We start from the raw sequence: 72,089 nt of genomic DNA on the forward strand, positions 1-72,089 counted from the left end.
AACACTCTGTTGCTGAAACCATTCTAGTGTAATTTGTATCTCTGTTAAGCAATATGTTCAGGACCACCACTATTTTGTCTTGCATTAAAGTTCAAGCTCTAGAGGATCAAATCAGACCCTCTGGAGACATTGGCCCATATTTTCCCACACTGGCAATTCTGGCATCTATGGGCAGCTCAGCTAGAATGCCTTAAGTTAGACCACGGTTAATCCCAACCTTCCAGTGGTGAATGGACAACAAATCTTACTGGAAAACTGAATACACCATGGTGAGGATGGTTACAAATCAGAAACAGTGCAGCCTTGGGTTAGTGGTTAGCACTCTCTAGGTGAGAGAGGCTAGGAGTGAGCAGGTATTGCTGGGTGCTTGATTACTGCAGGGAACTGGAGTGAGTTTGTAAAAAGTTGTTGGTGGTTTTTTTTTCAGGTTATAGGGCCAGATGGCTGCTGAAGGGCCTGGAGTGCTGGGCCCCTCAGAGGGCAATGTTTCCAAGATAAATTTAATCAGGGGAGAAAATGTTTGGGGAAGGGAGAAAAAAAGGCCCGAAGATTTGGGCCGGGACCCCAGAAAGTTTGGAAAAGAAAACACGGTGGTGGTTCAGTGTGAGGATAAGAAAATACGAGCTTGGGATATTATCCAGGCGATACATGAGGACTGCGGCGAGGGAAGCTGCTTTGTCTGCCTACCAAAGCCAAATGTTGGGTTCGAGGTGATGGTAAGTGGCCGAGAGGAGGTGGAAAGACTTTTACTGAGTTTAAAGGTTGGAGAAAAGTTCTTGGAGGTAACTCTGCTATATTCTGAAGATGTGGTGGTCTCATTCTTAAACCTGTCAATTTATAATGAGGATGATGTGCTAATAAAATGTTGGAGTCATGGGACATTTAAATTTGCTCAGCAATATAGAGGAGATACTATCCAGGAACATGGGTAGCAGATGGAACCCGTTATGTAAAGGTGTGGTTCCCAGAGGAGGTGAAGTCATTGCCGTATAGCATGAAATTCGAGACAATGGAAGGGGTGCAGTACTTCTGGGTACTGCATGATAACCAGGTGAAGGTTTGTTATTATTATTTTGGACACGACCATCTTGTATGAAGCTGTCCAGACTTGCACTGTTATAACTGTGGTGAGTCTGGACACATCGCTCGGAGTTGCAAGGCAGGGAGCTGTGGGGTGTGTCACAAAGGCCTCACCCACTGTGAGTATGAGGCAGAAGGAAGCCCCTTGAGCGACGAGGAGATGGGAGAAGGAGAAGGAGCTGGAGATGTGAGTGGAGTGGCTGGAGGAGCGGAGCAGGCAGAGGACACAGCTGATGAAAGAAAGAGCACAGGAAGAGCCAGAAAATTGTGGTGATGTGAACAGGATGGAAATGGTGAAAAACAAACCAATTACTGTGGAAAAGGACAAAGACAGCAGCGGGCAGCACGGGTCGAGGGCAGAGTCGAGCCATAATTTGGCTTGGCTCTCCCTAAAGAATCAGGTGTCCACGGTGGGAGAGTAAGCAGGAGCGAGGTAAGTGTAAGTACTCCAAAGAAAGATGGGGAGTCGGACATCTTGGGGAGCAGGAGGGGGCAAGACAAGGAGAGGGTGCAAGAGGCAGGAGCCTTAAAGGGGCAGCAGGACGTGAGTGGGGAGACAAAGATGCCAGAAGGAAGCAAGATAGATACAGATGCACCATTGTCCCAGAGAGAGAAGAAACAGGGAGCAAGGGTCAGCGGTGGAGATGAGGACGAAGGGAGTGGCACTGTTGGGGAAACCGTGATAGCTGGAAGAAACTCTAAGGGAGATTATGTATCTGACAGGGAGCAGGGCCAGGAGGTTACAGAAGAGCTCGAGAGTGAGGAGTCAGAGGGTGACAGAGAAATGGAAGTGGGGGGTGGGGTGGCATCGTGTGGAAAGGGAAAGGTTAGTGAGGGGCAGAAGGAGGGAGAAGGGGCAGCTCCGTGGCCCAAACCTAGTGTAAGGAAGAGGCTGAAACTGCAGGGAAGGTTCAAACAGGAGGTGGAAAAGAGCCGGAGGCTGCAGGATAAAAGTTGGGAAGGAGCATGAGAGAAGGGAAGGGCCAGAGAACAAATGATGGGGGGATTATCAGATACACTTCCCTTATTTGGAGCCATGATTACTGATCAATTTTTAAAGTACAATAGATCAATATAGATTTGTATGATACGATGGAATGATCACGATGTTGTAAATGTTTTTAATGTTTAATAAATAATTTTTTTTTTAAGTGGGTATCACTCTCACCTCTGAGTCGGAAAGTTGTTGGTTCAAGTCACACTCCAGAGACTTGAGTACAAAAGTTTAGGTTGATATAACAACAGAAAACGCTGGAAATACTCAGCAGGCCAGGCAGCATCCGTGGAGAGAGAAACAGAGTTAACGTTTCAGGTCTGGGACCATTCACCCTGAAACGTTAACTCCGTTTCTCTCTCCACGGATGCTGCCTGGCCTGCTGAGTTTTTCCAGCGTTTTCTGTTGTTATTTCAGATTTCCAGCATCCGCAGTATTTTGCTATAATTTAGGTTGATACTTCAGTGCAGTACTGAGTCAATCAAATCTATATGGTACCCTCTCCAATATACTCAAATTTTTTTTTTACATATATAGCCACAAGAAAATCACTTAGGAAGAAAATTAAAAGGTTCTTAAACTTATAGGTTAGAAATGTATTTTAAAGGAATGCACTGCCTCAAAGGGTGGTGGAAGCAGAATTGAAAATAACTTTCGAAAGGGAATTGGATAAATACTTGAAGGGGAAACGTTTGCAAGGCTATGGGGAAAGGGCAGGGGATTGGTACTAATTGTATAGTTCTTTCATAGAGCCGGCACAGGCACGATGGGCCAAATGACCTCCTTCTGTGCTGTATCATTCTTTGATTCTATTCTATAAAGTCATTATTAAAATAGCAGAGAGGGAATTTGATACAAGTATGAAGCATATCTACGACAATAGCGCTGACAGTAATTAACCTTTTTTTGCAGAAGTATCTAAGGTAGAAATATAACTGATTTAAGGTAGAGAGTATAGGACTTTGTTGAAATGTTATCTTAACTTTGGTAAATATGTCTGTTTATTAATGGAGTGGAGCTAGTGCTGAACATAGAACACTTTTCCCAGTTTATGGCTCCATCAAGCACTCTCAGGCTAGGTAAAGCATGGCCAGGTCCGAATAAAGTGCCCCTGACTTATCCCCAACTACAAGCTTAATGCTAGCCTCACAGAGGCACAACTTCGGATATTCTAAATATTCTTGGTCTTTTTAGCAGGGATATTTAACATGCCAAGGTTTTGGGGCAGTAATTCCTCCCCAAACGCTTGAGTACGGAAGGGGTACTCACGCGTCTGGCCGGAGGAAATGCCGGTTTTCAGCATGCACAGCGCATGCGCTGAAAACCGGCATTTCCTCTCCTCTTACCCAAGAGGTGAAGAGGCTAGCGCGTGTGCTGTAGGGGGCAGCGCCTGTGTCTTGGATTTCCTCTGTTTTGGGGGATTTGCGCATGTGTAAAGGCCTCCGGTCTTTACGCTTGTAAAAAGCACACGTAAGTATTTATTTTTACAGGTAAGTGGTGTTTTAGTGCAATTTAGAAAAAAAATTTCCACAGGTTTATTATTTTAAAGAATCTACAATAAGGTAAGTTTAGTTTTAGACCCTTTTTATTAAAAATTTACTTTTTTCAAAAAAAAAAATTATTGTTTAAATTATTTTTTTTAACTTATTTATACTTAATTTAATGATTGGGATGTTTTTTTAAATTTTATTTAAAGTTTAATAGTGTTTTGGGGTGCAGTACTTTTCATGAGTTTGACAGTTCTTACTCTCAAACATATGAATGAAGTTTCCCCTCCCCTGTTTGGCTGAACAGTGCTCACCTGATCCCAGCCGGCACATCGCACTAACTACGCCGCTGGGTCAGGTTAGCACAGCGCGCCGACATCAGAACCGGGCCACTGACAGGAAATCCACTGCGGGCCAGGTTTCAGATGTTGGCGCGCCGGGTAAGTGCACATCAGGGACTTGCACGCGCGGCAAGCCCCCGACACCAAGTTCTGGGCCATTACGATTCCCAGGGGTTACTGAAGTTAACCTTGTTGAGGCACTGAATCCTCCAGGCATTTTCTCTTTGGGACAATTGCAGCAATTTCACATTTATATATCTGTCTTTTGGATGGGATGTTAAACCAACGTCTGTGCTCTCAGGTGGATGAAAAGATCCCCTGGCACTATTTTCAAGAAGAGTAGGTGAGTTCTCCCCAGTGTCCTGGCTAATATTGATCCCTCAACTGACATCACTAAAGCAGATTATCTGGTCATTATCACATTGCTCTTTGTGGGAGCTGTATGGAAATTGGCTGCTGTGTTTCCTACATTACAACAGTGAAGACACTCCAAAAGGACTTCATTGGCTGCATTGGGACGTCCTGAGGTGAAAGACATTATATAAATGCAAGTCTTTCTTTTCTTTCTATTACTCCACACTGCATATGTATCCCATCACATCCCAACTATATCAGTAACTGAAAACCAAAATGATTATTCATGTGACAAAATTGCTTCGATTTTAACAACTCCACCCACCCCCCCTTACTGACTGCCAGGGCATTTCCGCACGGGGCCCCTGGTTGCGACCTCCTGCCGCCACTCACTGCTCTGACCCGCCACGTCCCAGCCTTGCCGGGTTCTTCGCTCACTAATGGGCTCCTTTGCACCTTTCCGCACCCCCCTCCCCCCCACATTAATTTTGGGGCCTGTTCAAAAGCAAAGGTTAGAATAATGACATAAGACTAGCCTATGGCATTTGAGCAATAGTGACACTGTCCCTGATTTTATTATTGCTGGTGTCCGGGTAAGCTTCAAAGGAGACCAAACTGGCCACTTCACGTAAACTAGAGCACAAAAGTTAACTGTCAACTGTGTTCTATCCCTAGTGAATGATCCACTGATTTGACAAATATGCTTTTCACTGCATTCGTTTGGAACAGATTGGCAGTCTCTTCAGCTGTGCTAAACCAATATAAGTACTGGACCAGTACGAAAGAAAAGAAAGAAAGAAAGACTGGCTTTTATATAGAGCCTTTCACAATCTTAGGACATCCCAAAATGCTTTACAGCCGATTAAGTACTTTTGAAGTGTAGTCACTGTTGTAATGTGGGAAACGCTACAGCCAATTAGTGCACAGAAAGCTTCCACAAACAGCAAAGAGATAATGACCAGATTGTCTGTTTTTAGTGAAATTGGTTGAAGGATAAATGTTGGGCTAGGAGCACAGATAAAGCACAGTACTAGCTACATGTACTGGTCAAATTTAGCAGCATATCTGTGAAGTCAGCTTTGAGGGCAGATGGGTGGTTGGATTCTTTTGTATTTTTAATTCCAATTTTTCCTCAAAGCTCAAATTTTTTTGTTCTTAGTCCCCCTGCCTCCCCCAATCAAGCATGTAAATTGTCGGCCGTGGCTCAGTGGATAGCAACCTTGCCTCTGTGTGAGAAGGTTGTGAGTTTAAGTCCCACTCCAGAGACTTGAGCACCAAATTCTTGGCTGACACTCCAGTGCAGTGCTGAGGGAGTGCTGCACTGTCGGAGGTGCCGTCTTTTGGCTGCGTTGTTAAACCGAGGCTCCGTCTGCTCTCTCAGGTGGACATAAAAGATCCCATGGGACTATTATGGAGAAGAGCGGGGGAGTGATCCCCAGTATTCAGGCCAACGTTTATCCCTCAATCGGCATCACTAGAACAGATTATCTGGTCATTATCACGTTGCCGTTTGTGGGAGCTTGTTGTGCATAAATTGGCTGCTGAGTTCTTACATTACAACAGCGACTACACTTCAAAAAGTACTTAATTGGCTATAAAGCGCTTTGGGATATCCTGAGGCTGTGAAAAGTACTACATAATTGAAAGTCCTTCTTTTTTATGTTTTTATGTATCTGTGGAATCCATGACAAAGAGAAAGATTGAATGGAATTGAAACTAAACATTTTACTCCAAGAGAGCTAATCAAACTCTAGGCACCAGCTCAATGAGTGGATATGAGTATCTCTTTTATTGTTGGTAGTTCTGCAACAAGGTACAGAGGAGGAACACCCTTGAGGCTAACTCCCGGAGGAATGTTAGGTTGCTCTGAACCATTGACCCAGTTACAAATTGCCAGCATCAGACACCAATGAAATGCAAACGTCTCTTCATCAGTTCAGCCAGCCTTTCTTACATGTCCTTTTGACATATTAGAAAGAATTGTTCTGTATTTCAAGAGCAAAATCAAGAAACTCGTGAAGCAGTTTTCCTAAAAGTGGATAACACGGTCAGCTCACTCTTGGTGCACAAATGTTCACAGTGTTCAAACAAATGCTTATGTTGTGGATGAGCAAACTCGAGAATGGCTGTTTTAATCCTGCCATACTTCATAGCGCACAGTTAGCACAAATTAGTTTTATTTTCTTCCCAATAGCAGAGGCAGGGGGAGCACAAACCAGAAAAAGAAAAGACCCAGGCGTTTCCAATTATAACAGCTCCACTTCCAGCTACACCTCTTCAAAAAAATCATTACAGAGACATTGGCAACAGATATATTCTGACAGCACTGCCTTTTTAGAGTGTGCGGAGTTTTGGAGACTATGCTGAGAATAGCTGCTGGTGATTATGTGGAACAGACAGTAGCTGAACTGTGATGCGGAAAAGATCAAAATCACAAGATTATGAATGAGGCCCGGTGTTTGGCCACCTTAATTCATCCATCCAGCACTACCCTACACGATTGCTGCACCTCTTTGTTTCTGAATCAATTCCACCATTCGATCAAGAAGTCCATTCCATGAAGTAAAACTATCTGATGACGTTATCGTTTGTTAGTTTGAACTGGCCCCGTAGTTTATTCCTTTTTATTAATTTGCTGGCAAAGCCTACATTTATTGCCCGCCCTCAGAAGGTGATGGTGGGCCGCCTTCGTGAAACGCTGGTAGCGGTTTGACACAACTGAGTGGCTTGCTAGGGCAGGTCTCTGAGGGCAGTTAAGACCCAATCACATGTGGGTGTGGGACTGGAGTTTCCTTCCCTAAAGGGCAAGTTGGGCTTTACGACAATCCAACAGCTTTGCGGTCACTTTTATTGTGCCAGCTTTCTTTTTTCATGTTTTAAAAAAAAACTGAATTCAAATTCTCAAACTGCCATGATGGGATTTGAACTCATGTTCTAGTCTGGAGTATTAGCCCAGATCTCTGGATTGCCAGTCCAGTAACATAATCAGTACACTACTGTACCCGTGTGTACGGTAGTGTAAAGGTTAAAGTAGCATTCAAGATTACCCTGCTCCATAATGTTTACAATCTTATGTACAGCTATAAGGTCATCTCTCAGATGCTCCCTTCCAGGCTGAAAAGCCCAAGGCATAGAAATGGGATAAGGCTCGAAAATGGGTGCAGGGATCACAATGCGCAAACTTTGTGCTGCCTGCTAATTTACATGATTGTAGCGTTCAGCCAAGCGCTGAATGCTCAGCAGGGGGTCCAAGTTCGTACGAGGCTAGCTCCAATTAAAGCTAACTTCAACTTTTTAAAGATGGTCTGCACCTCTTAAAGGGGAGGTGCATTCTGCCTGTGGCAGCTGCTGAAACTGGCTGGCAGGACATTGAAGAAGAGAGTTGTAATGATGGCACAACAGGGGAGATAGTGTGCACCTAGGTCTTGGTCCAAGAGGTGAACTCCACGAGAGAGGTCCTCTTTCTACAGGCAACAGACTAACTGCAGTGGGAGCAGATAGCCATTGTGGTACATGACAGCAGTATCGCCCCGAGAACCTTGAATTTGTGCAGGAAGAAGTTTAATGACCTCACATGAGTGGTCAAGGTCAGTGAATTCATCTTCAAATGCAATATCTCACCATCAGCACCCCTAGCCTCACACAATGCTCAATGCACCACACCCCCATCACTTACCTACGAACAATCTCTACAAAACAGGACTCACACTTCACATTCATAGCTTCACCTCATCTTCACACACTTACCACTGCTGCAAGCCTCACACCCACATCTCACAGTTTGAATACACTGTCAGCTATTCAACCATGACAGGTACATCACTCAAACACATTTCACCACACTCACTGGCACATGTCCCACTCTCTTGCAGGAAAAGATGGTGCATAAATGGCACCAGCAGAACGTAACCGGCAGGAGCAGGCTCACCTGCACGGTGCTGGCCATTCTTTGCAGGAGCATGGCTGAGCCCTTGGCCAGCGGCGGGGCTGAAAGAATAGAATATATTGGTTTCCTCATAAGTTATCCCCCTTCTCACTTTCCACTGCCCCCTCATTCCACAATCTCTTCTAATTTACAATCTGCACATGGTGTAAACATGCACCTCTTGCTTTCAGTCGCTCCCCCCTCACCGTAATCCTACCCATGTGCCTTTCTCTTTTCAAACAGCCAAGAAATGCAGCCTGCCCAGCCAGTGAGTCGACATGAAGAGGGAGAGGAGAGAGAAGAAGAAGAAGAAGAAGAAGAACAAGAACAAGAAGAAGAAGAAGAAGAAGAAGAAACACCATCACTTGATTTCACACTCCCTGCCGCCAGCTCAGATACTGGTACTCCACGTACTTTAAAGGATAGGTTAGACGCAGGATCTGCACGTGGTGAGAAACCGGGCATGAGTGGCCTACAGCCAGGGCAGGGGGAAAGGGTAGCTCAGATATCAGCTCCCTGGAGGGCGAGGTCGCACACGAGTTCTGCTGCACAGAAGTCAGATGAGGACTTCGATAGGGCGGCCTACAAAAAAACACTGATGGGTATGCACAATGAAATGCTTGGTGCATTGGCAGGCCTGCCAGAAAACCTGAATGCAATGTCAAGGAGCACGGAGGAGTCCAGCTCCAGCCTTGCACAGGGCTTTGGGCAGAACTTGGAGCCCATCCTTTCCAGCATGGAAGGGCTGGGCAGATCCATTAATGGACTTGTGGACACAACTATCATGTTGCGTCTGATGGATGAAGTCTCAGCTTCCATTGAAACACAATCAGCATCCACGCAACATCTGTGTGCTGCACTGGAAGCTCAGACTAAAGTCATGCAAGCTCAGCTTGCTGCTATGCAAGCACAGAATGCTGCCATCATGGTTGGTTTTACCAGTTTTGAAAGGGGCTTGCTGGGTGTCATAGCAGTCCAGCAGTCAGTACTTCATCAGATTACTAGGGTTGCTGAGGCGCTGCTTCGGGGGAGTGGCAGTGGCTCCATGGAAGCCGACCCTGCTGTCCTCTCCCAGGATGACAGCATTCATCCTCCCACCACTGCCACTCTGCCAGTGCACTTGCTATTGCCTGTCAGCCAGCGAGTCCAGACTGCTGCCACCCATGGTGCAGTCCAGAACCAGGCCTACTAGGCCCAGAGCTCCTTGAGGTCATCCTGCAAGGCCATCTGCAGTCTCCCCCACTGAAAGTCAGCAGTCTTCCACCAGCCATGCCGCAGCCACTGGGGTAGCACTGCATAGGAGCCCTAAGATAGGCAAAGGCAAATGTAAGACAGTCACTAAGGGAATGCACAAGGGTGATTAGTTGATTTTTTTTGTAATATTGGATGGATAGATGCATAAAGTTGGATTGGAATTTTTTCTTTGTGTTGGCTTCTATTTCAGCATTGTGGCCAAGAGGATGCTGTGATGGTCATTAACAGATGCAAGGTAAGGCGTGGGACAAGTGCTGAATGGGGAATTGAGGTTGTGGTCACTAGAACAGTAGGCATATGATTCAATGCCAGATAGCCCAGCCAAGAAGGGGATGTCTGGGTTGCCTCCTTTCTTCCGCTTCTTCCTCATCCTGTTCTGCTTTCTCCTCTTCCTCCTCCTCCACTTCCGCTTCCACCTCCTCCTCTTCCATCAACTCCTCTTCCTCCTCCTGTTCCTGAGCCAGTGACTGTATCCTTGGTGGCAAGGGCTGTACCCTTGTGAAGGAATATGCCATATTCAGAAAAATGCACCATCCTATGGAAGAAAAAGCCTTATTAAAACATGATGAACTGGGTTTGGAAGTCTGGAAGCCTTAACAATCTAAAACTGTGAACAGCATACAGGATATTGAGATAAGATAAGTTGTTGACACTGAGACAATAGCCTTATTGAAGTAGAAGGACGGAGGTTCCTAAATGTCTGAAGCCTTGGAAAGAACACAATGCTATACCCAGTTAAAATGTTATAAACCAAAACTATGGAAAGAAATCACATAAATTAAAGAAACATGTGCCTTTGTAAAAATGACATCAAGTAAAAGAAAAACCTACCATCAAATTGTTTTTATGTTAAACTTAGAACACAGGAGACACAAGTCTGTGGTACAACCAGCTGCGGTAATTAACAATTGCATAGATCACAGATCACAGAAACCCCACAGTGCAGATAGAGGCCATTTCGGCCCATCGAGCCTGCACCGACACATATCCCACCCGATCCCCGTAAACCCCTACACCAACACATATCCCACCCTATCCCCGTGTATTTAATCCCTCTAACACTAAGGGTCAATTTATCATAGCCAATCAACCTAACCCGCACATCTTTGGACTGTGGGAAGAAACCGGAGCACCTGGAGGAAACCCACGCAAACACGGGGAGAATGTGCAAACTCCACACAGACAGTCACCCGAGGCCGGATTTGAACCCGGGTCCCTGGCGCTGTGAGGCAACAGTGCTAACCACTATGCCACCGTGCTGCCCTCCTAAGTAAGTTGTTCTAAATGCAAAATATACAAACAGAAGACCTCCGTAAGAATGACATCAAATAGATGCACAGCCATCACATTGTTTTTGTGTTAAGCTTTGAACACCTAAATGTAGAGACACAAGTCTGCTTGCTACCAGCTGAACTAACTGCAAGAATAGAAGGGGTCAACAGAAAAATGACTAGAGATAATTAGCTCACATCAGCAGAAAACTACAAAGGATATACCACTGAGAAAGTGTATAAAAATTGGACTTTCAATTGGGAAGACAGATTCACTGTGAAGGGGCAAAGTGATTCTCAGGTTTCAGAGGCAAGCTCTGCAAGTCTTCAACTCTGTATCTCGGGGATCAAGGTACTTGAATTTGATTTTGGTGGATATCCTGGGATAGACTAAGAAATGTAAAAATGTAACGAAGTTAAGATTTGAGAATAAGGATCTCTGATAATAAGATTGTAAAAGCTTTTTGTATTTGGAACTGTTAATGTTGCAATTGAATCACCAGCTGTAAATTACATGTCAGTTCTTTAATAAATCTATATTTTTTTAGTATTGTCTCACATAGTACTTCTGTATCAAGCTAGCGAACTCAATCTCAATACACTCTTTGGTGAGGAGTTGCAGAATCCTGGAGGAGTTTTCCAGACCCTCATAATATCCGGAAGGTTACAGTCTAGCTAAACTTATTGAAAGTGCTATCTGGAGGACAGTAACATCTTCAGGCTGTCCCTTTCCTTTAGGGAGAGATAGTCTGGACCTTTAGACCCAATTAAGCGTCTTTAGGATTCGGCTACCTCTAACTTTAGGAGTGTGAACGTCTGGGGAATACGCCTGATCTGGGGTAGCCCGAAAGGGGCTAGGACTAGTAACAATCCTTTAACCCTCATGATGGCCAGGTTGTGGAGGATACAGCCGACCACCATTAATCAGGACATAAGCTCTGGTGAGTACTGTAGGGCTCCTCCAGAGCAGTCCACACAGCAAAACTATTGCTTCAGCACCCCAATCGTCTGCTGTATGATGTTTTGTATGCCAGCACAGCTCTCGTTCTACATATGCTGGCCGCATGTAGTTGGGCTGCAGAGCGGAGTCATGAGCCAGATGGTCAAGGAAGCACCCTTGTCGCCCAGAAGCCACCCTCTGGTTTGACTTGGTGGGTCAAAGACTGAGGGAGCAATGGACTGGCACAGAATAAAAGCATCATGACTGCTGCCAGGGTACTAGGCATTCATCATCATGATGTGATGAGCTTGGTTGCACACCGACTGCACATTCAGCAAGTTGTAACCTTTGCAGATGCGATGCATCACAACAATTCGATGTGGTGCCCGCAAAGCCATGTGCATGCAGTAGAATGCACCCTGCACCATGGGGAAGCCCGCTATCCTGGCAAAGCCATGTGCATACTCTGTCTGCTTCTCTCTGGTCAGAGAGAAGACAATGAAGTCCCTTCCCTGCTATAAAGAGTGTCTGTCACCTCTTTTATGCAGCAGTGGACTGCGAACTGTGAGTTGTTACATGTGTTGCCTGCTCCAGCCTGGAAGGATCCCGATACAAATAAATTCATGGCCACGGTCATCTTCACAGCTACTGGCAGCACTGTCCGTGCCCTGGAGTGAGACTGCAGGTCTGGTTGAAAGAGTGGCAGAGATCTGTAAGCAGATTCTTTATAAAGCGCAGACACCTCAGACACTGCTCCTGGCTCAGGCAGAGGTAAGGGAATTGCTCTTGGAAGACCCTAAGTGGGTAAGGCCTCCTGCTGAGAGCCCTTCTCCCCCTCCTCCTCCTCCCTCTGTGAGCAGCTTGTCCTCTTCTTCGCTGCCTCTGCTCCATCTCCCTGTCATGCAGCAGGCCAAGGGGGATGACAACTACAATGCCCACGACTGGGAAAAAGTGGAACAGGAAGTCCTGTTACAACTGTACAGGGCGTTGGTGAGACCACACCTGGAGTATTGGGTATAGCTTTGGTCTCCTTATTTAAGGAAGGATATACTTGCGTTGGAGGTAATTCAGAGAAGGTTCACAAGGTTAATTCCGGAGATGAAGGGGCTGTCTTATGAAGAAAGGTTGAGCAGGTTGGGCCTATACTCATTGGAGTTTAGAAGAATGAGAGGGGATCTATTGAAACATATAAGATTCTGAAGGGACTTGACAGGGAAGATGCAGAGAGGATGTTTCCTCTCGTGGGAGAATCTAGAACAAGGGGGCATAATTTCAGAATAAGGGGCACACATTTAAAATGGAAATGAGGAGGAAATTCTACTCTCAGAGGGTTGTGAATCTTTGGAATTCTCTTCCCCAGAGAGCTGTGGAGGCTGGGTCATTGAATATATTTAAGGTGGAGATAGACAAATTTTTGAATGGTAAGGGAGTCCAGGGTTATGGGGAGCAGACAGGGAGGTGGAGTTGAGGCAAAGATCAGATCAGCTATGATCTTATTGAATGGCAGAGCAGGCTTGAGGAGCCAAATGACCTACTTCTGCTCCTACGTCTTATGTCTTATATCTTATGTCTGACCAGAACCCTTGAAGTCAGAAGCAAGGCCTTTTCCACTTGCAGCATCACACCCTGTCACCTCAACAACTGTAAGGGGCGAATCTTCACAAGAAAACACAGGTGGGTTGGAGGCGATGGAATGTGGTGGGGGGGGGGGGAGTGAAAGTTGGAAAAATCTAAAACCCGACCTCAACCCGCCTCTACCCGCCCAATTTCACCTTTTACTCAGGTGGGACAAGGGGGCAAGTAGCCAACCTGCTCTTGGCAGGTTTAACTGCAGGCGGCCGGGGTTCCTGGGTCTTGGGATTCCTGGTAGCTGCAACGAGGTGGCCCCAGCCTCGGGAAGCAATCCTTGTAGGCCGGGAGGAGCAGGAGTGCTTCCTCCCGGCCCCCCAAGTTCCGCACCAGTAGCCCGCACCCCCCCTGGGGTCAGGGATCGTACCCCCCAACGGGGGATCAGACCTCTCCACCCCCCGGGCTTTCCCCCCCCATGGGCTTGGTCTCCCCTGGGCTTGGACTCCACCCCGCCCCACCTCACCTGGATCAAACACTTACCTGTTGCTGTGGTGTCCACTCAGGCTGACTTCCAGGCGGGGAACCTGCCCATTACCTCACATGCACGCTGTGGAGTTAAAATTCCCCAGCACGCTGGGAAACTCGAAACTCTGGGTTTCCCGCTATATATTGGGCCCCCCCCCACACCGTGCGGGTGGGAAACAGGAAAACCCTGGCCTGAATAACTCTGGAAAGCTCCAAAATTCCAGTAATTTACACAGAATCAATACAAATCGAAAAGCAAATTACCAGAAAGTTGTTGATGATCCCTTTAAATAGCGCTGGTGGGTGGGGGATGTCCTTCCTGCTGCTAAACACATGTACAGCTGTGCGAGGTTTACACAGGGTTTTAGGTCCAGTGATGATGTGAAAATGGCAGCACTCTACTTACCATACTGCTAGCGTACGGTCCTAATGGCCACCCTACCACCCTCACCAAGATATTGCTCAGCGTGGCCTGCACCAGAAGTGTGCGGGTGCCACTCGGATACCATTTTGGACCCAATTTGGCAGCCGTAACACTCAAACAATGGGCGCTCCGCAAGTCTCGCCAGATGTTGCTCATATCTCAGACTCGTAACCCTGGGGAACAGCCTCGTGACTCTTCTCTTTGTCTCCTGCCTCTGAATTTTTCTGTTGTTTCTCTCAGTAACCAGAATGGGACACAGTACACAAGTTGTGGTCTGACCAGAGCACTTTACAGTTTGATCACAATTCATCTGTCTTGAATTCCATTGTTACGACCCTGTAGTTCAATAATTAATTGATTGCTGCTCTACATTGGTTGGACATGTTGAGAGTTGAGTCTACTAAGACTCCTATGCCTCTTTCAAGTTCATCCTTAGTTATTCAACACCCTGCATGTAGCACGTCTATTTCCCAGGTTTCCTTCCTACGTGCAATGCTTTACACTTCTCTGCATTCAATTTCATTGGCCATTGTTTGCTTATTGTTCAGCGGAGAAGCACTACTGGTGCAAATTCATGAACTAATTTCTCTTATCTGGAAGGAGGAGAGCATGCCAGGGGATCTCAGAGATGCCATAATTGTGACCATCTTCAAGAAAGGTGACAAGTCCAATTGCGATAATTAGAGAGGAGTTTCCCTGCTGTCTGCCACAGGGAAAGTCATCGCAAGAATCCTCCTCAATCGCCTTCTCCCAGTGGCCGAGTAGCTCCTCCCAGAGCCGCAATGTGGATTCCGCCCAAAAAGGGGAGCAATGGACATGCTCTTCACTGCACGTCAATTACAAGAGAAATGCAGGGAACAGCACCAACTGCTGTACATGGCCTTCTTTGATCTCACAAAGGCCTTCGACACTGTCAACCGTGAGGGATTATGGAGTGTCCTCCTCAAATTCGGCTGCCCTCAAAAGTTTTCCACCATCCTCCACCTGCTTCACGACAACATGCAAACTGTGGTCCTGACCAACGTGTCCACCACAGACCCAATTCATGTTCGAACCGGGGTCAAACAAGGCTATGTCATCGCACCAACAGTCTTCTCGATCTTCCTTGCTGCAATGCTCCATCTCATCCTCCGTAAGCTCCCCACTGGAATGGAGATAATTTACAGAACAAACGGGAAACTGTTCAGCCTCCGTCGCCTCCAGTCCAGATCCAAGGTCGTCCCATCCTCTGTCGTCGAATTACATTATGCAGACGACGCTTGCGTCTGCGCTCACTCGGAGGTCGAACTCCAAACCATTGTCAACACCTTCACCAAAGCGTATGAGAGCATGGGCCTTACACTAAACATCCATAAGACAAAGGTCCTCTACTAACCTGCCCCCGCCACACAGTACTGCCCCCCGATTATCAAAATCCACGACAAGGCCTTGGGCAACATAGACCTCTTTCCATACCTCGGGAGCCTACTATCAACAAGGGCAGATGTCGACGACGAAGTCCAACACCGCCTTCAGTGTGCCAGTGCAGCCTTCGGTTGCCTGAGGAAGAGAGTGTTTGAAGACCAGGACCTCAAACCCGGCACTAAGCTCATGGTCTACAGAGCAGCAGTGATATCCGCCCTGCTATATGCCTCAGAGACATGGACCATGTACAGCAGGCACCTCAAAGCACTGGAGAGGTACCACCAATGCTGCCTCCGCAAGATCCTGCAAATCCATTGGCAGGATAGGCGTAACAATGTCAGTGTTCCTGCTCAGGCCAACATCCCCAGCATCGAAGCTTTGACCACGCTCGATTAGCACCGATGGACAGGTCCCATAGTCCGCATGCCCAATACGAGACTCCCAAATCAAACACTCTATTCGGCGCTCCGGCACCGCAAGAGAGCCCCAGGTGGGCAGAGGAAATGCTTCAAGGACACCCTCAAAGCCTCCTTGAAAAAGTGCAACATCCCCACTGACACCTGGGAATCCCTGGCCCAAGACTGCACAAAGTGCAGGAGAAGCATCCGGGAAGGCGCCGAACTTGAGTCTCTTCGACGGGAGCAAGCGGAAGCCAAGCGGAGGCAGCGCAAGGAGCGCACGTCAACCCAAGCACCCCACCAACCCGCCCCTTGAAACACTGCCTGCCCCACCTGGGATAGAGACTGCAGGTCCCGCATTGGACTCATCAGTCACCTGCAAACTCATTATTAATGTGGAAACAAGTCATGCTCGGTTCCAAGGGACTGCCTAAGAAGAAGGTTTTTGTTTAGCTCATTCTGCAGTTTCTGGCCTGCCTCATTTGATTCCACTGTCCTGCTTAATTTGGTGTCATCTGCAAAAGCGGTCCATTTGCATAGAGTTTCAAAATTCAAGTCATTGATGCAAACTAGAAATAACAGTGGTCCTAGTGCTGAGCTCTGGGGTATCCCATTCAATACTTCTTCCCATCCTGACATTACCTTGTAAGGGGATTTCCTTGAGAGATTTCCCTGAGGTTTCTCTCTCCAGAGGCCTCTCTCTCTTGCACAGTAAAACCTTGAGTGGTTCGACCCACTCGCCCCTTAGATTCTATACTCTGGACTTAGGTGCAGGAACTACAATGTAGAGAAAACTCTTGCAGACCAAGTTTGATGAAACAAAATGAAATTTTATTGCATAAGGAAAAATATCAAATCAAATGCAAACAGATAAGGGAGTACATGGGAGGGAAAAAAACACACAAACAAATCATAACGACACAGTACTAACAAAAGCAAATACAGGCATCTTATACTCTACAAAGATCATCATGAAATAAGGAAACACACGGAACATCGAGGGACAACAACTCATGTTAATTGTACCCTTAAATCCACCCCCTTATTAAACCTATCTAGATCTGATTGTGAAGGGCCAGAAACATGCTCACCAATCCCACTAAGAAGTGCAAGGTTTTGAAATCGAGTCTGTGTTTGGTCCTTTCAGGCGTTTCGTCTCCACGTGGATCGTGGAGCCCCTGCGAGCTGTGCCACACCTCTCTCCTGAGGTGGGGGTCGGGGGCGGCTGGACACTGGCGGGCCTGGATGTCGGCGGGGTCGAGGATCGTCGGCTCGACCCTGGTTAGAGGAGCCTTGGGCTGGCTCCCATCGCTTCTTCAGTTTCCTTTTCTCTCTTCTCCCGAGCCGGGGTGGCTGGAAGGATTCTTCTCTTGGGACCTTTATTTTTTTGTCTCTTCTCCCAAGTTCGGTCGATGGCCTCTCGTTCCGGCAATGGCCCGGGGATGGTCGATGATCTCCCGATGTGTTTCCCCGGGGCGGAACGCTGGTTTCGAGATGGCCTTTTCGATGTTGGCTTTCTTCTTCCTCCTGCGAGTGCCTGCTTCTTCTTCTGGCTGTCCGGATTCAAACACGATACACGCTGCAACGGTCTCCAAGCTTGCAACTGTGTTCCAGCTCGACTTCCGTAACCCCCTCCAACTGTGTCTCCAGTTATACCCTTTCTTCAGAGGCTTCACTTCCAGCCCAAAATCAGGTTAGTCTTTGTTTTATTTTTGGCGGGCTGGGAGCATAGTGGGGTAGTTATTATATTTTAAAATGTTTTAAATGGCTGGTAAAAGGCCCACCTCTGGTCTGGAATTACCTTCATTGTTTTTAATGTCCTGCTGATCTCGTTATCTAGTACTGGGTGCTGTTCTCATGAATATGAAATTGTCCCCTTTTGTCTGGATCAATATTTTGATGGCCTCTGTCTCCAGGCCGATCTTGACTAGATCTGCATCTAATCCATATGCATATGTGTGGGTCTGGTTTCGTTCTCTCAGAAACGGCTTCCAGAACTTACTCTGGGTTGGATCCACAAATCTGTCTGAGGTTGCGCAGGAACCATTTTAAAGTGTCCCAATAAGCTGGTCACATGGTATGGTGGCCATTTTGTATGCCCCTTTTTCTGGGCTTCTTTTAAAACAGTCTTTAAAATCATGGCCTCTTCTGCCATTTGACCGTTATTAATATAAAGTCCAATTTTGCGAATCCTACAGCCCCCCCTGATGATACTGTAACTTGCTTGAAGTATCATAATTCTGGGTGAGCAAAATTTTCTGACTTTCCACAATCTAACCATCCCCAGAATTTACCTATCTATGACCCCACGACACATGCATTTCCCATTTCAGAAAAATCAAGTGTACATTAAGCATCTATAGATGGCTATACCTTGGAGTTAAAAATCTAACAACTTACTTCCAGGCATGGAGTGGGCCCTTATACCCCTACATCACCTAGTGTATACACATTACTTTCTAATAATAAAATCACAACTAATAAAACTTCAGTAATAAAGTAAAGGACATACACGGAAATTCAAAATGCACATGAATGCATATCAAAAAATAATACAGAGGAGGAAGGGAAAATTTTAAATTTATACAAAGCAGCAAAAATCTAAAAGGGTGTCTCTTCTTCTACCCGCACATAATGCTCCCTCCATTCCCCTCTATTCTCATACTTTTGCGAATGTTTGACCTTTTTACAGTGTACAAACAGTAAATAAGCTACAATGACAACCTGGCACACTACATGAATTTGGGAGGCTATCCTAATCCAAGAAGGGACTTCTATATTAGTGAACAGGCCCCACCATGGTGGGGTCACTATGTCCAATATGTCTGCCCCTATCTCTAGAGTCTTCTGCTCCAGTGTGTAGACGTGTTTCTGTGAAACAACATCGGCTTTTAGTATCTTGGAGAGGTGTTCAGGGAGAGGGGGAATGATATATCCAAAATGTGCAATGAAACGCTGCAAATCGGTGAAATTCTCTTTAACAGTGATGTGAACAGTGGAAGGTTCAGGAATGGGGACAATTCGCTCTTGGGCCACTTGAACTTCTGCCCTGGGCTTGAAACAGAAGCTGCTGTCACTAACCGGACACCAACCGTGCTGTCCATGCTGGTAGTGGGGCGCTGCAGTGGTGACACAGTATGTCCCACCTCCTATATATGCCACCTGCGGGGGCACATGGCCTTGTGCCATTGCCTCCATGGTGCAATTTATAGGCTTCGCGCCAGCAGTCCTGAACCCGCACTGTGGTTTTGAATGGGCATTCAAGCGCTGGGGACACAGGATGATGTGTGCTCCCCGGCTCCGGCATCCCGAGAGGCCGTTACCCATCATTGCATGTTCCCATCGAATGACGTAAGGTGGGACCCCCGTGTAGCGAATGTGCGCACCCCCCTGAATGACTCCAATGTTCTCCACCCTGTATACCGGGGCGGGTTTGGCTGTCTTTCCCATCACCAGCATTCTTACCACTATACCCATAATGGTGTGATTAGGCCGTCCACAGTCCACTGGGACTGGGTAGGCCTCTGAAGCTAGTCTGAGCTGGCACGGGCTCAATGCATTCTCAAAAGGGTGGAGGGCTGCGAGGTGCTTGTTGCTGATCCAGGAGGGGACTAAACCTTGCTTTAAATCCTCCAGATTACTGCGGCCCTCGCCCAGTAACCACGCCCCGTATAGCACACAAGCTTCGTTCTGCGCAGCCTGATCGGACGCATTCCGATCCTCCCTGATGAGAGCATTTACCATTCTGGCGTGTTTCTGCAGCTCAGCTATTATCTCTTTTAAGTGTAGTGTCATGGCCTGGTCCTTATGTAACTCAGAACCCACTACCTTATTCTCATCAGTCAGTAACTTTCTTAGCTGTGTTTTTAAACCATTGATTTGGGTTTGCAGCTCCACGGCATCCAGTGTGTTGATGACGGAAGTTCCTGTATTAAAAGCTGTGAAAACATAATTTACTGCACCCCTTCTCTGTCTCCCTATTCTGTCCAAGACCTCATGTGGTGTGGTGTACAATTCGGCTCTGTCGACATCGGCAAAGTCGAATTCGTAAAACTGTTTAAACATGTTTGTTAACAGGACCTGGTATAATTGCTTCGTTTCCTTGGGGCACCACGCGGGTAATCTTACCTCGGTGAGGTTTAAAATCACCGAAGCCACCGCGTAGTGGACCCCTTGGTACAGTACCTGATCTGTGGGTACCAATACCAATCCATTCCCGGGTCCCTTTGTCATGGTGGTGCATCCTTCCTTGAGGGCTTTAGCTACCGGAAATGTGGGCAGGGGCTTGCGGGGTCGGGTGATGAGCTCCGTGGCGTTTACTGGGATCTGTGAGTATGGGACTCCGCACGCCCGTGAGCTGACGTCCCACCTCATTCCTTGTCCAGCATCCTGCCACTGTCTTTGGAAAAAGATGGAGACGCCTGTGGGGCAAGCGCGTTCTGAACCCCACATACAGGTGTAGATCCCCTCATCTGGTTCCCACCATTTGTCCCAACAGACACTCAAACCCCCGTGAGTTCCCATTATTTTCCGATGGGTGTTATTACCCAATCTCTCCCATTCCACTGTCGAGTTCTTCATGGTGCTGCTCAACTTGCGCAGTCACCACCAGCGGTCCAAAGGTACATGTCCCAAACAATTTAAGCAAATCTTCTTGCCCACGGTGACGCTGATTCTGGGCGCAATGATCCGCACCCTGGGGCACATCAGAGACGTTTCTCTGTATGCAAACCCCGCCTGGCTGGAGTATTCAGTAGAGTTCGACCCCAGCCAGCCTGGCCATCTCCCTTCATGGAAGTAGTCAGCAGTCTCTTCAGCGTCCCGTGAGCCAGTTCCGTCAGTCGCGATGGGGCCTCTATTTCCATAGCACCCATAAATCGTGGAGTCCTTGGTGCAGCCCCGATAGGCCCAGCTCCATCCGACCATCACGAACATGACGAGGATCCCTCTCATCTTTCTTCTGGTTCCTGGAATAAATCAAACAGTATAGCCAGGCTCCCGAGAGATTCTGGCTTAGGTGACGGCATGATCGGGTCTTTCGACCTCGATCCAAAACACACATATACTGGGCAGATTTTAAATCTACTTAAACACTAATCATTTTAATATTTACACACCTTAAACTTAAACCTAAACTTATGTACAGCGCCGCCCATCCCCGGGTGGCTTGCCTAATCCCTGATTGGACTGCAGCTCACCGCTCCCTGTGGCGGGGCTGCAGTGACCTGTGGCTCTGGTTCCCCGCAGCCTTTTGCTGCTAATCGGGGACTGCGTTTTTTCATGGATTTCTGAAGTCGGCGTTTACTGGGAGTGGGGGAATCAGGCCAAGGGTTTACAGGCTGAGGCGTTCAAGTCGAACTGCGAAAAGGTACTTTGGGCGTGGCTCCCTTAGCGAATGGACCTTCGGGTGGGACCTTATCTCTCACAGCCCGTGGCTCTTCCATGACTGTAGGCTTTGGCTCCTTCCCCTCAGGCTCCGCCCCTTCGGGAATTGGGCCTGTGGCAGACTTCTCCTCCTCACCTGTCCCTACAGGTGGAGAATCTCTGCCCCCAATTTCTACCTCCCCCACGTTCGAGTCGAGGGCGGGATCTCCTTCCTCCGACTCCACCTCTTCCAGAATTGTGTCGAGGGCGGGCTCTTGTTGTTCGGGCCCCTCCTCGTCCGAGTCCAAGGCCATCGGGGAAAGCTCCCCACAGGTGGGCGGGACCTCTTCTCCTTCCAAGCAGGCTACAACACCAGCTTGTGTGGTCTGTGACTCATCGCGCGCCTTAGGCTGAGGATCTTTACCCTCAGACCTGGCTTCGGTTGCTGATGCTCTTGCACCCGGTTTAAACAGTTCAACCGCTTCAGGTGAAGCCACTTGTTGCGTCGGGACACCTCCACTGTGCGAGTGGCGTAGACCGGTGGTTTTTCCACTGATTCCGGCCTATCCTCCTGGCCTAGAGCTCTCTCACCAGCACATAGGGTTAGACCCAAGAATTTTACTTCTCGCCGGCCAACCCGCGCCTTCGTAGGGTTTTCCTTGACACTCTCTATCTCCTTCACACTCGTACCCGCTCCCCAGAGACAATGATTTCTTAGGTCCACGTGGATCCCGTGGGCTACCAAGAAATCAGACCCCAGGACTCCCGTTCCACCTCCCACTTCATTAGGGTACATTTCCAAATGGTGTGGAGTGGTCCTAAACGAATAGAGAGGGGAAGGGAATGTGCACCAGCCTGTTCTTCGCCCGTGAAGCCCGACAGAAGGTATGGGACCCCAGTGGACAGAGGTGAGGCGGTGGGGTTATCTGCGTGGATTACGGTGCACGATGCTCCCGTATCCAACAGATAGGTTCCCTTCACCTCCTCCACCTCCATCTCCACGAGGGGTCATCTCCATATATCATATCGCAGCGCACACAGGTAGACGGGCTGCGCCGACTCTAGTCACTTGGGTACAGCGATCAGGGTTTCGGGAGCGACAAGGCCGGTGGTGACAGTTATTTTCCCCAGGCGAAGTCGTCAGAGACCACATTGTCTCTATGATTGACTAAATCGCAGCGGGATTCATAAGTGCACCAGCTCCTTGCACTGGGGCAGGAGCTATGGTTTGGGTTTGGGCTGGCGCTGAGGCGACGGTCTGGGCTTGGGCTTGGGCTGCAGGAAATCTCCCTTTATTATCCTTCCACGGATTTCTACAGTCCTTGCGCCAATGTCCATCCTTCCCACACCCGTAGCAATTGAGCTTGGCTTGGACCGGGCGATTCCCCTCCTGACGCCACTCCTTCTGACTTGGGGCTGCAGGTTTTGCCTCATGCACCTTTCCTTTCTGGGGAGGTGTTTCCTGACATCTGCAATTCTTGTATGCCACATTTAACTGACGGAGTACCGTCTCCTCCGTGACGCCGGAACCTTGGGGATCAAACCATGACCAGGCCAAGTCCCGTATCTCTGGCAAACTGTTGGTAACCAAACAACGGAGCCAATGAACCCGCTGTTCGTTGCTCATTAAAGCCCGTTCAGGCATACCCGGACAGTTGCATCGATATACTGTCCACAGCCTTTCTGCGAAAACCCGTGGGGTTCTCCAGATAGCTGCACGGTCCCTTCTACATGGTCGAACGGACTACCGTCATCCACTCCCATTACTTCTAAAACTTCCTCCCTGAGATCCGCATACCCTTTCCGTCCCCTCTTCCCATCCTCTGAGAGGCACTGAAGGATTGTGGAATCCAGGGTGAAAAGCAACAGTTTCACATGTTCCTGATCATCAAAGTCATTGATGGCTGCTGTTTCCTCTATCTCCCTGAAATGAATCGAGGGATCTCCCTTTACTGTGAGTCATGTGAGGTGGCTCACCATGGACCTTAATTGCAGGCCAGCGTAGGGCACCATGAGCTGGTTCTGGTGGGGTCCGACACTGCCATCGGCAGCGTTGGGACCGAACCTCTGGTGCTGAGCGGGACACATTGGTGCCGGTCCCGGCTTTGCGACCAGTGGTTCTTCCTCACACTCCACCTCGGCTACCTCCTCTTTCACTACCCCCTCCTTTTCCGACCAAGTCTCACTATAGCTCAGCGGTGCTGAGGGCTCGGTGGCTGGTACCACAACTACCTCAGCTGGAATCGGCTGTTTTGATTCCTTTAAAAAGTCCATGTGACTAGCTTTCGGGCTGACGAGACACACCATGCCTCTTGCCTTAAGCAGGGCTGTTCTTAGGTCCTCTATGGTCTTTTGGCAGGGGCCGTGGTCTGTGCTCTCAAACCCATGCTCGAGGGCTAGATTGTAAGCTTCCTTAACCTCCACTACTCTCTCCTCCTGCGCTCTTAGCTGTTGTGCGAGGCGGGCGCTTTTCTCCCGTATCCTCGTTTCATTAATCTTTGCCTCAGTAACCTGGCACTCTAGGTACTCTACCCTGGCCTGATGTTGACTAGCTACCACTTGGCGTTCCTGATTCAGCGCGTGAAGAACTGTGATGAGTTTTTCCCCACCCATGGCCTTTTCCTCTATCTCTGCTGCCTGGGATGTGATCTTGGCTGCCTGTGCTGCAACGACCCAGTCCAAGATCTGGACCTGCTTCTTGTAACATATCAGCCACACTGCCTTCTCGACTGACTTCTTATGCTCTTTGCTCTCTGTCCACCTGATGGCTGCGTCCACCGGACGCCCATCCAGCAAGAGATCGGAAATCCACTGTTTAGTGAGATTTACCTTGCCAAAGACATAATCCGCTATCCTCTCATCCATTGCATTTCGACCATTCAAACTTGGATCTACTACATTGCAATCCTGCTGCCAGAGTCCTGCCGTGGTTGCCATTTTCTGTAAGGGGTTTTCCTTGAGAGATGTCCCTGAGGTTTCTCTCTCTAGAGGCCTCTCTCTCTTGCACAGTAAAACCTTGAGTGGTTCGACCCACTCGCCCCTTAGATTCTATACTCTGGAAGTTGGGGCAGGAACTACAATGTAGAGAAAACACTTGTAGACCAAGTTTGATGAAACAAAATGAAATTTTGTTGCATAAGGAAAAATATCAAATCAAATGCAAGCAGATAAGAGAGTATATTGGAGGGAAAAACACACAAACAAATCATAACGACACGATACTAACTAAGGCAAATACAGGCATCTTATACTCCACAAAGATCATCATGAAATAAGGAAACACACGGAACATCGAGGGACAACAACTCATGTTAATTGTACCCTTAAATCCACCCCCTTATTAAACCTATCTAGATTTGATTGTGAAGGGCTCACCAATCCCACTACGAAGTGCAAGGTTTTGAAATCGAGTCTGTGTTTGGTCCTTTCAGGCGTTTCATCTCCACGTGGATCGTGGAGCCCCTGCGAGCTGCACCACACCTCTCTCCTGAAGTGGGGGTCGGGGGCGGCTGGACACCGGCGGGCCTGGATGTCGGCGGGTTTGAGGATCGTCAGCTCAACCCTGGTTAGAGGAGCCTCGGGCTGGCTCCCATCGCTTCTTCAGGTTCGTTTTCTCTCTTCTCCCGAGCCGGGGTAGCTGGAAAGTTTCTTCTCTTGGGACCTTTATTTTTTTGTCTCTTCTCCCAAGTTGGGTCGATGGCCTCTCGTTCCGGCAACGGCCTGGGGATGGTCGATGATCTCCCGATGTGTTTCCCCGGGGCGGAACGCTGATTTCGAGACGGCCTTTTCGATGTTGGCTTTTTTCTTCCTCCTGCGAGTGCCTGCTTCTTCTTCTGGCTGTCCGGATTCAAACTCGACACACGCTGCAACGGTCTCCAAGCTTGCAACTGTGTTCCAGCTCGACTTCCGTAACCCCCTCCAACTGTGTCTCCAGTTATACCCTTTCTTCAGAGGCTTCACTTCCCACCCAAAATCAGGTTAGTCTTTGTTTTATTTTTGGCAGGCTGGGATCACAGTGGGGTAGTTATTATATTTTAAAATGTTTTAAACGGCTGGTAAAAGGCCCATCTCTGGTCTGGAATTACCTTCATTGTTTTTCATGTCCTGCTGATCTCGTTATCTAGTCCTGGGTGCTGTTCTCATGAATATGAAATTGTCCCCTTTTGTCTGGGTCAACATTTTGATGGCCTCTGTCTCCAGGCTGATCTTGACTAGATCTGCATCTAATCCATATGCATATGTGTGGGTCTGTTATCGTTCTCTCAGAAACGGCTTCCAGAACTTACTGTTAGTTGAATCCACAAATCTGTCTGAGGTTGCGCAGGGACCATTTTAAAGTGTCCCAGTGAGCTGGTCACATGGTATGGTGGCCATTTTGTATGCCCCTTTTCCTGTGCTTCTTTTAAAACAGTCATTAAAACCGTGGCCTCTTCTGCCATTTGACCCTTATTAATATAAAGTCCAATTTTGCGAATCCTACAACCCCTCTAACGAGTGCCCATCGTTTTCGACCGTTCATCCATACCCAAATTTTTTTCTGAATTCCAAACAACTTTGAGCTTAATTATACTGATATCTTTTGCAATGGTTAACAGTTATTTTAAAATACAACTATGTATATCTGAAAGTAAAAACAGATGTTGCATTACAAAAAATTGCATCCTATTAGATGCTTGAGACAGCTGTGTCACCTTGAGCAATGGAAACACTTATCAAAGAAAGATGCCTTTTGGGTTTGAACCTGTCTGTGTATAGGATGGCGGAGTGTTTTGGTTTTCAGTAATAATGAAACAGTGACTAATTGTAATCACATTAAAACATTGTTATATATGTTCCTCCATCATACAGCAACTAGCATCACATAGTCTCAAATAGTTTTAAACCACTGTTCTTTATATCCATTCATTCATCCGGGCTAAACTGAAATAGGGGCAATCAAACATTTTATTGTTTAATCTATGCATTTTGAAGGAGACAGAAATTCATATTAGGACTGCTACATCTTAATGCTTTTGGAGTGAATTTAAAGAGGACAGTTAAATGTGCAATAATATTATTTCTTTCCAAGTGGGTGGTTCTGGGACGTGATTCTTCTCTTGGGGCTATTTTCTCTTCAGTTGTTTATGTCTGATTAGGTGAAAAAGATTTTGAAAATTTGATATTAGAATCAAAAACAGTGTCCAAATGAACGATAGTTGTACAATTATACTCAAGCATGAATTCAGACCAGAAAAGTGGATTCATGCAAAAAGGATTACTTTCAAATAATCAAATTAATGCTCAGGTACAGATGCTGAAGAAACATTGAGGTGTATTTTCCTCTGAGTGAGAAATGCAACAAATGTATAGATGGAGGGTCATTTTGACTTTGGGCGATAGTGTAAATCGGGCGATATCGGATCAGCCTCCCATTATACACCCTGGCCGATTTACATTATGGCCAGAGTCAAAATTACCCCCATGTGTGTAAAAAAGAAAGACTTGCCCTTATATAGCGCCTTTCATGACCTCAGGACATCCCAAGTGCTTTACAGCCAATTAAGTTATTTAAACTGTAGTCCCTGTTGCAATGTAGGAAACGCAGCAGCCAATTTACCTAATTTGAGCAATATTAAGTGGAAAAGGACCTAAGATTAAGTTTCTTGTGATATCTGTTTCTTGTTCCCATTCTTAAAAGAGTTAAAGAGAAATAAATTGTTAAAGGCTGGCTGTGAAGGTTATGCTAAAGTGATAACTTTGCTCAGCCTTGCGTGGGGGCAATAGAAAATCAAATTCTGAACCTTCAGTCAGAACGGGGGTTATTCGAGTAAGAAAAGCTCAAGATTTGGATGCATAAAAATTCAAATCCCCTCCCTCAATTGCAGTAACACATCAACTGCTGTGTATGACACAGCGAGGCCAGGACAATGTAAACCAGGCTCTCTCTCCCTCCTCCTTTTGGCAACACTGGCTGTTGGGACTACACAAAAATCTCATCTCCCCCCTATGACATATATTGGGGGAAAAATTCAGTTGGTTTACGCCTCCTGTTAGCACCTTAAGAGGGCGATACTGGGGCCTAAAGCAACTAGCGCCCATGCACGGCGATGTTTGCGCCACTCACAAAATTAACCAGACATTTTGCGATGGCGCTAAGCACTACCACCACGATCTCCTGCGCCGGCAGATCGTGACGTCAGTCGAGTGTGCAACGCCCCAGTAGCACCCTGGACTGGATATTGAGTGGCGCCCCCTGCCTTACCGCCTGCCGCTAGGAACGACAGGTAGAGGGGAGCGTTTTGCAGTCAGGAAAGGACTGGGGGAGCGCTATTAAAAAGGCAACTGCTTCCTGCCTTTTTTTGTTGGTGACATTTTTGCACCACGCATTCTGAGAGAGAGAGAGCGACTTCTGGAGAGATTCAACGCTGAGCAGCACTTTGCAGGTTCATTTTGATTTGCCCTCCCTTGTATCGATTTAGAAGAGAATGTGGGGGCTGCCTCTGAGCTCTTTCCCTGGGCCTCTCCATTGTTATTTCCAGCAGATTTGATGTACAGGTCTCTCCAAGCCGAGATTCAAGGCTTCAATGAGCAGGGTGTGGATGGAGAGCAAGATCGACCCTCCCCTTTAAGAACCGGCCAGTGCCATTGTGTCTGTGTTCCATTGCTGACTGACATCACAAGAGCTTCGCCAGCGCTCTGAGGTAGCACCTTGCTTCTCGGCCTTTGTGCCTTAAGACAGGTGTGTAGCGCCTGATTTAGCGCTCCAATTACCTCCAGGGGTGATAAAAGCCAAGTTTGCAGTCGGAGGCAATAATTAGCGCCAGGCAGTAATCTTTGCACCCGGCTGATAATTGCACCCCAAATGGGGCGATACTGAATTTCTCCTCCATTATTTTTAAACAAAACCAAAAACACAAATACTTCTGGCGACAAAAATGAAAATTACAGCTCAAGTCTTCACTATTACTATTTACCATTACAAAATAATCAGAGGCAGACTTTGGAGCTATGTAGAGAACGTAGCCTCGTACCTCACATTAACCCAAGTCCTGTTGGCAGTGCCAACCTAACCCAAGAGCCCTGACCAGACCATGACTCCAGCTGGCAGCTCGCGTATTTATACCTGACAAGTCAGTCACTCGTATGGGGCGAATGAGCATGTACGGATGATCAAGTTATACGTCAAAAGCTAAATACTGAAATAGAAACAGAAAATGATGGAAATACTCAGCAGGTCAGATCTGTGGAGAGAGAAACAAAGTTGACATTTCAGGTCATCAGATTCATAAGTATTTGTTTGTTGAAGCTTTGAATGAATGAAACATTTCATTCTGGTCAGCCAGTTATCTAACACATGTAGAAGCCATTCACCATGGCTGAATTGTGAAGGATCTAATGCCAAATAGCCTGTTGATACTTTCTATCTATGCTCATGCATAAAAAAGTATCACTTGGATAAAGTGCCAGAGGGCTGCCAACACCGATGTCACCATTACCAAGCGAGTTAAAGAAAAACTTGCATTTATGTAGCACCTTTCATAACCTCAGGATGCCCCAAAGTGCTTTACAGCTGATGAAGTACTTTTGAAGTGTAGTAACTGTTGTAATGTAGGAAAAGCAGCAGCCAATTGTGCATAGCAAACTTCCACAAACAGCAATGCAATAATGACCAGATAATCTGTTTTAGTGATGTTAATTGAGGGATAAATATTGGCCAGGGCACCGGGGATAACTCCCCTGCTCTTCTTCAAAAGAGAGCCTGGGGATCTTTAACATCTACCTGGGGATAACAACAGAAAATGCTGGAAAAACTCAGCAGGCCAGGCAACATCCGTGGAGAGAAAATAGAGTCGACGTTTCGGGTCTAACTCTTTTTCAAAACTGGAAAGAAAATGAAATAGATCGAAAGGCAGGGCTGGGAGAGAACAAAAGAAGTGAAGATACATTAAGAGGTATTCAAAACGAGATGCGATGGTGATAGGACTAGTGGAGACAAAAGACGGCTCTAGATTAGGCGTGAAATTTTCTGGCAGAATGAGAGACAGCTGCCATGTGGGAGAGAAAAAAAAGGAAAGGGGGAAAGGGCCAAAACAAAGATGTAGATAAAATATAAGCAAAAATGTGAAGGGGGCCGAGGTTATGATCTGAAATTGTTGAACTCGATGTTGAGTCCGGAAGGCTGTAAAGTGCATACTCGGAAGATGAGGTGCTGTTCCTTTAGTTTACGTTGAGCTTCCGTGGAACAATGCAAGAGCCCGAGTACAGTGAGGTCTGAGTGGGAATGGGGCGGTGAATTAAAGTGACAGGCGACCGGAAGCTTGGGGTCCCCCTTACGGACTGAACGGAGGTGTTCCGCAAAGCGGTCACCCAATCTGCATTTGGTCTCCCCAATGTAGAGGAGACCACATCTTGAGCAGCGAATACAGTATACTAGATTGCAAGAAGTACAAGTGAATCGCTGTTTCACCTGTAAGGGGTGTTTGGGGCCCTGGACAGTGGGAAGGGGGGAGGTATAAGGGCAGGTGTTGCATCTCCTGCACTTGCACGGGAAGGTGCTGGGCAAAGGGGAAGGGGTGTTGGGTGTGATAGAGGAGTGGACTAGGATGTCTCAGAGGGAGCGGTCCCTACGGAATGCTGAAAGGGGAGGGGAGGGGAAGATGCATTTGGTGGTGGGATCACTTTGGAGGTGGCGGAAATGGCGGAGCATGATCCATTGAATGTGGAGGCTGGTGGGTTGAAAGGTGAGGACAAGGGGAACCCTATCGTGGTTCCGGGAGGGAGGGGCAGGGGTGACGGCAGAAGTGCAGGAGATAGAACGGACACGGTTGAGGGCTGTGTCAACCACAGTAGAGGGGAATCCTCGGTTGCGGAACAAGGAAGACATGTCGGAAGCACTGGTGTGGAAGGTGGCATCGTCGGAGCAGATGCGACGGAGACGGAGAAACTGGGAGAATGGAATAGAGTCCTTACAGGAGGCGGGGTGGGAGGAAGTGTAAACCAGGTAGCTGAGGGAGTCAGTGGGCTTGTAGTGAATGTTGGTCAATAACCTATCCCCAGAGATGGAGATGGAGAAGTCGAGGAAGGGAAGGGAAGAGTCAGAGATGGACCATGTGAAGGTGAGGGAAGGGTGGAAATTGGAGGCAAAGTGAATGAAATTGTCTAGTTCAGGGTGAGTGCAGGAAACGGCACCGATACAGTCATCAATGTACCGGAAGAAGAGGTGAGGGAGGGGACCCGAGTAGGACTGGAACAAAGAGTGCTCAACATATCCCACAAAAAGGCAGGCATAGCTAGGACCCATGCGGGTACCCATAGCAACACCTCTGATTTGGAGGAAATGAGTGGAGTCAGAGGAGAAGTTGTTCAATGTGAGAACAAGTTCAGCCAGGTGGAGGAGGGCGGTGGTGATTGGGGACTGGTCGGGCCTCTGTTCAAGGAAGAAGCGGAGTGCCTTCAGGCTATCCTGGTGGGGGATGGAGGTGTAGAGGGATTGTACGTCCATGGTGAAAAGGAGGCGGTTGGGGCCAGGAAACTGAAAGCTGTTAAAGTGGCGGAGGGCGTCCGAAGAGTTGTGGATGTAGGTGGGAGGAGACTGGACAAGGGGAGAAAAGATAGAGTCGAGATAGGAAGAGATAAGTTCGGTGGGGCAAGAACAGGCTGAAACGATGGGTCTACCAGGGCAGTCCTGTTTGTGGATCTTGGGAAGGTGGTAGAAGCGGGCTGTGCAGGGTTAGGGAACTATGAGGTTGGTGGCTGCGGGGGTAAGATCGCCAGAGGAGATGAGGTCAGCGGCAGTCTTGGAAATGGTGGTTTAATGTTCGGTAGTGGGGTCATGGTCCAGGTGGAGTTGGGAGGAGGTGTCGGATAGTTGGCGTTCAGCTTCTGCTAGGTAGACGTCGGTGCAGATGGGGCCTTAGCTTAACATCTCATCTGAAAGACTGTACCTCCAACAATGCAGCACTGCCCTGGAGCACCAGCCTAGATTTTTGCAGTCAAGTCTCCGGAGTGGGACTTGACAACCATAACTTTCTGATGCAGAGACAAGAGTGCTACTGACTGAGCCATGGCTGACACTGCAATAATTGTCTTCAGCAAAGGGGAAGGGGAAAGAATCAAAGTAAATAAAACAGGATGAAACACAGATTGCCCAGTTAAAAATGAACCAACTTGAAGTCAATGGGACTGTTAAAGGATGACATACATCAATGAAACAATTAAGTCAGGGAAGTAATTTTAAATATGGAGTAACTAGTGGCACTGTGTGATGGAGTAAGTCATATAACCTATTCAGAAAAATACACTATCTTATGAAAGAATTCTGGACTTATTAAAACATGACGAAATGGGTTTGGAAATTTAGAAACCTAACTATGAAATAGCTAGGAAAGAATTCTGGCTATTGAGATAAGACAGTTGTTGACCCTGAATAAGTAACCTTATTGGAACAGAAGGTGCATGGCTCCAACAAGTTGACCTTTTGGGAACAAAACAATGCTTCACCCTGGATAAGTTGTTCTAATTTAAACTTCATAAAGACGGCACATAAGATAAGGAAAACCTGTCCTCATAAAGATGACATAAAGTAAGAAACACCTGCCTTTCACACCATTTTTATATGGTCAACCTAGAACACCTGGAGATGAGACCAGATCCTGTAATATTACAAGTTGATGTGGCAGTAAGAATTGCAGAGGTTGGCAGAAAGATGAATAGGGATAATTAACTTGAGTCAGCAGAAATTTTAAAGGAAATACCACTGGGAAAGGGTATAAATATTGAAGTTTCAAATGGAATATCAGACTCGCTTTAATTGGGCAAAGCAATTCTCGGCTACAGAGGCAGCTCTGTGGTCTCCAACTCTTTGTACCTCGGGAATCAAAGGTATTTGATATTGATGGATATCCTGTATAGAAAACTTTTAAGAACTGTAATACGAAGTTAAGATATAAATGTAAGATTCACTGTTAATAATAAGATGGTATTTTTTCTCTTTTTAGAACTGTTAACGTTGCGATTGACTGATTCACCAACTGTAAATTGCATGTCTGTTCTTTTAATAAATCTCTATATATTTTTTGAATAGTCTCACATAAGTCTTCTGCATCAAAAACTCGCAAACTCAATCTCTGTACACTCTTTGGTGAAGAGTTACAGATTTCTGAGGGAGTTTTCCGGACCCTCATAATATCCAGGACGTTACAGTCTAGCTAAACTTATTAAAAGCACTATTTGGAGGATGGTAATATTCTTGGGTTGTTCCTTTCCTTTAGGGAGTGATAGCCCAGGCCTTTAGACCCAGTTAAGCATTTTTAGGATTTGGCTACCTCAAACTTTAGTTGAAAGTGAAGGTCTGAGAAATACGCCTGATCCGGGATAGCCATAAAGGGGCTAGGACTAGTAAATATCCCTTCAGCGCACACATCACACCTTCATTATAACGTCATTGGCCCACAATAATGTCACTGCGTACACTGATCTGAGTCCAGCATTTAATATTATGTACATTGAGGGATGTGGGGAGCATTACCACTGTGTGTTAACAAAGATGTGCTGACTGTTAGCGCTGTGTGTTCTGAATAATATGGGGAGTATTAGCACTGTACATTGTTAGAAATGTAAGGAGAGTTAGCACTGTGTGTTGTGAGGTGTATTAGCACTGTGTGTTGTGGGGGATATTTTTTTTAATTTGTTCCTGAAATGTGGGTGTCGCTGACAATGCCAGCATTTATTGCCCATCCCTAATTGCCCTTGAGAAGGTGGTGGTGAGCTGCCTTCTTGAACCTTTGCAGTCCGTGTGGTGAAAGTACTCCCATAGTGCTGTTAGGGAGGGAGTTCCAGGATTTTTAACCCAGCGATGATGAAGGAGCAGTGAGATATTTCCAAGTCAGGATGGTGTGTGACTTGGAGGGGAACTTGGAGTTGGTGGTGTTTCCATGCGCCTGCTGCCCTTGTCTTTCTATGCAGTAGAAGCTGCGAGTTTTTCAGGTGCTGCTGAAGAAGCCCTGGTGAGTTGCTGCAGTGCATCTTGTAGATGGTACACACTGCAGCCACGGTGCGATGGTGGTGAAGGGAGTGAATGTTCAAGGTACAGTCAAGTGGGCTGCTTTGTCCTGGATGGTGTCGAGCTTCATGGAGCTGCACTCATCCAGACAAGTGGAGAGTATTCCATCACACTCCTGACTTGTGCCTTGTAGATGGTGGAAAGGCTTTGGGAGTCAGTAAGTTAGTCACTCGTCGCAGAATACCCAGCCTCTGACCTGCTCTTGTAAACACAGCATTTATGTGGCTGGCCCAGTTAAGGTTCTGGTCAATGGTTACCCCCAGGATGTTGATGGCGGGAGATTCGGCAATGGTAATGCCGTTGAAAGTCATGGGACGGTGGTTAGACTCTCTCCTGTTGGAGATGGTCATTGCCTGGCATTGTAGTGCAAATATTACTTGCCACTTATCAGCCCAAGCCAGAATGCTGTCCATGCAGGCATGGACTGCTTCATTATCTCAGGAGTTGTGAATGGTACTGAACGCTGTGCAATCATCAGCGAACATCCGCAATTCTGATCTTATGATGGAGGGAAGGTCATTGATGAAGCAACTGAAGATGGTTGGGCCTAGGACACTGCTCTGAGGATCTCCTGCAGCGAAGTCCTGGGGCTGAGATGATTGGCCTCTAACAACCACAACCATCTTCCTTTGTGCTAGGCATGACTCCAGACAGTGGAGACTTTTCCCCTCAATGCCCATTGACTTCAATTTTACTAGGGCTCCTCGATACCACATTCGGTCAAATACTGCCGAGATGTCAATTGCAATCACTCTCACCTCACCTCTAGAATTCAGCTCTTTTGTTCATGTTTGGACCAAGGCTGCAATGAAGTTTGGAGCTGAGTGCTTCTGGCAAAACCCAAACTGCGCATCAGTGAGCAGGTTATTGGTGAGTAAGTGCTGCTTGATAGCACTGTCGATGACACCTTCCATCACTTTGCTGATTATTGAGAGTAGGACGATGGGACAGTAATTGGCTGGATTGGGTTTGTCCTGCTCTTTGTGGACAGGATATAAATGGGAAATTTTCCACATTGTCGGTTAGATGCCAGTGTTGTCGCTGTACTGGAACAGCTTAGCTAGATGCGGGGCTAGTTCTGGAACACAAGTCTTCAGCACAACAGCCGGGATGTTGTCAGGGCCCACAGCCTTTGCTGTGTCCAGTACGCTCAGCCGTTTCTTGATATCATGTGGAGTGAATCAAGTTGGCTGAAGACTAGTTTCAGTGATGGTGGGGAACTCAGGAGGAGGCCGAGATGTATCATCCACTCAACACTTTTGGATGAGTATTAGCACTTTGTGTTGTAGGGTGTATTAACACTGTGTGTTGGGGGGAGTATTAGCACTGTGTGTTGTGTGGGACGTGGGGATAGTCAGCACTGTGTGTTGTGTGGGACGTGGGGAGAGTTAGCACTGTGTGTTGTGTGGGACGTGGGGAGAGTTAGCACTGTGTTGTGTGGGACGTGGGGAGAGTTAGCACTGTGTGTTGTGTGGGACGTGGGGAGAGTTAGCACTGTGTGTTGTGTGGGACGTGGGGAGAGTTAGCACTGTGTGTTGTGTGGGACGTGGGGAGAGTTAGCACTGTGTGTTGTGGGACGTGGGGAGAGTTAGCACTGTGTGTTGTGTGGGACGTGGGGAGAGTTAGCACTGTGTGTTGTGTGGGACGTGGGGAGAGTTAGCACTGTGTGTTGTGAGGGATGCCAGATGTGTTATTGAAAGCAGCAGCTCATTATTGTATATAAAATCCATGCATTTAATTTGTGAGTTCACTTTTCAGGGCATTGTAAATAATTCTCCCCCTTGCTTGTACTGTACTTTGTGTGGCTGCTGAGCTCTCTTCTCAGTCTGCGATGCCATTTAAGATCAAATTGGCATTATTCAAATTGTTTGACTTTAGATCACACTTAAACTGTGTTTCACCAGACAGAACAGCAGAGCAGCCCAATTGAAACCGTTCTCCATTAATGGACAAGCATTCCCAATGAAAGGTAATCAATCAGGCTATGTTTTAACGTATTCTTATTGAAATCACTGGTCTATAAAATTTGCATATTTTGTAAAAAGTTTTCCTCTATATTTTTCCATTGCCACCTCAAATCGTGTTGCAGAGGCTATCGGGATTTGCGGCCTTGTTTTGGGTTTGACTGCTGTTGCATACTATATGCACCCACGGGGTGCAGATCGTAAACATGATTTGAGTTCTGCCATATCGCATGAACTCACTAAAGAAGCAGAAGGAGATAAAAATCCAAACTACTACTGGGATGAATCTGACCCCAGTAAATATATTCTATTCGCAAATTAAATATTTAATACCAGGACTGGGAGAGGAGTAGCAGACTGCACTTTAAACTCTGGGACTATAAATCCAGCCAAATGTGATAGAAAACAGGCTTCTCTGTCCATTGGCTGTAACTATACTGTTGCTAGCGAGCACTGCCCCACAGCATAAATCTGTCCATAATCATCTCTAAGTTAGCAGTCTCATAGAACCATAGAGCATATAAGAGACCATTCGGACCATCGTGGCATGTCGGCTCTTTGAAAGAGCTATCCAAATAGTTGCACTCGCCCTGCTCATTCCCCATAGCCCTGTAAATGTTTCTGTTTCAAGTATATAATCCTCCTGAATGTTACTATTGAATCTGCTTCCACCACCCTTTCAGGCAGTGCATTCCAGATCACAACAACTCGCTGCGTAAAAACATTTAATCTCATCTCCCCTCTGGCTCTTTTTCCTCATTCAGATACACTGCAAGGGTGGATGGTGTGGCAAATGGAAAGAAATCGCAGTGGTGGAGTAGGGGAGCTCTTCTGAGGCTGTGCTTAAGATACAATGACATGGTCGAGTAACAGGAGACCTTCTCTGTATCTAACCCATGCTGTACCTAATCTGGGAATGCTGACACTGGGTGCGAGAAGGGAAAAGAACTCCGTTCCCCAAGCAGGGATAAGAAAAATAAACACCAAAAAAATATACAAACTCAGAAAGTCTGTTCCTTCTTTGGACAGAATTCTAATGCAGTTGGGGTGAAGCACCCCAGAATTTGGGGTGGAACCAGGATCTGCGAGTTTCTGCCCCATTCACAAAGCAGCAGCAAATTCCCGTTGATGAAGCGAGGTGGGCGGAGGTGGGGGTGGGTGGGCGGTGGCCGGGTGGTGGCTGGAACTACTTATGCTCACCAACTGCTACATTCTGACTGCAGTTTGGGAGTGTGTCTGAGGGTTTGTTCCCAGTCTACCCTAGGAATCCCTCCAAATATTGCCCTGATAGGCCCAGTGGTACCCACGTCTGCAGAGGGTAGACATATGAGCCGAGTTGGGCAGCAGGTGGGCTGCACAATTTCCATTGCAAATGGTAATCGATACCAGAGAGATTGATTGCCATGTGATTCAAAAGCTGCCCATCAATGGAGCATCAGTAGGTCAGTGAGCCATCAATGTCTTCAGCATGACTGAAACAAAACAAGGAATATTGTTTTCAATCCATCAACTAAAATGTAAAAAGGAAGTTGCCCAGGGTTAGTCAGTCATTTGGAGTGTGTACTCAGCCTGTCTTACACCTTGATAGATAAAGATAGCTGCATAAAACTAAAGCTGTCCATAAATCTTCAAGACATAACATTTGATGCTGTGTTAACGTAGTTTATGGTAGTTGCGTTGCAAACATACCGGTGATTTTAGGTACTTTCGAAGATAGAAATTTCAGGGATTGAATATCGATGAATGATTAGATCAGATGTACATTGTGATAAGAGAGAACTAATTCTCCATACATCTATCTCAGACCATCCATTCATGACAATCTTTATCAGAGGGATTCTTCCATCATAGTAAAAGTGATGATATCTTATATCCATCTCTGGGGCACACCAAAAGTGTCTTCAGTGCAGACCAAGGTTAACTTCTTGACTTTCCTTACAATTCAGGTTGCCTTTCATTCTAGTAGAACTTGGGGAACTTCATTCTATTGTTTTTATTTTGTTCTTGTTATTTTCCCCTATTTCTCTTCACATATAGGACAGAGCTGTTCTCCACCACTCATCTTCCTACAGCCAGGATATTTGCACAGTATAAAGGGCAGACTTATGTTCTGAAATCCTGCTCGATTGCACTGGTTCATGGCAGATTTTATATTCGGCGATATGCAATTGAGTTTGAGCAGAAACTTGAGCCAAAAAAAACACTTCTGAAAACTAGAACAGTTTTGAGCGCAATTTGCACCCAGATCACCGATTGCGCCCAAAGCAGAAACGTTTGCCGAGTGTGGTTTATTCTACCTCCATTAAGGAGACGAGGAAGAGATGTAACAGTTACCAAACAGTACTAAGGATCCTTTTGCACCAGTTGCAGCGGAGATTTCATCATCAGTGACCATTGCTAAGGCATCAAATACTAGCCTAGTGACGTAAGTTCCCCCTCAGATATCGAGGGAAGTTTTAAACATTTCTTGTGGGGCCCAGAGGAACACTCCTGCTCCCACAAGGGAAGTCATAAAAGTAAAACCACTTACCTTTTCAGGCCTCTTCTGGCCCCAACTCCTCTTCCCGCAAGATTGGTCAAGCGGGAAAGCCACAGCAGCTTCGCCGCATTGGTCTCTGGTTAAAATAGCAGTCAGGCCCCAGTGGTAAAATCGGATGCCAATCCACAGCGTTAAAGAAGGACTTCATTAGTTTCCAGCAGGTGTCCTTCATACCTGCTCAGGAGAGCAGATTAAAATCGGAATATTCAGATATAAAGAGTGGGGTAGAAAATCATCCAGGCCCTCTGGGCAAGCAGCACCTGACCCAACCACAAGTCCCGAGGCCAGCCCAAAATTGTGCCTCAGGCAGCATTAGCAGTTTTTGCCACAGCAGTGACTCCACAGGCACTCGTGCATTTGAAGAATATGAAGGTAAATCCCAGAAGAGGGGTTGAAACAGGCAAGGTGTGACGGGGGGGGGATAGGGGGAGATCATGAGGACTGTGGAGTCGGATTCTCTGCTCCTCTTGGGTCCAAAGGAAGTCTTTTTAAGAAATGTCTTTAAAAAAACTTATCTTTTTAGTTGGCGGTCACTGAAGAATTTTCTGTGGGGTAGGCACGATGCTTGCCCCGCTCATCACTGTCATATTTCTGTGAGGGGGACTATAACAGGTGTAAGGTCCCCTCAGTTACATGTGTAAGGGTGCCACTGCTTGATTTAGGTGACCGCTACAGACATCTGAAAAATAGACTGCCTGGTGGAGCACAGCAACCGGATGCAGTGCTCAAAGGAAAGTGAACATAAGAACATAAGAAATAGGAGCAGGGCTAGGCCATTCGGCCCTTCAAGCCTGCTCCGCCATTCAATGAGATCATGGCTGATCGTTGACAATTCCAAAGATTCACCACCCTCTGACTGAAGAAATTTCTCCTCATCTCAGTCCTAAATGGCCGACCCCTTATTCTGAGACTGTGACATCTGGCTCTAGGCTCCCCAGCCAGGGGAAACATACTCCCTGCATCTACCCTGTAATAATTTTGCATGTTTCAATGACATCACCTCTCATTCTACTAAACTCTAGAGATTATAGGCCTAGTCTACTTAATCTGTCCTCATAGGCCAATCTCCCTATCACAGGAAACAGTCTGGTGAACCTTTGTTACACTCCCTCTAAACAAACGTTTGGTCATCCCCTCTTTTCACATCTTTGGACATCTCCAATCACACCATTGGAATTGTCCTCCAATCAAACCTTTGGACTTGTCCTCTAAACACACCTGTGGAGATCTCCAATCACACATTTGGACATCTCATCTAAACAAACCTTTGGACATCTCCTCTATTCACACATTTGGACATCTCCTCGAATCACACATTTGGAGTTGTCCTCCAATCACACCTTTGGAATTATCCTCTAAACACACCTTTTGAAATCTCCACTAATTACACCTTTGGATATCTCATCTAAACACACATTTGGAGATCTCATCTAATCACAACTTTGGACATCTCCAATCACACCTTTGGACTTCTCATCTAAACACAGCTTTGCACATGCCTTTTAATCACATCTTTGGAGAACTCCGCGAAACACACTTTTGGACATGTCCTCTAATTACGCCTTTGGACAACTCATCTAATGACACCTTTGGGCATCTCCTCTAATCACACTTTTGCACATCTCCTCTAATCACACCTTTGGACATCTCTAAATTCACATTTGGATATCTCCTCTAAACAAACCTGTGATAAATCCATGCAGTGAGACAAGAACTCGAAGAGGCCAGATATTAGAATTAGTCCAGGTACTTTATTAACAACTGAGTAGCAACCATACAATCCTGCATCCTGGCATTCCACCTTTGCTGAACTTGACAGGAAGCAACCCCTGGCCTTAACAGGAAGCAACCCCTGACCTTAGCAGCAGAATTGGCCACAGCACCACCTGGTGGATAACCTTAATCATAACATCCCAGATTACTATAAAACATTTGGACATCTCCTCTAAATTCACATTTGGACATCTCCACTATTCAAGCCTTTGGACATCTCCTCCAATCACACCTTTGGACCTGTCCTCCAATCACACCTTTGGACTTGTCCTCTAAACACACATTTGGACATCTCCTCTAATCACACATTTGGACATGTCTTCTAATCACATCTTTGGACATATCCTCTAAGCAAACCTTTGGAAATCTCCTCTGTTCATACCTTTGGAGATCCCCTCTCATTACACCTTTGGACATCTCATCTAAATGCACCTTTGGACATCTCCTCCAATCACACCTTTGCACATCTCCTCTAATCACACCTTTCGACATCTCCGCTAAACTCACATTTGGACTTCTCCTCTAAACAAATCTTTGGACATCTCCTCCAATCACACCTTTGGACTTGTCCTCCATTCACACCTTTGGACTTGTCCTCTAAACACACCTTTGGAGATCTCCTCTAATTACACCTTTGGACATCACCTCTCATCACACATTTGGACATGTCTTCTAATCACATCTTTGGACATATCCTCGAAACAAACCTTTGGACATCTGCTCTATTCACACCTTTGGAGATCCCCTCTAATTACACCTTTGGACATCTCATCTAACCTCATATTTGGACTTCTCTAAACAAACCTTTGGACATCTAAACAAACAAACCTTTGGACTTCTCCTCTAAACGCACCTTTTTAGAACTCCTCTAATCACACATTTGGACATCTCCTCTAATCTCACCTCTGGACATCTCCTCTATTCACACCTTTGGACATGTCCTCCAATCACACCTTTGTACTTGTCCTCTAAACACAACTTTGGATTTCCCCTCTAATTACACCTTTGGACATCTCATCTAAACACATATTTGGACATCTCCTCTAATCGCACCTTTGGACGTCTCCAATCACACTATTGGACATCTCATCTAAACGCACCTTTGGGCATGTCTTCTGATCACATCTTTGGACATCTCCTCTAAACATACCTTTGGACATCTCCTCTATTCACACCTTTGGACATGTCCTCTAATCACACATTTGGACTTGTCCTCTAAACACACCTTTTTAGAACTCCTCTAATTACACATTTAGACATCTCCTCTAATCACACCTCTGGACATCTCCTCTATTCACACCTCTGGACATCTCCTCTATTCACACCTCTGGACATCTCCTCCAGTCACACCATTGGACTTGACCTCCAATGGCACCTTTGTACTTGTCCTCTAAACACAACTTTGGATTTCCCCTCTAATTACACCTTTGGACATCTCATCTAAACACATATTTGGACATCTCCTCTAATCACACCTTTGGATGTCTCCAATCACACTATTGGACATCTCATCTAAACACACCTTTGGGCCTGACTTCTAATCACATCTTTGTACATCTCCTCTAAATACACCTTTGGACATCTCCTCTAAACATACATTTGGACATCTCCTCTAAACAAACCTTTGGACATCTCCTCCAATCACACCTTTGGACATCTCCTCCAATCACACCTTTGGACATGTCCTCCAATCACACATTTGGACTTGTCATCTAAACGCACCTTTTTAGAACTCCTCTAATTACACATTTAGACATCTCCTCTAATCACACTTTTGGACATCTCCTCTATTCACACCTTTGGACATCTCCTCCCGTCACACCATTGGAGTTGACCTCCAATGACACCTTTGTACTTGTCCTCTAAACACAACTTTGGAGATCTCCTCCAGTTACACCTTTGGAGATCTCAAATCACACCTTTGGACATCTCTGGTCATTGCTGGGCATCTTCCAAAATTCTATAGACTCTGGAACAGTTCCCATGGATTGGAGGGTAGCTAATGTTACCCCAGTATTCAAAAAATGTGGTAGAGAGTAAATGGTGAATTATAGTCCGGTAAGCCTGACATCGGCAGTGGGGAAAATGCTAGAGTCCATTATAAAAGATGTAATTGCAGAGCACTTAGAAAACAGTGACAGGATCGGACAATGTCAACATGGATTTGCATAAGGTAAATTGTGCTTGACAATCTACTGGAATTTTATGAGGATGTAACTGGTAGAATTGATAAGGGAGAACCAGTGGATGTGTTGTATTTGGACTTTCAGAAGGCTTTTGATAAGGTCTCGCATAACAGATAAGCATGTAAAGTTAAGGCACATGGGATTGGGGGCAAGGTATTGACTTGGATAGAGAACTGGTTGGCCAACAGGAAGCAAAGTGTTGGAATAAATGGGTCTTTATCCGAGTGGCAGGCAGTGACTAGTGGGGTACTGCAGGGATCGGTCCTAGGACCCCAGCTATTCACAATATATATTAATGATCTAGATGAGGGAACTAGGTGTAATATATCCAAGTTTGCAGATGACACAAAGCTGGGTGGGCGTGTGTGCTGTGAGGAGGATGCTGAGAAACTCCAGTATGATTTAGACAGGTTGGGTGATTGGGCAGATGCATGGCAGATGCAGTATATTGTGGATAAATGCGAGGCTATACACTTTTTTGGCATAAGCAGGAAAACAGATTATTATCTGAATGGCAATAAATTGGGAGAAGGGGAAGTGCAACGAGGCCTGGGTGTCCTTGCACACCAGTCACTGAAAGTAAGCATGCAGTTGCAGCAGGCAGTTAAGAAGACAAATGGCATGTTGGCCTTCGTAGTGAGAGGGTTCGAAGACAGGAACAAAGATGTCTTGCTGCAGTTGTACAGGGTCTTGGTGAGACCACACCTTGAGTATTCTGTGCAGTTTTGGTCGCCCTATTTGAGGAAGGATTTTCTTGCCATGGAGGGAGTGCAGCGAAGATTCACCAGACTGATACCTGGGATGGCAGGAATGATGTATGAGGAGAGATTGGGTCGATTGAGCTTGTACTCGCTGGAGTTTAGAAGAATGAGAGGGGATTGTAGTGTATGTAACCGTTCTACCTTTAAGAGAACTATTGTATGTAACCGTCCACCTTTAAGAGAACTATTTTAGGTGTTGCACTACTTTATCTTGGCTGCTGTATACTGTAATACCGGGAGTGACCACACCGGTATATAAGAGCTGTGTAAGGATTTATTGGGCAGATTCGCCCTGACCTTCGAATAGTAAAGTCCTGTTAAAGTTACTCTTGTAGTCTGTGTATTAATTCACCATATAACCCACAGACTTTACAGTGGCGACGGGTTCGATCTTACCCTGCGGCAGCGACACACCCGAAGCAGTTAACGAGCGTCAAGAAGAGGCACCCGCCCTCGTCGTTCTGCTGAGAGAAGACTCGAGTCTGCAGAGCAAGGAAGGAGGAAGGATTCAGACACGAAGCCTTCCATCAGCAACAGGCTGTTATTGTCCCTTCTGCCACGGCGGTGAGTGAGCCGATCAGCCAAGAGAAGCAAGTCGGCCACGTTGACTGTGAGTAGGGGGAAAATAAAAATAAACGGAGGATAAGGGCGGTGAACTCGACCACGGTCGGGGGAAAGGAGCTGGACAGAAGTCGGGCCCAGAGGCGCTGAGACTGGGGCAGTGTAGGGCACGGAAGCCGCGGTACAAGCGGGAACGCAGCCGGTGTGAGAGACCGGGCTACAAGCGGGAACGCAGCCGGTGTGAGAGACCGGGCTACAAGCGGGCTGGGAGACGCAACAGCGTCGTGAGACAGCTAGACCGCGACTGGCGAAAAAGGCCGGGCAGCTACCGAGGCCACGAGGCGCTGCGACCGGGATCGTAAGGCGCGGGAAGATATAAAAATAAATAAAACCGCGGAGAACTCAGCCGCAGCCGGGGGAGGAAAGGACCGGACTGCGAGAGGGCTGGGAGGCGCGATTGGAAGCCGCTGAGGGAGAGACAGAGCCCGAGTGAAGGGGGAACGGGACCGAGCGAGGGAGACTGAGCGAGATTCCGCCCAGCGGCTGGAACTGTTCGCCGCCAACGGGTTGTCCCCAGCGCCGGTTGCTGGCCGAGAAAAGGGAACAAGGAACGCACTGAAGCCGGCGCGCAGGCTGCGAACTCCGAAAGCCAGCGGTCGTCGCCCGAAGGAAAGCTTACCCCTCCCACCAGGGGAAGAAACGCGGGAAGCCGCCAGTAGGCGGGGAAGAAGACAGAAGCAGGAAACCGCCATTTTGAAAGTGGGCGGGGAAGAAGACAAGCGCGGGAAACCGCCATTTTTGGAAAAAAAAAGTAACGAACAAATTCGTTGTGGTTTCTCAAAAAGATAGTGAAGATGCCTAAGCATGGTAACATCAACAACTTCGATTCCGAGGTGGAAGATTGGGCCACGTACGTAGAACGCATCGAGATATATTGTGAGGCCAATAAAATAGCAGATGATGATAAAGCTCTCACCTTATTAAACGCAATGGGGGCGAAGACATACGGGCTATTGAAGCATTCTCTATCACCAGCTAAACCGGCGGATCAGACTTTCGCTGATATTGTTGCTGTCCTGAAGGATCACTTGAACCCCACACCGCTGATGTTGGCGGAACGATTCAAATTTTATGCGAGAACGCAATGGAAAGAGGAAAGCAACGCGGAATACTTGGTCGAACTGCGTAGACTAGCGAAATACTGCCAGTTTGGGGAAAATCTGACAGAGGCATTGAGAGACAAGTTCGTGTGCGGGTTGTCGAAGGAAGGAACATAAAAGCGACTGCTCGAAGAGAACGATCTTACACTTGACAAGGCTGTCCTTATTGCAGCATCACACGAAGCAGCCGCGAGAGGCACTGCGGAAATGCAGCTGAAGGCAGCGGTACTCAGCGTGGATCAAATGACTTCGGGTACAACAAAATGTTATCGTTGTGGGAAGACAACACACGACCAGAACCAATGCTGGTTTAAAAACCAGGAATGTAGAAAATGTGGCAAGCTTGGTCACATAGCTAAAATATGCCAGTCAGGAAAGAAGACCAACAACAGAAAAAAGTCACCGCAGGAAAAGTACAGCAAGGTACACAAGGTGGCTGAGAAGAGTTCAGATGAACAGAATTCGGATTCAGACCCGAACGGCCAGGAACTGGGTAGTCTGAGAATTCACAATGGGAGTAAGGAAGCTGACCTACAAACTATCTGGGTCACACTAAAAGTAGCCGGAGTCCAAGTGGAAATGGAATTGGACACAGGATCAGCCCTATCAGTCATAAATCGAAGGGATTACAACCGGCTATTCTCACATATACCCTTGAGAGATACCAAGATCGCATTGCAGACATACACGGGGCATAAAGTATACCCCATGGGAAAGATACAAGTCAAGGTGAGAGACAGGGGCAAAGAACACCAAGGAATGGACTTATATGTACTACCTGAGGGAGGTCCACCACTTCTGGGACGGGAGTGGATCAGGGAAATAAACATGGAATGGCACTACCTAAAAGCAATAACGAGTGAGAACTCGGTGAAGACAATCAGCTCAGACTCTGAAACGGATGACGACAAGACCAGCCCAGGTGCGAAAGACAAGTCTACAATGGACTTGCTGACTAAGGTTGGAAAAACGAAGGAGTGCATAAATACTGATGCTTCAAAGGAGAACAAAGTTTCAGAACAGAATTCCACTGAACAACAACAACATAGTTTGGCAGAGAATTCTGAGTCTGTCCAGTTTACGGACATGCACAAGTCTGAGGAACACCGGGCTCAAACTCAACTCCATTTCAAATTACAACAGCAATTAGAACAATTGAGTTGCCATCTCGAGCAAGAGATAAAAGCAATGAAAACGTTCTTTGACACAGAGTGGGAGAATCTGGAAAGACAACAGGAACAGCTGAGGGAGAAAAGGGAGCAGGAGCACACAAACCGTCTGCGCAAGGAGGCCAAACGAATCAAAGCTGATTCGGTTTCTGAAGGTGCGTGCTCTAATCTGGTGGAGCAAGATGTTCAGCAACTGAAGGCGCTTGTTAGCAGATTGCAGGCAGAAAAGGCTGAGTTGGTCGCCATGAATTCCGAGCTCCTACTGAAGTTGGGTGCAGCATCACCGGACGATTCATTTGTGGAAATTCGAATGGTGGAGGCTGCGGATGATGGCGAAGTAGAAACAGCAAAGGAGCCCCAGGGCAAGGTTATAAGCAGCCCTGCAGCTACTGGGAAACGGATGAGGTCAGAAGAGTCAACGGTCAGTCAACTCCTTCATATGCTGAGGGACAAGACTCTGAAATGGGAACAATTTGAACACGAGCTTCAATCTTCAAAGGAAAGGGGTTCGGAGCTCTCAAAAGTTATTGAAATAGCTGAGGTTGCAACACAGACTGAGAAGATGGCAGCAGAGCAACCCTTGGATGCCAAAAGTACGCTGACTCACGTCAATGTCGAACAACAAAATGCTGAAACAGCTGCTCCAGTAGAGGGATTGAATAGTACGATCAATCAATCTCCGAAGGAAGTTGAAGCATTGAAATCAAGAATGAGGTCATTAATAAAAGACTTGCAGGAAGCCCAGAAAAAGCTGGAGGAAGCTGAACACATGAAGAAGTCTCTTCAGGAGAGATGTCGGGACTTGGAACAAAAGCTGGCTAACATCCAGCTGGGCATGGAGGAAATAAAAGACCCTCTCGCTGGCCTAGCTCAGGACGACACCGATTATTACCATGTCCTGTTGAACGACACCAAATATAATGATGACCTGTTCTGCCCAGCTTGTGGGGAAATCTTCCGAAGTGCACAAACCCTGAAGAATCACAAAAAGTCTAAGAAACACCGGGAGATGGTGGCGCTGCAAAGGCAACAAGAGAAAGAGGAGGCGGAACTGTGCATGCAGCTGGCAGCGGAGCACAGAGAGTCTCCAAGAAACAGGAAAGGAAAAGACGAAACAGAAGAAGATGTCCCATCTGAACCATTATCACCTCTACCAGATCACGCATGTGGTCCCTCCGAACGGAGCCAAATCAGTTTGGAAGTAGAAAAACTTCCCAAGGTACTCAAGCTTTTCGAAGTCAACAATGCTGGTTCAGAAGTGACGGAAGTTCAAGCTGTTAAGTCCAGTGAAGGACTATTGGATGAGTCACTCCAGCAACGTGAACCGACTACACCACAGGAAACTGCTTCACCATCGAGGCGTTGTCCAGACCGAGTCAAGAAGCACAGGAGGCACCTCCACAGAGACTGAATCTGTGAACTGTTTTCCGCAGAGACTGAATCTGTGAACTGTTTTCCGCAGAGACTACATCTGTGAACTGTTTTTAAATGAAGTTGGATAGATGTTATGATGTTATGTTTAATGGGGAATAAGTATGTTGTAAGCTAAAAAGGGAGGATTGTAGTGTATGTAACCGTTCTACCTTTAAGAGAACTATTGTATGTAGCCGTCCACCTTTAAGAGAACTATTTTAGGTGTTGCACTACTTTATCTTGGCTGCTGTATACTGTAATACCGGGAGTGACCACACCGGTATATAAGTGCTGTGTAAGGATTTATTGGGCAGATTCGCCCTGACCTTCGAATAGTAAAGTCCTGTTAAAGTTACTCTTGTAGTCTGTGTATTAATTCACCATATAACCCACAGACTTTACAGGGATCTCATTGAAACTTATAAAATTCTAACAGGACTAGACAGACTATATGCAGGAAGGATGTTCCTGATGGCGGGTGAGTGCAGAATCAGGGGTCACAGTATAAGGATAAGGGGTAAGACATTTAGGACAGAGATGAGGAGGAATTCCTTCACCCAGAGAGTGGTGAATCTGTGGAATTCTCTACCACAGAAGGCAGTTGAGGTCAATTCATTAAATATATTCAAGAAGGAGTTAGATATATTTCTTAAGTCTAAAGGGATCTAGGGATATGGGGAGAAGGCAGGTACAGGGTACTGAGTTTGGGTGATCAGCCATGATCTCATTGAATGGCGGAAGAGGCTTGAGGGGCCGAATGGCTTACTCCTGCTCCTATCTTCTATATTTCTATGTTTCTATCTCATCTAAACACACCTTTGGACATCTCCTCCAATCACATCTTTGGACATCTCCTCTAAACACACCTTTGGACATCTCCTTGAAACATACCTTTGGACATCTCCTCTAATGAAATCTTTGTACATCTCCTCTAATCACACCTTTGGACATCTCATCTAAAAAATCCATTGTACATGTCCTCTAATCACACCGTTCGACAACTCATCTAATCACACTTTGGACATCTCCCCTAAACATACCTTTGGACATCTCCTCCAATCACATCTTTGGACTTATCCTCTAAACACACCTCTGCAGAACTCCTCTAATTCCACATTTTTGGACATCTACTCTGAACAAACGTTTGGACATCTCCTCTATTCACACCTTTGGATGACTCCTCCAATCACACTTTTGGACTTGTCCTCTAAACATACCTTTGAAGAACACCTCTATGTAAACATTTGGATATCTCTAATCACACCTTTGTACATCTCCTCTGATCAAACCTTTGGAAAACTCATCTAATCGCACATTTGGATATCTCCTCTCATCACACATTTGGACTTCTCTAACTACAGCTTTGGACATCTCCTCTAATCACACATTTGGATATATCCTCTCATCACACCTTTGGACATCTCCTCTAATCACACATTTGGATATATCCTCTCATCACACCTTTGCACATCTCCTCTAATCACACATTTGGATATATCCTCTCATCACACCTTTGGACATCTCCTCTAATCACACATTTGGATATATCCTCTCATCACACCTTTGGACATCTCCTCTAATCACACATTTGGACATCTCCTCTAAACAAACGTTTGGGTATCTCCTCTAATCACACCTTTGGACATCTATTCTAATCACACCTTTGGATATCGCCTATCATCACAGCATTTGGATGTCGCCTCTACACAAACCATTGGAAATCTCCACTAATCACACCATTGGACATCTCCTCTAATCAAACCTTTGAACATCTCTATACACACATTTGGGCATCTCCTCTAATCACACCTTTGGACATCTCCTCTAATCACATGTTTGGACATCTCCACTAATCACACCATTGGACATCTCCTCTGAACACACTTTTGGACATCGCCTTTAAACAAACCTTTGGACATCTCCTCTATTCACACCTTAGACAACTCCTCCAATCACACATTTCGACTTGTCCTCTAAACACACCTTTGGAGAACTCCTGTAATTATACATTTGGACATCTCCTCTAATCACACATTTGGTCATCTCCTGTAATCAAATCTTTGGATATGTACTCTAAACACACCTCTGGACATCGTAACTAAACAGACATTTGGACATCTTTAATTTCACATTTGGATCTCTCCTCTAAACATACCTTTGGACATGCCCTCTAATTACAAATTTGGACATTTCTTCTAATCACATGGTTAGATATCACTTCGAATCACACCTTTGGACATCTCTTCTAATCACACATTTAGACATTTCTGATCACAATTTAGTACAACTCCTCTAATCACACATTTGGACATCTCCTCTAAACATATCTTTGGACATCTCCTCTAAACAAACCTTTTGTCATCTCCTCTATTCACACCTTAGACATCTCCTCCAATCTCACCTTTGGACTTGTCCTCCAATCACAACTTTGGACTTGGCATCTAAACACACCTTTGGAGAACTGCTCTAATTATGCATTTGGACTTCACCTCTCATCACACATTTGGACATCTCCTCTAATCATACCTTTGGACATCTCTTACAATCACAGCTTTGAACATCTACTCTAAAAAAAACCTTTGGATATCTCCTCTAAACACAGCTTTGGACATCTCCTCTAATCACACTTTTGGACCACTCCTGTATTCACACATTTGGAGAACTCCTCTAGTCGCACCTTTAAATATCTCCTCTAATCACACCTTTTGACATTTCCTCTTAACACAGCTTTGGACATCTCCTCTAATCACACCTTTAGACATCTCCTTTATTCACACCTTTGGCATCTCCTCCAATCACACCTTTGAACTTCTCCTCCAATCACATCTTTGGACATCTCCTTTAAACAAACCTTTTGTCATCTCCTCTATTCACACCTTAGACATCTCCTCCAATCTCACCTTTGGACTTGTCCTCCAATCACAACTTTGGACTTGGCATCTAAACACATCTTTGGAGAACTGCTCTAATTATGCATTTGGACTTCTCTCATCACACCTTTGAACTTCTCCTCTAATCACAACTTTGGACTTCACCGCTCATCACACATTTGGACATCTCCTCTAATCACACCTTTCGAATTCTCCTCCAAACACACCCTTGGACATCTCCTCTCAACACACCTTTGGACATCTCCACAAAACACACCCTTAAACAACTCCTCTAACACACCTTTGGACATTTCCTCTAATCAAAGTTATGGACATAGCCTCTAATGAAACCTTTGGACATGACCGCCAGTCAAACCTTTGGACAAATCTTCTAATACACCTTTGTACATCTCCTTTACTCACAGCTTTGGAGATCTCTTCTAAAGACACATTTGGGCATCTCCTTTAATGACACCTATGGATATCGCATCTAATCACACCTTTGGACATTGCCTCTAAACGCACCATTGGACATCTGCTCTAAACTCACTTTTGGACATCTCCTCTAAAAACAGCTTTGGACATCTCTTTTAATCACATATTTGGACATCTCCTCTAACCACACATTTGGACTTCTCATCAAATCAATCCTTTGGACATCTCATCTAATCACACATTTGGCATTCTCCTCTAAACACACCGTTGGACAGCTCCTCTAATCACATCTTTGGACATCGACTCTAAACACACCTTTGGACATCTCCTCAAATCACACATTTGGACATCTCCTCTAAACACACCTATGGATCTCTCCTCTAATCACACCTTTGGACACCTCCTCTAAACACACCTTTGGACATCACATCTAATCACACATTTGGAGCACTACTCCAAACACACCTTTGGACATCTCCTCTAAACAGACATTTGAACATCTCCACTAAACAGACATTTGAACATCTCTTCTAATCACACCTTTGGACATCTCTTCTAGTCACACATTTAGACATCTCTAATCACAATTTACTACACCTCCTCTAATCACCATTTTAGTCATCTCCTCTAATCACACCTCAGGACATCTCTTCTAAACACACATTTGAACATCTCCACTAATCACACATTTGGACATCTCCTCTAAATGCACATTTGGAAATCTCCTCTAATCACACCTTTTGACTGATCCTCTAAACTCACCTTTGGAATTGCCCTCTAAACATTCCTTTGGAGATTACCTCTAATGAAACCTTTGGACAAATCTTCTAATCACACCCTTGTACATCTCCTATCATCACACCTTTGAACATCTCCTCAAATCATACATTTGGACATATCCTCTAATCACACCTATGGACCTCTACTCTAATCACACCTTTGGACACCTCCTCTAAACACACCTTTGGACATCACCTCTAATCACATATTTGGAGCACTCCTCCAAACACACCTTTGGACATCTCCTCTAAACAGACCTTTGAACATCTCCACTAAACAGGCCTTTGAGCATCTCTTCTAATCACACCTTTGGACATCTCTTCTAGTCACACATTTAGACATCTCCAATCACAATTTACTACATCTCCTCTAATCACCATTTTAGTCATCTCCTCTAATCACACCTCAGGACATCTCTTCTAAACACACATTTGGAAATCTCCTCTAATCACACCTTTTGACTGACCCTCTAAACTCATCTTTGGTATTCCCCTCTAAACACTCCTTTGGACATTACCTCTAATGAAACCTTTGGACAAATCTTCTAATCACACCTTTGTACATCTCCTATCATCAGACCTTTGGATATCTCCTCTAATCACACCTTTGAATATCTCCTCTAATCTCGCAGTTGGACTTCTCCTCTAATCACATCTTGGGACATCTCATCTAATCACACATTTGGACTTCTCTAATCACACCATTGGACTTCTCCTTTAAACAAGCCTTTGGACTTCTCTAAATACACCTTTGGAAATCTCGTCTAAACACACCATTGGACATCTCCTCTAAACGCACCTTTGGAAATGTCCTCTAAACACAGCTTTGGACATCTCTTTGAATCACACCTTTAGACATCTCTAATCACATCTTTGGACAAATCTTCTAAGCACACCTTTGGATATCTCCTATCATCACAGCTTTAGACATCTCCTCCAATCACAGATTTGAACCTCTCTTCTAATCGCACATTTGGAAATCTCCTCTCAACACACCTTTGGTCATCTCCGCAAAACACACCTTTGGACATCTCCTGTAATCACAGCTATGGACATATCCTCTAATGACACATTTGGACATGACCTCCAGTCAAACCTTTGGACAAATCTTCTAAGTACACCTTTGGACATCTCCTCTACATAAGAACATAAGAAGTAGGTGCAGGAGCACATCATACGGCCCCTCGGGCCTGCTCCGCCATTCATTAGGAACATGGCTGATCTGAATCTAGACTCACGTCCACTTCCCTGCCGTCTCCCCGTAACCCCTAATTCCCGTGTCTGCTAGTAAACTGTCTATCTCCGTTTTAAATTTATTTAATGTTGCAGCTTCCACAGCTCTCTGGGGTAGCAAATCCCATAGATTTACTATCCTCTGAGTGAAGATGTTTCTCCTCATCTCAGTTTTGAAAGGGCAGCCCCTTATTCTAAGATGATGCCCCCTAGTTCTAGTCTCACCCATCAGTGGAAACATACTCACCACATCCACCCGATCAAGACCCCTCACAATCTTATATGTTTCGATAAGATCGCCTCTCATTCTTCTGAACTCCAATGAGTAGAGTCCCAACCTACTCAACCATTCCTCATACGTCAACCCCCTCATCTCCGGAATCAACTGAGTGAACCTTCTCTGAACCGCCTCGAGAGCAAGTATGTCTTATCTTAAATATGGAAACCAAAACTGCATGCAGTATTACAGGTGTGGCCTTACCAATACCCTGTATAACTGCAGCAAGACCTCCCTGTTTTTATACTCCATCCCCCTTGCAATAAAAGCCAAGATTCCATTGGCATTCCTGATCACCTGCTGCACCTGCATACTAACTTTTTGTGTTTCATGCACCAGGAACACAAGATCCCTTTGTAATGTAGCACTTTGCAATTTCCCTCCATTTAGATAATAACTTGCTCTTTGTTTTTTTCTGCCAAAGTGCATAACCTCACATTTTCCAATATTATATTCCATCTGCCAAATCTCTGCCCACTCACTTAGCCTGTCTATGTCCTTTTGCAGGTTTTTTATGTCCTCCTCACTCACTGCTTTCCCTCCCATCTTTGGATCGTCGGCAAACTTGGATACGTTGCACTCGGTCCCTTCCTCCAAATCGTTAATATAGATTGTAAAGAGTTGGGGTCCCAGAACTGACCACTGCGGAACACCACTAGTTACTGATTGCCATCCTGAGAATGAACCATTTATCCCAACTCTTTACTTTCTGTTAGATAGCCAATCTTCCACCCATGCCAGTATATGACCCCCAATCCCGTGATTTTTTATCTTGATCAGTAACCTTTTGTGTGGAACCTTGTCAAATGCCTTTTGGAAGTCCAGATACACTACATCCACTGGTTCCCCCTTATCCACCCTGTATGTTATGTCCTCAAAGAATTCGAGCAAATTTGTCAAACATTACTTCCCCTTCGTAAAACCATGCTGACTCTGTCCTATTAAATTATGTTTATCCAAATGCTCTGTTACTGTTTCCTTAATAATGGACTCCAACATTTTGCCAACCACAGATGTTAGGCTAACAGGTCTATAGTTTCCAGCTGTTTGTCTACTTCCCTTCTTAAATAAGGGTGTTACATTAACAGTTTTCCAATCTGCCGGGACCTTTCCTGAGTCCAGGGAGTTCTGGAAAATGATCACCAATGCATCCACAATCCCTACCGCCACTTCTCTCAAGACCCTAGGATGTAGGCCATCAGGTCCAGGGGATTTATCCGCCTTAAGTCCCATTATTTTACCGAGTACCATCTCCTTAGTGATTTTAATCATGTTTAGCTCCTCCACCCCCCATTGCCCCCTGTTTGTCCAGTGTTGGGATATTTTTAGTGTCCTCTACTGTAAAGACTGATACAAAATAATTGTTCAGCGTCTTTGCCATCTCCATGTTCCCCACCTCTAGTTTCCCGGTCTCATCCTCTAAGGGACCAACGTTCACTTTAGCCGCACTTTTACTTTTTATATAGCTGTAGAAACTCTTGCTATCTGTTTTTATATTTTATGCTAGTTTACTTTCATAATCTATCTTCCCTTTCTTAATTAATCTTTTAGTTATTCTTTGCTGGCTTTTAAATGCTTCCCAATCTTCTATCCTCCCACTAGATTTGGCTACTTTATATGCCCTTGTTTTCAGTCAGATACTATCCTTTATTACTTTACTAAGCTACGGATGGCTGGCTTTTCTTTTACTCCCCTTTTTCCTCAGTGGAATATATTTAACTTGAAAGATGTGAAATATCTCCTTTAATGTAGACCACTGCTCTTGTACCGTCTTACTCTTTAATCTGTTTTCCCAGTCCACTTTTGTCAATTCTACTCTCATACCTTCATAGTCTCCTTTATTTAAGCTCAGTATGCTGGTTTGAGATCCAACTCTCTCACCCTCAAACTGACTTTGGAATTCAACCATATTATGGTCACTCATTCCAAGGGGATCCTTTACTAGGACATTTTTTATTAATCCTGTCTCATTACACAGGACCAGATCTAAGATTGCCTGCCGCCTGGTTGGTTCAGTTACATACTGCTCAAGGAACCCGTCCCTAATACATTCTATGAACTCTTCCTCAAGGTTGCCATGCCCAATTTGATTAGTCCAGTCAATATGAAAGTTAAAATCCCCCATGATTATAGCTGTTCCCTTATTACAAGCCCCAACTATTTCCTGATTTATATTCCAACCAACAGAATTGCAACTGCTAGGAGACCTATAGACTACGGCCACTAGGGACTTTTTCCCCTTATTATTCCTTATCTCCACCTAAACTGTTTCACTATCCTGATCCTTTGACCCAATATCATTTCTGACTATTGCAGTGATTCCATCTTTGACTAACTTAGCAACCCCACCTCCCTTTCCTTCCTGTCTGTCCTTCCTAATTGTCAAATACCCTTGTATGTTTAGTTCCCAGTCATGATCATCTTGCACCCATGTTTCCGTAATGGCCACCAGATCATACCCATGTGTAGTTATTTGTACCATCAACTCGTCTAATTTGTTACGAATGCTGCGTGCATTCAGATAAAGAACTTTCAAATATGTTTTCTGACAATTTATTCCTGCTTTTACCCCTTTTACTACTTTAACTTTATCATTATACATTCTGTCCCTTCCTGACACGCTCTGGTTTTTAATTCCCCCACTGCTACCTTGCTCTATTGCCTTCTCCGCTGTCATTTTTATTTTTCGCTCTCTTAAAACCTCCCCCCAACTAATTAGTTTAAAGCCCTCTCTACAGCCCTAGTTACTTGATTCGCCAGGATTCTAGTCCCAGCACTGGCCAAGTGAAGTCCATCCCAACAGAACAGCATCTCCTGTCCCAGTACTGATGCCAGTGTCCCAAGAAGCAAAACCCATTTCTCCCACACCAGTCTTTGAGCCAAGCATTTAACTGTCTAATTTTATTTACATCAGCCAAATTTGCACATGGCTCAGGTAGTAATCCAGAGATTATTTCCCTTGTGGTTCTGCTTTTTAATTTGGACCCTAGCTGCTCAAATTCCCTCAGCAGAACGTCTTTCCATGTCCTATCTATGTCGTTGGTGCCACCATGGACCACGACAACTGGATCCTCCGCCTCCCACTCCAAGTTTCTCTCCAGCCCAGAGGGCATGTCCTTACCCCTGGCACCTGGCAGGCAACACAGCCTTCGGGACTCTCGCTCTCAGCTGCAAAGAACCCTATCTATCCCCTAATGATACTAGCCCCTACCACTACAACTTTTCTTTTATCTCCCCCCACTTGAATGGCCCCCTGCTCCATGGTGCTGTGGCCAGGTTGCTCATTCTCCCCGCAGTCCCGTTCCCATCCTCACAGGGAGTAAGAGCCTCCAACCTGTTGGACAAGAGCAAGGGCTGCTGCTCCTCCAACACTACCTCCTGGATCCCCGTACCTGCCTCACTTCTAGTCACACCATCCTGTCCCTGGCCATGGACTACATCTGAATTAATTACTCTAATTGGTGTGACTACCTCCTGAAACACAGAGTCCAGGTAACTCTCCCCCTCCATGATGTGTCTCAGTGTTTGAAGCTCGGACTCCAGCTCATCAACACGGAGCCGGAATTCCTTGAGCAGCCAGCACTTACTACAAATGTGATCACCGTGAGCAATAATGGTGTCCACCAGCCCCCACATATCGCAGCAGCAACACATCACCTGCTCTCCCATTATATGTAATTAATTAAATTTATTAACATTATTTTTAAATACCCTCTGCCCCGATTTTAGATGATGAATATCAGACCTTAGAAACTATAAACCACAGAGTTTAACATTAAAAAGAGAGAAATACTCACCAACCAATCACTTACCTGCTTTCTGGTGACGTCACACTTCGATTATTTTTTACCTCTCTCCTTCCCTTTGAATTCCGAGTTCGGAGGTTGGTACATATTAACTGGTCTCTGGAGTCTTTTACTGCCCCGCTCTGCCGCTCGAGTTTCCCGCCGACGCTCTGAGGCCTTACCTGGTCTCTGGAGCCTTTTACAGCCCCGCTCTGCTGCTCGATATTCCCGCCGACGCAGCTTTGGACATCTCCTCTAAACACACATTTGGGCATCTCCTCTAATCACACATTTGGACTTCTCATCTAATCAATCCTTTGGACATCTCATCTAATCACACCTTTGGCAATCTCCTCTAAACACACAGTTGGACAGATCCTCTAAACACACCTTTGGACATCGCCTCTAAACACACATTTGGACATCTCCACTAAACACACCTTTGAACATCTCTTCTAATCACTCTTTTGGACATAGAAACATAGAAGATAGGAGCAGGAGTAGGCCATTTGGCCCTTCGAGCCTGCTCCACCATTCAATGAGATCATGGCTGATCATCCGAACCCTAGCACCCGGTCCCTACACCGACAGCCATCCCACCCAAGCCCTATCCCCGTAACCCCACGCATTTAATCCCCCCTAACACTAAGGGCCAATTTTTATCATAGCCAATCAACCTACCCCGCACATCTTTGGACTGTGGGAGGAAACCGGAGCACCCGGAGGAAACCCACGCAAACACGGGGAGAATGTGCAAACTCCACACATACAGTCACCCGAGGCCAGATTTGAACCCGGGTCCCTGGCGCTGTGAGGCAACAGTGCTTACCACTATGCCACCGTGCAACATCTCTTCTAGTCACACATTTAGAAATCTCTAATCACAATTTACTATATCTCCTCTAATCAACGTTTTAGACATGTCCTCTAATCACACCTTAGGAAATCTGTTCTAAACACACATTTGAACATCTCCACTAATCACACATTTGGACATCTCCTCTAAATGCACATTTGGAAATCTCCTCCAATCACACCTTTCGACTGATCCTCTAAACTCACCTTAGGAATTCCTCTCTAAACACACCTTTGGACATCACCTCTAATGAAACCTTTGGACAAATCTTCTAATCACACCTTTGGACATCTCCTCTACTCACACCTTTTGCACATCTCCTCTAATCACACCTTTGGACATCTCATCTAATCACACATTTGGATTCACTTATCACAACATTGGACTTCTCCTTTAAACAAGCCTTTGGACTTCTCTAAACACACCTTTGGACATCTCGTCTAAACACACCATTGGACATCTCCTCTAAACACACCTTTGGGCCTCTTCTCTAAACACAGCTTTGGGCATCTCTTCGAATCACACATTTAGACATCTCTAATCACATCTTTGGACAATTCTTCTAAGCAGACCTTTGGATATCTCCTATCATCACAGCTTTAGACTTCTCCTCTAATCACAGATTTGGACCTCTCTTCTAATCGCCATTTCGACATCTCCTCAAATCACACCTTCAGATATCTCCACTAAACCCACCTTTGGACATCTCCTCCAAACAATAATTTGGACATCTCCTCCAATCACAGCTTTGGACATCTCTTCTAATCGGACATTTGGACATCTCCTCTAAGCACACGTTTGGACATCTCCACCAAACACATATTTTGACATCTCCTCTAACCACACTTTTGGACATCTCCACTAAACACACCTATGGACATCTCCTCTAATCACACATTTGGACATCTCCACTAAACACACATTTTGACATCTCCTCTAACCACACCTTTGGACATCTCCTCTAAACACACATGTAACCCCTTCACGGTTCTCCAGATATATGTGAGATGTGGTCTCTGTTGTAGACAGTATTCTATAGTCCAGTAAGGAGATCACTACTACAATGGCTTAATTCTAATTATCTTACTTTATAGTTTTAACGTCAGACAGTATAAGAAGATTACGGGTCAATGACCTAAATTAGACATTTGCATATATTAGAATGAATCTAGACATAATAAACATGCATTCTCCATTTATATGGATTCAAAGGAGAATCTGTCCCTGTGTCCAAATTCGAGTGCACTCTTTCGTGGCGCACTTAAGTCGGAGCTCATGGTATGTATAATGTCTGCACGACTTACGACTCCGAACCCCTTCGTTGAATTCTCTTCACGATCACTGAATCCCATTTTGAGTTCTGGATGCAGAGCTACTAATACGAAGGGCGGCGGCTGAGTTTGGAAGCCCGGGACGGGCTGCGGCAGCCATTTGCCTCCTGAGCCCTCTTTTCAGAGCTCCTGCCCTCTTCTCTTCCAGTCGCTCCTTTTTCCCGCTCGAAAAACCCCGACTCCACCCCTTCCTCCTGGGGTTTCTGCCTGGAGACTGCGCAGCCTCACTGTCTGCAACAGTTGATACTGGTGCAGAATTATGGAAAGTCTGCTCTTAGTCACATTGTGTCCTTAAAAGTTCTTGCCGTACCTTCACATGGGCAACTTTAACCCAGGGATTTATAACAATGATAATACAGTGTCTAAGTTAAAGATTGATAACCATACTTAGCGTACATAACATTTCCAGTAGGTATTACACACATTTGGACATCTCCTCTAAACACACCTTTAAACATCTCCAATAATCACACCTTTGGACATCTCCTCTAATCACACCTTTGGACAAATCCTCCAATGACACCTTTGGACATCTCCTCTAAACACACCTTTGGATATCTCCTCCAAACACACCTTTGAGCATCTCCTCTAATCACACTGTAGACATCTACTCCAAATACACCACTGGACATCTCCACTAAACACACCTTTGTCATATCTTCGAATCACATCTACTCTAATCAGATCTTTGAACATCTGCTGAATCAGAGCTTTGGGCATATCTTCCAAACACACATTTGGACATCTCCTCTAATCAAACATTTGGACATCTCCTCTAATCGCACATTTGGACATCTCCTCTAATCACTCATTTGGGCATCTCATCTAATCAATCCTTTGGACATCTCATCTAATCACACCTTTGTACATCTCCTCTAAACACACCGTTGGACATCTCTTCTAAACAGACCTCTGGACATCTCCTCTGAACACACCTTTGGACATCTCTTCAAATCACACCTTTGGACATCTCTTCTAAACACACCTTTGGACATCTCCTCTAATCACACCTTTGGACATCACCTCTAATCAAACCTTTGGACAAATCTTCTAAGCACACCTTTGGATATCTCCTATCGTCACAGCTTAAGACAGCTCCTCTAATCACAGCTTTGGACATCTCTTCTAATCGCATATCTGGACTACCACTCTAATCCCACCTATGGATATCTCCTCTAATCACAGCTTTAGACATCTCCAGTAAACACACCTTTGGACATCTCCTCTAAACAATCCTTTCGACATCTCCTCTAATCACAGCTTTGGACATGTCTTCTAATCGCACATTTGGACATCTCTAATCAGACATTTTGACATCTCCAAGAAATACGCCATTGGACATCTCCTCTAATCACACCTATGGACATCTCCTCCAATCTCACCTTTGGACTTGTCCTCCAATCACAATTTTGGACTTGGCATCTAAACACATCTTTGGAGAACTGCTCTAATTATGCATTTTGACTTCTCTCATCACACCTTTGAACTTCTCCTCTAATCACAACTTTGGACTTCACCACTCATCACACATTTGGACATCTCCTCTAATCACACATTTCGACATCTCCTCCAAACACACCCTTGGACATCTCCTCTCAACACACCTTTGGACATCTCCACAAAACACACCCTTAAGCATCTCCTCTAACACACATTTGGACACCTCCTCTAATCACAGCTATGGACATAGCCTCTAATGAAACCTTTGGGCATGACCGCCAGTCAAACCTTTAGACAAATCTTCTAATACACCTTTGTACAACTCCTTTACTCACAGCTTTGAACATCTCATCTAAAGACACATTTGGGCATCTCCTCTAATGACACCTATGGATATCTCATCTAATCACACCTTTGGACATCGCCTCTAAACGCACCATTGGACATCTGCTCTAAACTCACCTTTGGACATCTCTTTTAATCACATATTTGGACATCTCCTCTAACCACACATTTGGACTTCTCATCAAATCAATCCTTTGGACATCTCATCTAATCACACAGTTGGCATTCTCCTCAAACACACCGTTGGACATCTCCTCTAATGACATCTTTGGACATCGCCTCTAAATACACCATTGGACATCTTCTCAAATCACACATTTGGACATCTCCTCTAATCAAACCTATGGACCTCTACTCTAATCACACATTTGGACAACTCCTCCAAACACACCTTTGGATATCTCCTCTAAACACACCTTTGAACATCTCCACTTAACACACCTTTGAACATCTCATCTAATCACACCTTTGGACATCTCTTCTAGTCACACATTTAGACATCTCTAATCACAATTTACTACATCTCCTCTAATCACCGTTTTAGTCATCTCCTCTAATCACACCTTAGGGCATCTCTTCTAAACACACATTTGAACATCTCCACTAATCACACATTTGGACATCTCCTTTAAATGCACATTTGGAAATCTCCTCTAATCACACCTTTTGACTGATCCTCAAAACTCACCTTTGGAATTCCCCTCTAAACACTCCTTTGGACATTACCTCTAATGAAACCTTTGGACAAATCTTCTAATCACACCTTTGTACATCTCCTATCATCACCCCTTTGGATCTCTCCTCTAATCACACATTTGGACATCTCCTCTAATCACACCTTTTGCACAACTCCTCTAATCACACCTTTGAATATCTCCTCTAATCTCGCAGTTGGACTTCTCCTCTAATCACATCTTTGGACTTCTCATCTAATCACACATTTGGGCTTCTCTAATCACACCATTGGACTTCTCCTTTAAACAAACCTTTGGACTTCTCTAAACACACCTTTGGACATCTCGTCTAAACACACCATTGGACATCTCCTCTAAACACACCTTTGGACTTCTCCTCTAAACACAGCTTTGGACATCTCTTCGAATCACACCTTTAGACATCTCTAATCACATCTTTGGACAAATCTTCTAAGCACACCTTTGGATATCTCCTATCGTCACAGCTTTAGACATCTCCTCTAATCACAGATTTGAATCTCTCTTCTAATCGCACATTTGGAAATCTCCTCTCAACACTCCTTTGGTCATCTCCACAAAACACACCTTTGGACATCTCCTCTAATCACAGCTATGGACATATCCTCTAATGACACATTTGGACATGACCTCCAGTCAAACCTTTGGACAAATCTTCTAAGTACACCTTTGGACATCTCCTCTACATAAGAACATAAGAACATAAGAAGTAGGAGCCGGAGTACATCATACGGCCCCTCGGGCCTGCTCCGCCATTCATTAGGATCATGGCTGATCTGAATCTAGACTCACGTCCACTTCCCTGCCGTCTCCCCGTAACCCCTAATTCCCTTGTCTGCTAGGAAACTGTCTATCTCTGTTTTAAATTTATTTAATGTTGCAGCTTCCACAGCTCTCTGGGGTAGCAATTTCTATAGATTTACTACCCTCTGAGTGAAGAAGTTTCTCCTCATCTCAGTTTTGAAAGAGCAGCCCCTTATTCTAAGATTATGCCCCCTAGTTCTAGTCTCACCCATCACTGGAAACATCCTCACCGCATCCACCCGATCAAGACCCCTCACAATCTTATGTGTCTCGATAAGATCGCCTCTCATTCTTCTGAACTCCAATGAGTAGAGTCCCTACCTACTCAACCATTCCTCATACGTCAACCCCCTCATGTGTCATGGGTTTTCTGTCTGCTGGAACAAAGTTTTCCTGGTTTCTCGTTTTTTTCCTTCTTCTTCTCTGCAGGGTTCTCCTACTAGGTGTCGGCTCATTATCCGCTGGCAGATCCAGACGCACTTGCTGTCCCAATGGCAGGATATGATTCCGGTGCAGTATTTTTATGGGTCCATTCCCACCTGCAGGTTTTAGCCGAAACACAGGTAGTTTTGACATTTGACTTTCAACAATGTAAGGTGTAGAAGCCCAGTGGTCTGCTAACTTATGTTTCCCTAGAAGTCCTAGGTTCCGTATGAGAACTCGGTCACCAGGCATGAGTTGGGAAAAACGGATCTTCTTGTCATACCTCTGCTTATTTCCTTTATTCTGTTTGGCAGAAACAGACTCAGCAAGTTCATAAGCAGCTTGCAATTCCTTTCTCATGTCAGATACATACTTGAGGTAAGTTCTCTGTGATGTGCCATCACTGGATACTCCGAAACACAAATCCACCGGCATCCTCGCTTCACGTCCAAACATGAGGTAGTATGGTGAAAAACCAGTAGCGTCATTTCGGGTACAATTATAAGAATGAACAAGATGTCCAATGTGCCGACTCCACTTGTTCTTTCGCTTTGAATCCAGCGTTCCAAGCATGTCTAACAAAGTACGGTTAAACCGCTCAGGTTGAGGATCTCCCTGAGGATGGTATGGAGTTGTTCTTGACTTCTCAATCCCGAGCATGGACAACAACTCATGTATAAGTCTACTTTCAAAGTCTCTACCTTGATCACTGTGTATTCGCTTTGGCAGTCCATAGTGTATGAAGTATTTCTCCCACAACACTTTGGCAACGGTGGATGCTTTCTGATCCTTTGTGGGAAAAGCTTGGGCGTTGCGAGTATAATGATCTGTAATGACCAAGACATTTGCGGTATTGCTGGAATCGGGTTCGATGGACAGAAAATCCATACAGACAAGGTCTATAGGTCCATCACTTTGCATGTGAAACAGAGGAGCAACTCTTTTAGGTAAAGTCTTTCTCTGGACACAACGTGCACAGGACTTGCAGAACTCCTCAACCGCAGACTTCATACGCGGCCAATAGAATCTGTCCTTGACCAACCCATAGGTCTTATCTACTCCCAGATGACCTGCTTCATCATGCAAAGACTTCATCACTATTTCCCTGTGTTAAGTCTGTGAATTATTTAGTTAATTAAGACACAGGCTAATGAGTAACAATAAAAACAGGTCTTTACTGGTTGGAGGTAGGGACTATACCGAATACAAGATTACTGCACAGTGCTTATATACCGGTGTGTTCACCCCCGGTATTACGTCTACAGCAGCCTGAGAAAGTAGTACATCTCTTAAGGTGGAACAGGCTTAAGCTCTCTTAAGGTGGAACAGGTTACATACACAACACTCCTCCCTTCTTAGCTTTATAGTCATCCCCCCATTTAACATAACGTAATAACATATATACATATATAACTTCATGTTTAACGTAACATATCACAGATGCAGTCTCTGCGGAAAACAGTTCACAGATTCAATCTCTGTGGTGTAGTCGGTTCACGTTACTCATTCAATAGTCCTTTCATGGATTTAACAGCTTGAACTTCCGAACTGATTTGGCTCCGTTCGGAGGGACCACGTGTGTGATCTGGTAGAGGTGATAATGGTTCAGATGGGTCATCTTCTGTTTTTACTTTTCCTTTTCTGCTTCTTGGAGACTCTCTGGGCTCCATTGTCAGCTGCCACAGCTGCCAGCTGCATGCGCAGTTCTTCCTTCTCTTCCTCCTGTTTTCGTCGTAGAGCCAGCTTCTCCCGATGTTCCGTAGACTTTTGGTGCTCCTCCATGATTTCTGCACTTTGGGAGTCGAAGTTACAAGCTGGGCAGGACAGGACATCGTAATATTCGGTGTCGTCCTGAGCTAGACCAGTGAGAGGATCGTCTATTTCCTCCATACCCAGCTGGACGTTAGCCAGCTCTTGTTCCAAATCCAGACATCTTTCCTGAAGAGACTTCTTCATGTGTACCTCTGCATCCAGCTTTTTCTGGGCTTTCAGCAAGTCGTTTACTAGTGACCTCATTTGTGATTTTAATACTTCAACTTCCTTTGGAGATTGATTGATCGGACTATGCAATCCCTCTACCGGAGCAGCTGTTTCAGCGGTCTGTTGTTCTACATTGACGTGAGTCAGCGTACTTTTGGCATCCAATGGCTGCTCTGTTGCAGTCGTTTCAGTCTGTGTCGTCACATCAGCCATCTCAATGACTTTTGAGAGCTCCGAACCCTTTTCCTTTGAAGATCGCAGCTCGTGTTCAAGTTTTTCCCATTTCAGAGTCTTGTCCCTCAGCATATGAAGGAGTTGGCTGACCGTTAACTCTTCTGACACCAGATTATGGCAAGCACCTTCAGAACCTGAATCAGCTTTGATTCGTTCGGCCTCCTCGCGCAGATGGTTGGTGTGCTCCTGCTCCATTTTCTCCATCAGTTGCTTCTGTTGCCTTTCCAGATTCTCCCACTCTGTAACAAAGAACTTTTTTATTTCATTCATCTCTTGCTCAAAACGGCGAATCATTTGTTCTAATTGCTGTTGTAGTTTGAAATGGAGTTGAGTTCGAGCCCAGTGTCCCTCAAAAATGTGCATATCAGTAGACTTGACAGACTCAGAATTCTCTGTTAAACTATGTTGTTGTTGCTCAGTGGAATTCTGTGCTGAAACTTTGTCTTTTGCACATGGGTTGGTCTTACCATCATCAGTTCTAGAGTCTGGGCTGATTATCTGCACCGAGTTCTCACTCTTTATGGCTTTTAGCGAATGCCAGTCCATATTTATGTTTCTAAACCACTCCCGGCCTAGTAGTGGTGGACCTCCCTCCGGTAGCACATATAAGTCCATTATTTGACTTCCTTCGCCCTTGTTGGCCACTGCAACCTTTATTGTCCCGATGGGGTATACTCTCTGCCCCGTGTAGGTTGTCAATATAATCTCCGTATCCTGTAGGGGAATATGTTGGAATAACCTTCTGTAATCTTTCTTATTCATGACCGACAATGCCGATCCAGTGTCCAATTCCATTTTTACTTGGACTCCTTCTATCTGAAGAGTAACCCAAATTGTCTGGAGGTCTGCACCCTTACCAACGTTGAGTACCCTTAAGCTAGCCAGTTCAATACTGCTAGCGTCTGAATCGGACTCCTGTTCGGCCACCTTGTGTACTTTTGCGTATTTCCCTTGCAGTGACTTCTTGTTGCTGGTCTTCTTCCCTGACCTGCATACTCTAGCTATATGTCCAAGCTTACCACATGTTCTGCATTCTTGGTTTTTAAACCAACACTGGTTCTGATCATGCGTTGTCTTTCCACAACGATAACATTTAACAGAACTCACACCCAATTTATGTGCACTGAGCTCCGGTGACCGTAGCTGCATTACTGCCGTGCCTCTCGCTGCGGCTTCGTGTGCTGCTGCCATAGTGACCGCCTTCTCAAGCGTCAGCTCATTCTCCTCGAGCAGTCGCTTTTGTGTATCTTGTTTAAATAAACCACACACAAATTTGTCTCATAGTGCATCTGTCAGTCCCGTTCCAAACTGACAATATTTCGCTAATTTACGCAATTCCAGCAAATATTCAGCATTGCTTTCATTCTGTAGTTGCCTTCTGTCGTAAAATTTAAATCGTTCCGCTAGCATCAGCGGCGTGGGGTTTAGATGATCTTTCAGGACAGTAACAATCTCATCGAACGTCTTATCCGCCGGTTCATCTGGTGATAACAGGTGTTTCAATTGCCCATATGTCTTCGCACCCATTAAATTTAATAATGTTAGTGCTTTATCTTGCTCACGAATTTTGTTGGCCTTACAATAATTTTTTACTCGTTCTACATATATGGCCCAATCCTCGATGTCACTGTCAAAGGTGCCAATATTCCCATGTTTAGGCATTGTTACAATTTTCTTGGAATTTTATGTTACACAAGATGGCGGCTTCCCGCTCTTTGTCGTCGTCCTCTGCTCCCAAGATGGCGGTTTTCCCGCGTTTGGCGGTCTTCACCCGTCCCCCGACGCTGTCTGTAAGCCCGAGTGCGGCCCTTATCTTTTATGCGATCACTGATCGCAAAGCGGTTCCCGACCGAAGCGGCTCTCGGCCCTTATCTGGAGTGCGATCGCTGGCTTGAAACGCCTCCCGCTCAAAGCGGCTCTCGCGCCCTTATCGCAGATGCGATCGATTTGAAAGCGGCCCGGCCCTTATCTGCCGATCGCTATCGCCCTGTACCTCTGTCTTCCCCAGCCCTGTCTTCTACTCCGGTTCACAAGCTGATGGAGGCTTCAGGGTCCTAATGCCTGTCGCTTCCAGTGGGGTGGTGAGTGGTGAGGTTTGAAACCTCTCTTCAACCGCCGTGGAATAACTGCCGCAGGGTAAGAACCTGACTCGTCGCCAGTGTTAAGTCTGTGAATTATTTAGTTAATTAAGACACAGACTAATGAGTAACAATAAAAACAGGTCTTTACTGGTTGGAGGTAGGGACTATACCGAATACAAGATTACTGCACAGTGCTTATATACCTGTGTGTTCACCCCCGGTATTACGTCTACAGCAGCCTGAGAAAGTAGTACATCTCTTAAGGTGGAACAGGCTTAAGCTCTCTTAAGGTGGAACAGGTTACATACACAACACCCTGTACTTTTCAGGCAGGACCAACTGTGAATGACATGGTTTAGTGGGTGGGTGAGTGATTCTACAGAACACTCCCTCTTTAATTTCCAAGTGGTCCCATTCTCTTAGGAGCAGACGACAGTCAGGATGTTTTGATTTGTCGATCTGTGTAATATCACCCAGACGGAGAGCTGAAAACACCTCATGAATACAGGGATCCTCCTGTTGTGCTTTGGATATTTCAGATGAACACAACATGGGTAAGTTTTGTACATCCAAACTGGAAAGGTTGCAAAATGCCTGGGGAACAGCATGCATTGACGCTCCCAAGTGGTCAATCTCTCGGGCATGAAATGAATTCTTTGGTCCAGATACCACGGACATCTGACACATTACTTTCACATCCGCTGAAGCAACATCTTTCCACTCTGGTTTCTGGTACTGTGGGCGATGAGACAGAGCATCTGCATCAATGTTCTGGTTCCCAGGTCTGTACCTGAGACTAAAGTCGTAAGCAGATAGTGCAGCAAGCCAGCGGTGGCCGGTGGCATCAAGTTTTGCCGAAGTCAACACATAGGTTAATGGATTATTGTCTGTCCTCACTTCAAACTTCGCTCCATACAGATAATCCTGCAGCTTATCCACCACCCCCCACTTCAATGCCAAGAATTCTAGCTTATGAGCTGGGTAGTTACGCTCTGATGGCATAAGACTGCGACTGATGAACGCTATGGGTCTCAGCCCTGCTCCTTGGTCCTGATACAACACACCACCCAACCCTTCTCGACTGGCATCCACGTGTAGCACATATGGCAGCTGTGGGTTGCAAAAGCTAACACGGGGGCTTGAGTAAGACTTTGCTTTAAGGTGTGGAAGGCCTCTTCGCATTTCTCATCCCATCTAACACCAAAAGGCTCAGAGGGTTTGAAGTAGTCCTTGTTCTCTTTACCTTTAGCCTTTTTCTTCATCTCGGCTGGTGGGAGGTAACCAGCCAGCAGCTGATTCAGAGGATGGGCCACTTTGGAGTAATCCTGCACAAAGCACCTGTAATATCCGCAGAACCCAAGAAATGACCGCAAGGCAGTCACTGTGTTCGGTTTGGGCCATGTGGTAACAGCTTCGATCTTGGATGGATCTGTGGCTACTCCATCCTGTGATACAATATGCCCCACATAGGACACGGATGTTTGGCAAAACTGACACTTGTCCAATGATAGCTTGAGACCTTCATCCTCCAGGCAACCAAGCACTTTCAGCAACCGAGCTTCATGTTCTTCAAGGGTTGCCCCAAACACAATGATATCGTCCAAGTACACCAATACTTCGAGCAAGTTCATGTCCCCAACTGTTTGTTCCATTATTCTTTGAAAAGTTGCTGGAGCGCCTGAAACTCCCTGTGGCATCCTTTCAAATTGGTAGAACCCAACTGGACATATAAAGGCTGTCTTTTCTTTGTCCGATTCACTCATCAGTATTTGGTAGTATCCACTTCTGAGATCCAACACACTGAACCACTTGCTTCAATTAAGACAAGCCAGTGCATCCTCAATTCTTGGAACGGTGTATTGGTCGGGAATAGTACGTCTGTTAAGCATCCTAAAGTCCACACACATCCAAATCTTTCCGTTCTTTTTCCTCACCACCACTATAGGAGATGCATAAGGACGCCTGGACTCGGTAATGATCTCAGCTTCTTTTAACTGCGACAGGTGCTGTCTCACTGCTTCGATGTCAGCTGGTGCCAGCCGTCGAGACCTCTCCCGAAAGGGTTTATCCTCGGTAATTCTGATAGAATGGCGAGTACTCTTACTACAACCAACATCAAACTCATGAGTAGAGAAAACTCCTCTCCGCTCCATCATCTTCCTGACTAATCGGTCCTTCCATTCTTTAGGAACGAATGAATCTCCAAAGTTGAAGGAGGAGGGTGTCAGATCTCCGGTTGAGTTAACTTTGGACTCTTCCTTCACATGTGACGACAGTACATTTACAGGAAACAGATGCGCAATCGGCATTCCTTTCCTCAATGTGATTCCTTTGCCTGACATATTCCTCATGGTCACTGTAACTCTCCTTGACATCACAACTGTCGGGGTCTGCAACTCTGGTCTCACCAGAAGCTCATTTGGAAACCGTGACTCTTCTGCAGGATCATCAGGTGACTCTATCAGAATGGCTTCAGTACCTAGCGTTCCAGGGAATTTTGGTATCCCAGGGAATCTAGCCACTCCTCCAGGATGCAGGGTGATAGGTTTGGCTCGAACGTACCACACAGTTCCTCTTTTGCTATCATCTACGTCGGAAGAAAGTTCAGGCAGTTTCTCAAAAGCCTTTTTGAAAACAGGGTGAATGTGTCTGGTGCTCAAGAAGTTTTCACCTCCCTGCTCTTTGCAGCTTGTCAGGAGTCGTCTCACTATGGGTGTATTACTGCCAACCAGTATGGAAACCTCACCTTTCACCATGGGGACAGGGCAAACCAACGCAAGTGCATCAATGGTCTCAGTGGTCCCTACATCAGCTTCCAAGAACTCCAACCTCAGCGACAAATAGCCATCATATGGGTAATCAGCAGGTCTAAGGCCCCAGATCTGCAGAAGACTGATTGGGGTTAACGGCAAATGCGTCAGGTATCGGTCATAGAAGGATCTGTACAGTATGGTAACCTGAGAACCCGTGTCGAGGATAGCTTTAGTATAAATGCCTTCAATCTGTATTGATACAGCAGAACTCAGCCCTACTAAACCTTCAGGTATGATGTCTTTCATATCCCCTCGTCTATTATTGCACTTAGCGGAACGTGTCTTAACTACAGGGACAGCAGGCCATTCCGTTACTGTGCCCCTTTGTAGTTTCCCGACTTCTTGGTAAGTTTTATGAGACGGTCATTTACTTTTTTTAGATTTTGCTCACCTCTACATTCTCGCTTGAAATGTCCATCCTTTCCACAGTTATAACAAAAGACTCCAGGTCTATCTCCTTCATGGGGATATCCTTTAGAGGAATCATTCATTTTGCTGTTAGACTTCGCAGGGTGTTCAACCTTTTGCACCCGTGCGTCATCCCTTTCTGTGTTGGGCTTAGACTGAAAATATGCCATCTCGGCTCTCATGACATTTATTTCCTTCTTCAGCTGTTCCATCTCAGGGTTGACATCACCCTTAGGAGTAGGAACTGTAACAGGAGTCACAAGCTTGGACATCACAGCATTCTTTGCTGCATTCTGGGACTGAAGCATATCCTCCTCCTCTCTGACTTCCCTTAGCAACTCAGTGAAGGTAGGTGGATCTCGCAACTTAAGGGTCATGCGTATGCGAAGAGCAGCCACGGCTTCGAGCAATGCACCTCGCACAACCTGTTCAATGTGGAACCGATTCATTTCAGGCAACTCAATCCCTCTTTTCCGTAACATACAATGCAGCAGTTTGTCTATTCTCAGCAGATAACTGGACAGCTTCTCCCCCTCACACTGGAATGTGCTTCTGAATCTGACCATCAAATCTGAAATGGTTTCAGTAGTTCCAAAGGCAGTTTCTAGAGCCTGCATGTAGTCAAAGGAAGTAGCAGAGGTGTTCTGCACCTTTAAGAATCTTACAATGTCAGCAGCAGGACCCTTAAGGCTTTCTACTATTCTCTGCCTCTTCACATTGTCACTGCACTGCCATTCCTCTAGCAGAGGCAGGGTCTGCTCAGCCCAGGCGTCGTACTCCTCTTCCCCACTGGGAGTTGGTCTCACTCCTGAGAACATACGGAGCTTATGGTATCCCTGAGCCTCGAAGGGCAGATTGGTGCATTTATCCACCAGAGAACTAATAGCACTGGCCAACTGAGTGTTCATATCCAGGGCCGAAGGACCTATCAGACTTTGACATCAGCAACAGTCTTTCCTTCTTGTCTCAAGAATGACAACAACTTGGTCTGAAACCCTTCTTCTTCCTTAGTAGTAATAGGGACAAACTGAACTGGCCAGGGACCAGCCTCTTCAGAAAGCCCAACTGCCTCAGGTAAACCATGACCTCTCAGGTTCTCTGATGTCTGGATCAACACAAACTGCTTCTTGGTAGCTGTATCCAAGCAGCGCTCAACAATCCTAACCTTTCCAAAGGCTTTGACACAATTCAGAGCCCTTAGCAAGACATCATCAGGGTCATCGTTAGCAACACCATTCAGCACAATGGCATGGGTAGTAGCTATCTGCTTCCGTTTGCACCAAGCTTCAACCTCAATAACATCCATCTTTTATGCTCAAACAGCCCAGTAGAAACCACAAACCACTCTCTAAGCAATGAGCATTCAATACTGTTAGTTTACTGACATAAATAGACCACAATCCCGGACGAGCCCCCAAAATGTAACCACTTCACGGTTCTCTAGATATATGTGAGATGTGGTCTCTGTTGTAGACAGTATTCTATAGTCCAGTAAGGAGATCACTACTACAATGGCTTAATTCTAATTATCTTACTTTATAGTTTTAACGTCAGACAGTATAAGAAGATTACGGGTCAATGACCTAAATTAGACATTTGCATACATTAGAATGAATCTAGACATAATAAACATACATTCTCCATTTATATGGATTCAAAGGAGAATCTGTCCCTGTGTCCAAATTCGAGTGCACTCTTTCGTTGGCGCGCTTAAGTTGGAGCTCATGGTATGTATAATGTCTGCAAGACTTACGACTCTGAACACCTTCGTTGAATTCTCTTCACGATCACTGAATCCCACTTTGAGTTCTGGATGCAGAGCTACTAATACGAAGGGCGGCGGCCGAGTTTGGAAGCCCGGGACAGGATGCGGGAGCCATTTGCCTCCTGAGCCCTCTTTTCAGAACTCCTGCCCTCTTCTCTTCCAGTCGCTCCTTTTTCCCGCTCGAAAAACCCCGACTCCACCCCTTCCTCCTGGGGTTTCTGCCTGGAGACTGCGCAGCCTCACTGTCTGCAACAGTTGATACTGGTGCAGAATTATGGAAAGTCTGCTCTTAGTCACATTGTGTCCTTAAAAGTTCTTGCCGCACCTTCACATGGGCAACTTTAACCCAGGGATTTATAACAATGATAATACAGTGTCTAAGTTAAAAATTGATAACCATACTTAGCGTACATAACATTTCCAGTGGGTATTATACACATTTGGACATCACCTCTAAACACACCTTTAAACATCTCCAATAATCACACCTTTGGACATCTCCTCTAATCACACCTTTGGACAAATCCTCCAATGACACCTTTGGACATCTCCTCTAAACACACCTTTGGATATCTCCTCCAAACACACCTTTGAGCATCTCCTCTAAACACACTGTGGACA

The sequence above is a fragment of the Somniosus microcephalus genome, chromosome 1 (genome assembly GCF_052327205.1).
Source record: "Somniosus microcephalus isolate GS21.2 chromosome 1, FLI_Smic_1.0, whole genome shotgun sequence".
NCBI lineage: Eukaryota > Metazoa > Chordata > Chondrichthyes > Squaliformes > Somniosidae > Somniosus > Somniosus microcephalus.